This window comes from Vicia villosa, linkage group LG2 (assembly GCF_029867415.1).
Source record: "Vicia villosa cultivar HV-30 ecotype Madison, WI linkage group LG2, Vvil1.0, whole genome shotgun sequence".
NCBI classification, from domain to species: domain Eukaryota; kingdom Viridiplantae; phylum Streptophyta; class Magnoliopsida; order Fabales; family Fabaceae; genus Vicia; species Vicia villosa.
In genome coordinates this window covers 181,823,241-181,895,329 of record NC_081181.1, presented here as the reverse complement: position 1 = coordinate 181,895,329, position 72,089 = coordinate 181,823,241, and the positions used below count along the sequence as shown (strand labels likewise).

Genomic DNA, 72,089 nt, shown 5'->3' with positions numbered 1-72,089 from the left:
GATGATGATAACTCATCTCTTAGAAAAGTGGTAAAAGAAAAACAGTTGGATAAGATTTGAAGTGGTTAAACTCCCCCCACATGAGTAGAGAGTATACTCTACTTCCCTTGAGAGTATACTTCTCACCCCTTTGTCATAATAAAAAAGGCGAGTAAAGATGCAAGACACAATTTCAAATATGCAAGACACAATTTCAAATATGCAAGCACATTATTCATGTAGTCAAACACAATACTAAGAAGGGAAAACAATATTTTATCAATTAAAAAAAATTAGAATTCAAAGTACAGAAAGTAGGAAATTGCATGAATTTGAAAAAGCGGGAAAGAAAAAAATTTAAACACTAAAAAAACATAAGTGAGAATTTTCTTCACTATCCTCATCATCATCGATGAAAAATCTTGGAGGTAGATGTCTCAAGTCTTGAGCAAAGTGAAAGGCTAAGAAGTTGATCTTTTTATTTGTCCTCTTAAGTTTCTTAATTATGTCTTTAAGTAAATCTTCAACAAAGAGTACTTCGGGGATATTATAGTCAAAATATTCTAGATTAATATGAGCTTCTTAATCCTCTTATTCCAATCTTATTTTCTTTCTTTTAGAGGGTTTTTCAATTACTTTTCCATTAATAATCTCTTACCTATTGCTATTTCTCTTATTTTTGTAACATCTTCCTTGAAATCTTCCTTTTCAAGGTTTAAACCGGCGTGTTCTAGGATTTTTGGGACCAGGTCACCATACAGTAAGCATATTCCTTTCCTCTTTCTTGCCAATATATATTGTATCACTTCACTTGCTCGACTTATTTCAATTTTATTTACAATCATCCATACAATTGCAACATCAGACCTAGTTAAGTGACTAAAGTTGATCTTTCTTGGAAAAGTATATGACTTGCCACATAATGGAATCAGGAAAATGTTGGGCCGCACAAAACCTACAGTGAATAGAAATAATACTAGAGAATTTGTATTTTTCAGAAATGAGGAGACATCGGTCTTGTAGTTGAATTTGTCGCCTTGTTCATCTAGCTTAAAGAGAGGTCCATCATGGAGAAGATTCAAGATGTTTGCAAACTCTTCCAAAGATAGAGATATCTTGTATTTTTTACTTCCGAATAAATCATTCCATCGATGATGTAGAGATTTGAGAAGAACCTTTTGGCCAACGATGGATACACTTTTTTAGGAGGGCTATAGAGGAATGCAATTAGGTTTAAATCTCCAAAGAAAATTCACATTTTTAAAAGATTCTAGAATCCAAAGTGTGAATTCTCAAAAGGCCAAGACAATTCTGCTTGCAGAGTCTTGAAGGAAACTTTTTTCTTGTTGAGATGAGAAATCATTGGTAAATCACTTGAAAAGATAGCATCAACTGTAGTGATAAAACCAATTCTATTAAAAAATAATAAAATTTATCTAAATCAATTTTACAATTTCATAATAAATTTTGTCACCTCTAAAACAGCCAAACTAGCTGTCTCACTATACTTATAAAATATCTAAACTCACACAAAAACGTCGTATACTCAAACAATTTCACACTGTTACCTCTTTCCTTCAAGTTGAGAATATACCCTAAGGCTATGTTTGCGAGTTTGGAGGGAAAGGGAGGGGAGGGCTTTAGAAAATAGGAAGAATTGAGTGAAAAGAATAAAAAGATTTTGGGTAGGAGGGTTTTGGAGGATTTGATTTTATTCATAACACCAAAAACCCCATAAAATGGGGAACTCAAAAATTGTATTGAAGGAGGGTTTTGAAGGGCTTACATAAAATTTCCAAATATATTTTAGGTTGTTATACTATTCTGAAAATTAAAAATTTAGTAATGATAATGACTCTTTTATCATTCTAAACAAAATCAATTTTTCATAAAATCTCAAATATTTTTCTATATTTTTTTAAAATTTCGTTTTCGGAAGCCTTCCCTTCACCTCCCCTCCAAACTCGCAAACATAGCCTAAAAAAAGTAATTTTTTTCTCATATATAGAATGAGAAACTCAAGGAGAGGGAGTATACAACTACATTATTCTTCCTCTAACATATAGTCAAAAATTGGATTTTTCGTACCTATATGCCACACTTATGAAATTAAAATACCACAATGCCAAAAGTTGAATTTTTTTTGCCAAAGTGCCACCTTTTTATGTGGTGGTTCGGCCAACTATTAGACGAAAAGTGTAATTTTTTCCCCAATTAGGGTTCGGCCAACCCTTAACTGGGCCTTTTTTTCTTCGTTTTTTAATTTATTTTGAATTATTAAATGATTTTTTTAGATTTTTTAGTAATAATAATTATTTATTTAAACTATTAAATGAATAAAATAAAATATTTAATTAATAATTTAATTTAATAATAAAAAATGCAATATTTATTGTAATAATTGTTTTATAACAAATTAATTAATAATATATTTTATTAAATTAATTAATTTAATACAACATAATACGGTAGATGCATCATTGGCCGATCCGTTGAAACAAATATACGAATAAGGCATAGGCTGGACGAGCGCATGAAGAAGATGCGTGCATGTGTAGGTTCGGCCAATAGATGGCCAAGCGCATATATTTTAGGGTTAATACCTATTTTCCCCCTGACATATAGGGGTCATTTGAAAAACCCCCTGCGAAAAAAAAAGTTGCAAGAATTTCCCTAACATTTCAAAAATCTCTCATTTTTTACCTTCATCACATCCAGTCAGCAAAAAAGCTGATGTGGCATGTAATTTTTTTATTTTTTATTTGTTTCTAATGACGTGGATGCCCAGGTGACTTTTTATTTTATTTATTTGTTAATTTTAATGCCACATGTATTTTATATTATTTTTATTTTTGGTTAATATAAGGTTAATATAAGAAAACATGTTAAAAATTGGTTGGAGATGAGAGTTGAACCCACTACCTTCAACTACAAGGTGCAGCGCCTAACCACTAGGCTGCAAGTTCCAAGTTGTTATATGATTACATTTAATTATTGTTATAGTATCCAACTTATTATTTGAATTTAATTAATAATTATATACAACTAATTATATACTAATTATATTAATTTAATTTAGTTTATATTTTCTAATTAATATTAGTTTAGTTTAATTTAATGTTTATGTTTAATTTAATTTATTTTTATTTAATATTATTTTTCTATTAATGTTATATTTAAATTAATTAATTTAATTTAAACATTTTATATTAATTTAAACAATAACGTTATATTTTTTTTTATAATTATTACTATTTTAGTTTATATTTTACTGTTACTATTTTTTTAATATTAATTAATAACGTTAATAGTAAATTAAATTAAATATAAATATTAATATAAATTATTTAAATATAACGTTAATATAAAGTTTAAATTAAATTAATTAACTTAAATATAACGTTAATAGTAAAATAATATTAAATAAATTAAATTAAATTAAACATAAACGTTAAATTAAATTAAACTAATATTAATTAGAAAATATAAACTAAATTAAATTAATATAAACAAATATTAATTAATAACGTTAACAGTAAAATAAATTAAATTAGATATAAACATTTATATAAAATTTTTAAATTAAATTTATTAAGTTAAATATAACGTTAAAAGTAAAATTACATTAATTAAATTAAATTACATATAAACATTAAATTTAATTACACTAATATTAATTAGAAAATATAAACTAAAATTTTAATTAATATAAACAAATATTAATTAATAATGTTAACAGTAAAATATAAACTAAAATAGTATTAATTATAAATTATAAATATTGAACAAAACAAATGCAGTATTAGTTAATACCATTCAAATGCAGTATGCTATTAATACCATTCAAAGTAATTATTGAAAAATATAAACCACTTGGCATAGTGGTTAGGCGCATGGCTTTCAAATGGAAGGGAGTGGGTTCAACTCCCACTTCCAACAAATTTTGGTTATTTACAATGTTTTAACATATCAACCAAGCATACGTGGCATTATAAATAATAATAAATTAAAATAAAAAGCCACATGGGCCATCCACATCATTAGAAAAAAATAAAAAATAAAAAAATACATGCCACGTCAGCTTTTTTGCTGACTGAATGTGTTGAAGGTAAAAAATGAGAGAAACCTAAAATGTTAGGGAAATTCTTGCAACTTTTTTTTTTTTGCAAGGGGGTTTTTCAAATGTCGCCTATATGGCAGGGGGAAAAATAGGTATTAACCCTATATTTTATTTTTTTTGTTGCCTATAAATAAGCTTGGATTGCTCATTTGTACTCATACTAGTTACAATAAAAGGCTTATTGTAACTCTTGAAGATGTCTTCAGAAGCCTTTCCAACATTTTCATTTATGAAGAGAGATGCAACACTATTTTTTCAGCAACAAAGCCTCCATTGATGATCAAATTCTGGAACACGCAAACAATCAAGCATCTACAGAGGCACTTGATCCGCTGGCTAGACGAAAACATTCTCAACGGTGAAAAGATAAGGAGAATTGACAGGTAAGTCACGGTGTCAGGCTCAAATGGAGTAACTCGTTCTTGGAAACCCGTGAAAATGACACTGGTATCCTTATGATGATGCTAGGACCATATGATATTGTATTGATGGTTGTAATCTCTTAGTTATGTTTTATTTGTATCCTGCATCGTTGTTTTATTTGTGTCTGTCTTTATTTCGTCATCCTTGAATGTTGTTTTAGTTATGTGAAATGTTATTTTAGTTCTGTTTTATCTGGGTTGTTATTTATAATTGAAATGCAAACTCAATTAAAAAGATATTATATTTCATTCATAAATCTAGTTGAAGTAAAGATTATGGCCTATTAGATAGACCTGCTACATTTGGACATTTACTTCGGATATGACCTACTTCACGACAGATCCCACACATTCTCTTTTCCTTTTCCACGTCGTCCATTTCAGTTCTAACAAAAATTAGGGATATTTATTTCTTGAAACATGAATTTAACAAAATAAAATATATGAGACAAACCTTTGACGGAGAAGAAGACTACGGTGGCAGAACGTTCCGACACGATGGTACGGTCGGAAAAATTCTGATTTGAAACAAAAAAGTAAGAAAATATGAACCTGAAAAGTGGAAATTGAAAGTGTTTAGAAAAGTGTGGTGTGCACGTGGAAAGAAAGTAAGAGAAAAAAACAAAATAAAACAATTGAAATTTTTTTGGTGGGGCTAAAAGTTACGCGCGCCGGGAAAGAAAACTGATGGAAGGAATATGATATTATCTTAGAAACCACATGTTTGTTTTAAGAGAAAATGACCCGACAGAAGTAGGAGCCACAAATAATAAAGTGTTCTTTTCGTATCTTTGTTTGTTTGTTATAATAAGTAGAAAAAGACAGTCACCGTGGCTTGGAAGATCTGTTGCAAAAAGAAAAATGAAGATGGATTGGGAATTCTGTCCCTGAAGGCTTACAACTCTACTACCAACTTGCATATATGTTGGAAGTTCTTGAATGATAACCAAAGTTGGTCTAATTTGCTGAAGGCCAGAGTTAAGAGAAATGATAGAATCATTAAGTATTCTATTAAATCTTCAATTTGGCATGGGATAAAAGAGGCTCATGGTATTGTGATGGAAAATTGCATGTGGAGCATAGGAAATGGCAAAAGGGTGAATTTCTGGCTAGATAATTGGATAGGGGAACCTTTAGCCAGTAAATTTCATATTCATGAAAAGTTCCATTTTGCTTTAACTTCAAAAGTTAGTGATTGGTGGATCAACAATTCCTAGTCTATAAAGAGCAACATTCAGCTAGCTTTTCCTAACCTTCTAAATTCTATTTCTGGAGTGGCCATCCTTGAAGTTGAGGTTGATGATCTTTTCATTTGTAAATATGCTAAGGATGGACACTTAACTTTAAAGGAAGAATATAACACCATCATTAAGCCCATCCCTTCTTCAACCCGGATGTCCTTTCCTTGGGATATTGACTCATCTCCTGCCCATTCTATGATTGTGTGGAGATTTATGCACAACAAAGTGCCAACTGATGCGAACCTGAGTCTTAGAGGTTTTTTCCTTTCTTTCTCTCTGTAATTTTTGCATTTCCTGCTGTGAATCCTCCTCTCGTCTTTTCTTTGACTACAAGTTTGCTTAAATGTTTGGACTTGGTTTGTTAGCTCCTTGCAGTTAAATCTGGTGGTTACAAACATTGAGGACTGCTGGAAAATCCTTAAGCAGAATTGGTCTCCTCCGGCCAAGTCAGTTATTCATGCGAGCATAGTTTGTATTTTCCATCAAATTTGATCTGCTAGAAATAAAGCTAGATTTGAGGATAAAGCTGTGAATTGGAAAACCTGTGTGGTTATGGTGGTCGCCCAAGCTAAGTTAGTTGGTAATAGCTCCTCACCGTGTGTCTAATTCATCTAAATCCAATTTTTCCTTGCTCAAGAAGTTTGGAATAAATCTGAATCCTAATAGGACATCTAAAACTATGGAGGTGCTTTGGTCTCCTCCTCTTATTGGTTGGACGAAATGCAGTGTTGATGGGGTGGTGACGGGTAATCCGAGGTTGGCTGTGTGCGGTGGAATATTTATAGATCACAATGCCATTCATATTCTAAGTTTTTGTGATTTCTTAGGTTGCGACTTTCCAGAGAATGCAGAGCTTTTTGCGGCTATATTGGCTATTGAAGAAGGTAAGAGGAGGAACATTACTAAACTTTGGTTGGAAACGAATTGTATTTTTGTTGTGAATGCCTTTAAGAATCATGCTTTGGTGCCTTGGAAGCTTCGATCTCGTTGGCTTTTGTGTTGGGGTTACACGATCAAAATTGATTTCATGATAACACATAACTATAGAGAAGCCAATTTTTGTGCAGATTCCTTGGCTAACATTGGTTTAAAGTTCAAGATTTTTAGCTTATTTAATTATGTCCATGAAGATATCATTAGAGATTACTTGATAGACAAGATGAGTACCCCTAGGCTTAGGATTTGTCATTAAGGGGTCTTGGCTTGGTCTCCCCTTGTGTTCTTTGTACTCTCTTTTTGATCTATGATATTTTCTCTTTTTGGTTAAAAAAAAGTAGAACCGACAAATTACTAAAAATATGGAATACTTTTCTATTAATTTTTTAAGAGTTAAAAGGTAGTGCACTAACAGTGTAAAATAGTTTTAGACTTTCATCAAATAGAGAGTCATCAATCTTCCATGTCATTAAAGTTTTTTTAAATAAAAGAATATTTTAATTAGATACATGGTGGTGATTAGTTGACAGTGTACAAATATTTTACACTGTCAGTGCATGATTTTTTTCTTTTATTTATTTATTTTGATAGTACTTAATTCAGAGTTTTTAAAATAATATCTGGGGTAGGACTGTCTAAAAAATTTAAGAATTGAATTAGATCGATGAAACAAACTGAACTGAAGTTAAAATAATTGGACCGTTATATTTGATTAATGAATCAAATTAACCATAATGTATAAACAGTTTTGGAACCGAATTGAAACTTAAAAATGATAAATACTTAAAACAAGTTAAAAAAATTGAAAAATAGCTTAACGATTTGGTTCTTTAATAAATAGTTCGATTTGAAAAATTGTCTTCTAACGGTTCGGTACGGTCAGGGGAGGGAAGGCCAGGCCGACTAACAGGGGCCTATGGCCTAGCCTACACAGGGCCAGGCAAGGTCAGACTTTTTTTTCAAATAGAAAAGGCCTAGACTTTTTTAAAAGCCTATTTAGCTAAAAAGACTAGGCCACAAGCCATACAAAAAGCCTCTTAAGCCTAGTAGGCTGGCCTATTTAAGTATATATGAATAATTTAATTATAATTATAATATTGTATTCATAATTTGAATTAAAATACAAAAAACAAGCTTAGTCTTTTTGATGAATAGATGAAAATTAACCGCAAAATTTTTATGAACAATGTCATAGGTTATTTTCTTAAGTTCTCTCAAACAAATAGTATCAAAAAATTTATGTTAATAGGTAAACTTGAATAAGTCAACGCAAATAAGTATTTAGTCTTGTTGATATTTTAATTTGTTAGTCTATTTAAATATTAGTTAAGTTTCTTATTTACAAATGCTCAAATAAAATAGGCTTTTATGTAGGCTCTTAGGCCAAACAGGCCTTCGAAAAGGTCAAACTTAGGCCTAAAAATAAGCTTTTGATAGACCACAGGCCAGACTTAGGCTTTGAAATTTTTGACAGGCCACGCTCAGGCTTAGCAAAGCATAACTCGGCCCAGCCTATTCCCGCCCCTAGGTACGGTTTGTAATTTCGAAACTTTATACCAAACCAATAATTTTGATTTGGTTCGATTCTTAATAAATTAAAATTATTCGGTTCGGTTTAAGTAAAATTTTACTATAGTTTAATTCAGTTAGTTTAATTTTCTCGCGTAATATAACACGAACAACTCTAATCTCAAGTGTAATTATTTAGTATAAGAAAAGAAAAATGAAAAAAAAATTTACCGAGTCAACTCAAGTGTTTATTTATTTATAATAATAATTGATTGAGTCAGCTACTCTTTCTTTCTAAAATCACATGTTGTACCGACTGATAGTATTTTTACATTAAAATATAAATATTAGATATAACATTATGTAACAAATCTTTAGTTAGTCCAGTAATAATTAACATTGAAATCTTCATGGGTTGGCATAGTGGTTGAGGCTTGGGTCTAGAGAGTGTGCTCTTCTCAAGGTCTCAACTCTCAAGTTCAACGAGTGCAAACAATTCATGTTTTGGGCCAGTCCATACAGAGCTAAGCTTTGGCTTTAAACGGGGCCCCCGCAAGTGGACGGTGGGATTGGTCCCCTTGGATTAGTCGGTCGCAAGGCCGGATACCAAGAAGCTCAATCATCCTTGTACTTAAAGGACTTGAACGAGTGGAAGGAGCATATACCATCGTCTGTTGGTAAAGGTTTGTCCTTAAGGGGAAACCCTCAAAGAAAGATGGTAAGTTTGAAAAGAAGAAGGGTAAAGGTCAGTAGAAATCTTATGGTGGTGATACTTTTGCAATTATGTGTTATCACTATAAGAAGGAGGGTCACACACAATCAAGGTGGTAAGGACAATGGCAATGCATCCATTGTGCAAGATGATTTTGAATCATATGATGTTCTTGTAGTTTCTAGCAGTAATTCTGGCAAGGAATAGATCTTGGATTCAGGTTGCACTTGGCACATGACTCCAAACAAAGATGTGTTTGATGAATTTTGTGATCAATATGGTGGATCGCTGCTGCTGGGAAACAACAAAGCCTACAAAATTGCAGGAATTGGATCTGTAAGATTCAAGCTCCATGATGAGTCAATAAAGCTATTGACTGGTTTCAGGCATGTACATAGTCTGAAGAGAAATTTGATTTCTCTTGGTGAATTCGACAAGAAAGAATATGTTTTCAAATGAGATCAAGGTATTCTAAGGGTGATGAAGGGGTCGAAGGAAGTCTTGAGATGCATCAAATGGAAAGGCCTCAATACCCTTGCGGCTGAGGTTGTGGTATTCACAAAACCTGTGTCGAAGATTGATCTATGGTACAAGAGACTTGGCCATGTCAGTGAAAAAGGCTTGGTCAAATTGTGAAAACAAAATTTTCTAGTGGAGACACAGTCAAAAAACTGGAATTTAGTGAACCTTGTGTATTTGGTAAGTCCTATAGGGTGAAGTTTAACAAAGGTAAACAAAGAACACATGGATATCTTAATTATATTTAAGGGTGGCAAAACGGGCCGTGGTCTGCCGGCCCGGCCCGTGTACCCGCCAAAAAATGGCGGGTTGGGTTGAGATTTTAGGCCCGTCGATCGCCTAAGCCTGCCCCGCCAAAACCCGCCGCCCGCCATAGCCCGCCCCGCCAAAGCCCGCCACTCCGTCAAAATCCGCTTTTTTTTTAGTTCATTCTAGTATTTCTAATTCTTGATAATTTTATTTTATACATTTATTTGTGAATATATGTAATATTTTTTAAGTAAAATTTGTTTAAAAGATACTTTATAAAAAATTGTTCTAAAACTATGTGAAAAATCTAATTAAAATGTAAAAAAGTATAATAATTTATTAAAAAAATGATAAATAAATAAATAAATAGGCGGACAAGCCTGCCGCCCGCCAACCTTCCACCTTGGCGGGGCGGGCTAGGTTTTTATGCCCATTTTAACTTGGCGGGCATGCCCGCCCCGCTCTTTTTTTGGCAGGCATATGGCGGGGCAGGGTAGGCAGCCCACTTTGCCACCCCTAATTATATCCATGTTGATCTTTGAGGGCTTTCCAAATGTCCTTCACATTTAGGTGCAAGCTATTTTCTATTCATAGTTGATGATTATTGATCAGTGCATTTTTATGCACGTCCTTCCATGTTTGTACTCAAACATTTCCTTGGTTTGTTTTTATTATTTTTATGTTTTAATTTGTTTTCATAATTTAGTTTATTTTTATGCTTATTTCATTTTCGTATTTTATTTCCAACTTTGGCAGCTTTCACGGAAACGATCATAATTGGAGCTCCGGGAATCAGATCGACGCGTTCTAGTAATCGTCGGAAAGTTAAGAGAGAGAGAGAGAGAACTAAACCTTCTGGACGGATTTGATGTATTCAGGTTCAATACTTTGAGATTGTTATAACTACAATTAGAATTCTATTCCTTTCAATAATATTATATGATCATTGTTTGCTTAATTCAATTTCCTTGTAATATTGTTGATTGAATTTGAGAACACACGATGGTCTTAAATTTTGCAATGAGACGTTTGACAACTACTGTGTTATGTCTGGTATTACAAGGCACAGAACTACTGTAGGTACTCCCCAGCAAAATGGTCTGGATGAAATGTTTGATTCAATCATTTTGGAAAGAGTTAGATGCATGTTGGGTAGTGATGGATTGAAGAAGGTGTTTTGGGCTGAGGCTATTTCAACGGCAGTGTATGTGATAAATAGATGTCCCTAAACTTCCCCGGGGATGAAGACACCTAAAGAACTCTGATCAGGACATCCACCTAATCTTGACAAACTTAGAGTATTTGGTTGTGTAGCCTATGCTCACATTAGACAAGACAAGGTCAAACCTAGAGCTATGAGATGCATGTTCTGAAGAAGAGCTGGAACAAGAACAGATTCCTATTGAGGTGGAGCATAGTAATTTTGAATTCCATAACCCATACGAAGTCGAAGATGAATCTTAAGTTGCTGATGAAGATGAGGAGACTAATAATGACTACCTGTTGGAGACATGTCGAGAAGAGTCATCAAGCCGCCTCAGAGACTTGGTTATGAAAATCTCATAATATTTGCGTTAATCTCTACAAGTGGGGTTATTTATGAAGAACCTAGAGACTACAAGGAAGCTGTGAGGAGTCGAAATAAGAGTGAATATCTAAAATCCATGGATGATGAGATGAAATCTCTTCATGATAAACACACTTGGGAGCTTATCGAAAAACCTACATGAGCCAGGCTAGTCAATTGTAAGTGGATATTCAAGGTTAAGGAAGGAATCAAATGAGTAATGTCGAAGAGATACCATGCAAGGTTGGTTGCTAGGGGGTTCACTCAGAAAGAAGGATTCGACTTTAATCATGTGTTCTTACATGATGTCAAGCATAGCGTAACGCCCCGATTTTATTTAATTAATTTTCGTAAAAAAATAATGTGTTTTTGTATGTTTGGTTATGATTTGATGTGTTAGAGGAACCCTTGGGCGAGGGATAGTAGCCTTAGAAATGTAGGATTAAAGGTGTTGGGGTGTATGAGTAAAAATGTAGAGATTTTGGGGTGGTAGAAGTGGAACTAATTATTATTAGTTGATTATAGTTATTTTAACTATTTAAAAAATTATTTAGTTGGACAATATTTTATTTTAATTAGTTGGAATAAGATATTAGTTATAAATAATATTATAATAAAAATAAGAAAAGGGGGATTAGAGAGGTGGAACTCCCAGTACGTGAAAAAGAGAAGAAAAAGGAGAAAAGGAGCTAGGGCATAGGAGAAAAGGAACCTCCCTTAGAGAATATTCGAAGCTCAACATCTAAGGTAAGGGTGAGACTTCCTCCTGTATAAGAGATTGTATGATAGCATATGGGTGAGTGATTCAGTCTATTGGTAATTGCTTTTTCTCTTCTCTATGTTCTGAACAATTGATGCGTGATGATGTTATTATGTGTATGTTTGGATGAATTGGGTGTTTGGTGAATGATTGGAATGTTCTATGTTGTTGAAAATCTGAGCGTGGAACTTGGGTAAATACTTTTTCATGGAAATTAGGGTTTTGGGGATGTTTTGGAACTGATTTTCATAAAATAAAATATGCATAAAATTTTCAGTGTTTCACTGGTAACCGGTTACATGGTTTTGATGTAACTGATTACATCTGAAGCATTTTCTTGAAAATCAATTTTTCTTGCAATTAACCGGTTACATCAACAACAAAACGTTAAACTGAGCATTTTTGGGGCATGTAATCGGTTACCACTGTAAAAAATTATGTACTCTCTGTTTCCGGGTTGATGTAACCGGTTACCTGGACTGATGTAACTCGTTATCACTGTCGTGTCAGAACTTAATAAATTCATAACTTGAGTTTCGGGTATCCGATTGAGGTGTTGTTCAAAGCATTAGGAAGCTAACAGAATGTACTTTAAATTAAAAATAAATTTGGAGTCTGGAAATTATTAAATGTTGCATGATGGTGTTTTATGGTGTATGGTTTGTATGTTGTAGTGTGATGAAATGTGTTTAGACAGTATGTTGATATATGTTGTATTATTATAATGATAATGTTGGATGCTTGTAGTATATGTATGGTGTTTGGCGGCTGTATTGGTGTGGTACATTGATTAAGGTGAATATCATTGTACATTTTGTTGTTGTTGTTGCATGTCATTTGTGAATCATGCATCATGGTGTTTAGATGGTGGTCCGCTTTTGGTGAGACTCAATCCTATGGAGGAGATTGGGTGCGAGTAGATGGTTCCAGGTGGGAATCAGTGAAGCGTTACCTATGGTTATGGTAACGATTATTGGTGTGCTTTGATCCTAAGGTGGGGATCTGGAGCGAAATGAAATTGAGTGTTCATAATTTGGTACCACGTTCATTGAGTCATGGAGATGAGTCTCATTGCATTACATATATGTTGTATCATGATGTTTAGATTGCATGGAGTGAGAATCGTTGGATGGTGATCATGTATGTGATATTTATGTGCTTACATATTATTATGCAATTTCATTATATGATTGTGATTTCTCACCCTTCTGTTTGAATGTTTCCTTTTCATGGACACCGTGTAGATAATACGCAATAGAGGCATGGAAGTGAGTGGAAGAGGTTGCTCTTCTTTATGTTTTATTGAGTCGGTGTCTACTCTGATATGTAACACTAGGGGAGAATGATTGTCTTTACTTTATGTTTGGTGGAGATTATTATATGAATCTTCGATGTTTGATGATCCTTTATAACTATATTTTTTTTGTTATAATTCATGTTTGAACATGTAAGACTATTCTGTTGTTGATGTTTTTTCGCTGTTAATAAAATGTTGGAGTTTAGACTTGCATTATAATTACTATTAAATTTTATGCAATATATGTTATATGTCCTAAAGTATGAGCTCGTCAAGTTGGATGTAACATCCTAATTGCATAATTGTTTTTAATTTATTCTTATTTTTATTTTTAAATTATGCTGGGGAAATTAGGGTGTTACACATAGATCCATTAGAATGTTGTTAATCATGGTGGCTAAGTTTGACCAAGAACTTGAATTGATGGATGTGAAAATCACTTTTTTGTATGGTGATCTAGATGAAACAATCCTGGTGAGGCAACCTGAAGGGTATGCAGAAAAGGGAAAGGAAGGTTATGTGTGCAAACTAAATAGGTCTTTGTATGGCCTGAAATAAACTCCTAGTTAATGGAATAGGAGATTCAACAAATTCATGAGACACATAGGTTTCACTAGGAGCCAGTTTGACCAATATGCTTACTTTATATATCGCATGGAAATTCACTTGTTATTTTGTAGCTTTATGTGGATAACATCCTCATAGCAAGCAACTGTGTCGACAGGTATATGACGAATCCTAGAAAGACGCACTGACAAGCATTGAAGTGGATTCTAAGATACATAAATAGATCTCTGAGCAGGGTACTGATTTATGGTGGAGCATGTGGTGATGATAGCAAAGTAGAAATCGAAGGATTTGTCGACTCTGATTATGCAGGTTGTATGAATTTCAAAGAATCTATTTCTGGATATATTGTTACTATGTTTGGCACATTAATTAGTTGGAAAGCGACACTTCAGAAGGTTGTTGCCTGATCAACAACTGAAGTGGAATATACTTCCCTCACTGAAGCTGTGAAAGAAGCAATGTGGTTTGAAGGTTTTGCTAAGGAGATGCAACTTCAAGGTCGAGCAATCCTTGTTACATGTGATAGCCAAAATGTGATACACATATTAAAGAATTCAACCTATCATGTGCGAACCTAGCACATTGATGTGAGACTGCATTTTGTTATAGAAATAATTGAGCGTGGAAAAGTCCAAGTGGTGTAGGTTTTGACTGAAGATAATGTTGCTGATATGATCAACAAGACATTACCAAGTTGTAAGTTTTTCCATTATATGCAGTTGATAAAGCTGCATGAAGAAAGCTAGTTTATTCCCTTGATGTTGTAAAGTTTGTTCCAAGATGGAGATTTGTGAGATTTTGGATCAAACTCTAGTCTCGATAATGGTAGCTTCTTGGTTCGACAGAGTTTAAGCATGTTATTGAAGTCTGTTCACATACTAATGTCGAAGTCCTACATGTTGTAGTTAAAGTACGCTCAAACATGCATTAGTAGAAATGCTATAACTGTTAGCATATCGAATTGGGCCTGTTTGTTTAGCCTAAAATTGTTTAATTTAGCTTGTAGCTTAAGTTAGCTTAGTAGTCTATAATTAGACTATTTCTCTCAGGTTGTTGAGAGATGTTGGTTGTTGTTATTCAGTTGTAATCTTTGAACCCTTATTGAGTAAGTGAATGGTAAAAGAGTTATAACCAATCCTAGTTTTCTTCTTCTTCTTCTTCTTCTTCTTATTTCTTCTCTCTTTCGTGAAAACCTAATAGGACTTCTTGTGTTTGTTCAAAAAACTCAATCATTTTCATAGTTTTTGGTTTGTTCTTGACGGTACCCCGTTACAACAAGAATAATATCAAAATTAACAAATAGAAACATAATCTTGAATAAAAAATTAGGATGTAATTTAATTCATATAATCGACTTCATTAGAAACATAATCTTGGATTCCTTGACCAATTTAAATTTAATAAAAGAAATAATCATCATGTCACAATTTCTCGAATCCACCACGAGCATATAATTGATACCTATTTAACAACTTAGTTCCAACCCTTTCATTTAAAGTCCAAAGACAAATGCATAGAACACAAAGATCCTTAACTACTTAAACAACTTGGGTTTACAAGTTATACCTATAGCATGTTAACAACAAGAATTCACATTATTAATGTTCACAATAAAATATGAGAATTTCTTTACCCACCTCCCTATTTTCTTGGTCACCTCCGGTGAAAAATCCAAAATACCCTTACTTCGGAAATGCATTTTCGAAACGTTTTTTTTTTCTTTCAAAATTTGTCTTATTTCGGAAATGCACTTCCGAAAACACAAAAAAAAGGTGTTTTCGGAGATGCATTTCCGAAAACACCCCTTTTTTGGGTTTTCGGAGATACATTTCCGAAAACATTTTTGGGAGAGGGGTGTCTTCGGAGATGCATATCCGAAATATTCCAAGACCAAATTGGTCTTGGAATGTTTGGGATATACACTTCCGAAAGATTTCAATAATTATTAAAAAATTAAAATCAAGGTGAATCAATACAATTAATAGGTATAAAATCAAGGTGAATCAATAAAATGAAGGTGAATCAATAAAATCAAGGTGAATCAAAATTTCCTAAACAATTTTAAAGTTAAAAATTATTTTACTAACTTATATAAATCAAAAACATTTTAATTTCATAAGTAAAATTTGAATAATATAGAATTAAATATAAAATTTATTCATTAAATAAAATTAAGACAATTTTTTTTTAATTTTTTAAACTAAATAAAAAATTATAACTCATTTTTAATTATGAATCAGAATAGAAATATATAAATATATAATAATAATTATTAATTTTGTAAGTGAAATATATAAATATATAATATATAAATATATAATAATTATTATATAAATATATAATAATTGTTATAAATTAAAACACTCATTTTTTTAATTTTTATAATTATTATATAAATATATAAATATATTTATAATTAATATATAATAATTATTATATAAATATATAAATATATAATAATTTTTATAAATATATAATAATTATTATATAAATATATAAATTAAAACACTATTTTTTTAATTTTTTTTTTGTAAATACATAATATTTATTATAAATATATAAATAAAAAATTATAACTCATTTTGTAAGTGAAATTATTTTAATTATTTTAATTAAAATTATTTTAAATTTTAAAATATGATTTTATTATTCATAACTCATAAATTATATCAAAATATATAATTATTATTATTCATTACTCATAAATTATATCAAATTTATAATATATGAATTAATTAATATCCTAAAATTAATTTTTGGGATTTTTAGATTTTTTTTTGTTTTTTCGGAGATGCATCTCCGAATTAATTAAAATCTCAATTTTTGGGATTTTTTCGGAAATGCACTTCTGAAGTCTGAAAAAATTTAAAAAAAAAAATTTCAAAAATGCATTTTCGAAGCAGGAGTAAAGTGGGATTTTCGCTCGGGGTGACCCCTATAGAGAGGTGGGTAAAGAAATTTTCTAAAATATGGCCTTGTGATCACTATAAAGAAAATAGGAAATTGTATTGCTGATTCAACATCTTTCCCATGCGACCGCAATTAAGATAGTAATTTAAAATTTCAAGTGTGACTGCTTCCAAAAATTGTCTATACTCATTCAATATTTTGGTGCAATGAAAATTTTAACCTTAAATATAAGCAATCTACTTCAAGCACCTTGTAATAAAAATTCACAACACACCAACCACAGTGCCTATCGTAATAAATGCAATAAACATAATTACAACAATTGCAATAGCAATTTAAAACCACGTGTTGAGTATGACAAAGTTTTACAATGCATGAAGATTAACGACTTTCAAAATTAGAGTTGAGAATTTCCTCAATCTATTCCAAAAATCAAATTTATTATATATTTAGATTGACTTATAGAAGATCCATAATCAATTTTAAAATTATAAAATTGATTTTGGATGATTTTAAAGTGTTTGTTTTATCAAAATAAAATTAATTTCATCTCAAGAATTAATTTTATTTGAAGTTAAAATTTGTAGTTTCTACCTCCAGAATTGAATCAAGGTGATTTTTACACTAAAATTTATCGGTCAACTCTTTTTTACGTAAACGTATCTAAACATAAATAAATTCGATTAAATTCAATTTTTTTAAAATTAATTCTACAAAACTCAATTCTACTAAAATAATTTTTAGTTTATCATCAATCCAAAGACACCTTGAGATCAATTCAAAAATTTAGATGAATATAAAAAAAAAAAAAAGAGATTAGGAAATTTTTATTAAAAACTAGTCTCTTTCTGTTTTGAACCGAAAAATTAAGGATTTTTAGTTTTAAAGCATGAATTAAACAAAATAATGGAGCAGGAGACTAACATTTGAAGGAGAAGAAGATGACGGTGACAGGAAGTTCCGGCACGGTGGTGTCGTTGTAAAAAAATTCTGGTTCGAAAAATAAAAATAGAGAAAATATAAGAAAATGTGAAGTGGTGTAGAGTATACACGTGGAAAATAAAAGTAACTGAATAAAACAAAAAGAAAAATAAATGAAATTTTAGGTGGGGTTCAGAACTGCACAGGCTGGCAAATGCAACGGTGGAAAGAAGAATACATTTTCTCGTATAAACCGTGTTTGCTTTAAAGGAAAATGTCAAGAAAGAAGTGAAATCGACAAAAAAACTGAGGAGTAAGCTAATAACTTAACGCGTTTGGAAAGAAAACGAGTGGAAGAAAGAATATCTTTTCTCTAGAATACAGTGTTTGGTTCATGAGACACTGACAGGAAAGAAGTAGAGGTAACAAACAAACAACTAAAATAACTTTTCTAACGAATACAGTGTTTGGTTTATAAGATTCTTTTTTGGAAATTTGAATACTTCTTTCTTAAGTTTCCTTTTTTTTTTTTTATGTCAATAAATATTAGTAATTCAATTGCAAAATAGTTGACTTAGGGTCTGTTTGATAAAATAAACCATCAAGAATTGCAATTACTAGAATTAACTAAAAAAGAGTGAGTTTTGGAGGAGGAGCGGGTTTTAGCGAGTGGCGGGCTTTGGCGGGGCGGGTATGGCGGGCGGCGGGTTTTGGCGGGGCGGGCTTTAGCGAGCGGCGAGCCTAAAATCCCAACCCAACCCGCCAATTTTTGGCGGGTGCGCGGGCGGCCCGGCGGGCCCCGGCCCGTTTTGCCACCCCTACTTATGACTGATGACTGATGACTTATAGCTTTATATTGGATGGTTGAGACTGATAGCTTATAAGCTCATTGAAGTGTTTGGTAAAATTAGCGGTTCAATTAACTTATAAATGTAAAATGACATAAAAGATATTTAATATATAATTATTTTATTTTAAATTAAAATAAATTATAAGGGTTAAAAATGGATTTTAATTAAAATAATAAGGATAAAAAAGGAAGAAAAAATAATAAGCTATAAGACATAAGCTAAAATGCTATTTGAAATATCGTCTGGAAAATAAGCTATAAGCTCGTGATGAAAAAACCGTTACCAAACGGGTCTAAATTATCATATAAACTTATAAAACATAAAACATAAGCTATAAGCTCGAAAACATGTGTTACCAAACAGAGCCTTATATTTTATAAGTAAATGGTTCTACGGTTAATGTGAGGATGAAAATTTTTGGTAAATAAATATTTAAATTTATATAATAAAAATTTATTTTTTATTTTTTTCCATAAAGTAAAACATTATGCTCATTTTTTCCAGCTTATCTTTTATTTCGATTTAATTTTTGTAGGTGAAAATAAGTTAAATATCTTTTATTCTATAAAATTACAAACTTTTTAAAAACAATAAAAGGAGGAATTTTTTTTAAAACTAAATTAGAGAGTTAAAATTTAATATGAAATAAAAATAATGCATTAGTATATACTATATATATATATATACAAGCCAACCTTTTTTTCCATATTTAGTTTGATATTATCCCTTTTGAAAAGCATGGCAAATACTCCATATATGGAATATTATTCCATATAAAAATAAAGAAAAACAAATAAATTAAAAATTGACTATTAAAACCTGTGGCTGTTATAGTTACACAGGAATTTAGGTTTCCTCGAACATTAGTAAAGCATGCATCCCTTTCCCCACGCGCGAAGTTATGCATAAGAAAAGGAAAAAGAAAATTACCGAGTCAACTCAGTTGTTTATTATAATAATGGTGTGAGTTACCTACTACAGTACAGGAATACTTATCATACACACAAAATTCCAAAATCACACATTGGAAATTTGAGCATTAAAATACATATATTGCATGTGACATATATTTCTTATTCTTAGTTTATATTTTTTACAAGTTATAGTTATTTTAAAAAATAGATAAGAAAACCAATACCAAAATTTTGATATGGAGAAAACTTTTATTATTTATTTAAAAAAATTATTAATTTTTTTAAATAAACGCATAATTAATTGTACAGTGTAATAAATATTCAATAAAAATTTGTAAGAAATGTTCACAACAAATATGAAAATCTTGCAAAATAGATTCAGACTTGAGCACGAGTATTTATTTGCTAAAATAAATAAATATGATTGTGATTACAACTATCTTACCATTCAACATATCTCCCTTTTATATATATATATATATATATATATATATATATATATATATATATATATATATATATATATATATATATATATATATATATATATATATATATATATATATATATATATATATATATATATATATATATATATAAAAGGAGGATTATATTGACTCCAAGAGTAAGTGTTCAACACTTACTCCAAATATAACTATTGATTTTCATCAATCTAACAGTTTTAATTGATCATTTAATCTAATTATTTTTGGAAATATTTATTTATATAAAATTTTAATTAAAACCGTTAGATTAATGATAATCAATGGTTATGATTTGGAGTAAGTGTTGAACACTCACTCTTGGAGTCAATATAACCCTCCTCTATATTTAAATTCTATTTATTACCATCCTTTACAAAAGAAATATATGTATATATAATTTTGCTGCTGATCTTTAATACAAGAAACAATTTATTTAAAAATTATTAAATAATTAATATATTTTATCTATATGGTATAAAAATTATAAAAAGACTTCAAAACTTTTTGGACTAAAAGTAAATAAGAGCTAAAAATAGGCTATATTCCTACGAATACTTTACATACCTTATTTAGTTATATATGTCGAGGAATAAAAAACTCATTTGGATTCTAAGATATTTTGATAACATTAGCACTCTTTTTTCTATCTCCTCTCTCTATTGTCTCTTTCCTCATCAGTTTCCCTTTCCCTTTTCCAAACTCTCTCACATTTACTTCTTTCCTTCAACCATGGTTCCCTATATATACAACACCTTACTCTTCACACTCTTTAGCACCAACTCACTCCATAACAAAATCTTTATCTTCACTCCCTTCACTATCAATAACTTTTTCCACTGTCTTCATCATATAAACATGTTTCCAACTGATAAGTCTTCTACTTCACATCCAAGTTCCTCAAAAGCTTCCACTTCATCAAACCCGCCATTGCCTAATTTAGAGATCCCTCGTGACATGTCAGTTTTCAGTGAGGAACTTCGACTAGCCGAGAGTACACCGAAGAAGCGAGCAGGGAGGAAGAAGTTCAAGGAGACTCGTCACCCGGTGTTTAGGGGTGTGAGGAGGAGGAATTTAGATAAGTGGGTGTGTGAAATGAGGGAGCCTAACAAGAAAACTAAAATTTGGTTAGGAACCTATCCAACCGCCGAAATGGCAGCTCGAGCCCATGATGTCGCGGCATTGGCATTGAGAGGTCGCAGCGCGTGTCTCAACTTTGCAGACTCGGCGTGGCGACTTCCTGTTCCTGCTACTACCGCGACTAAAGATATACAACATGCGGCTGCAGAAGCCGCCGAGGCTTTTAGACCAGACAAGACTTTACTAACTAATGACATTAACATTGACACTGACACGGCTGTAGCCGCAGTCACAGAGGAGCAACTTATGTTTGGTATGGAAGAAGAAGAGGAGGAAGAGGTGAACATTCCAGAGTCCTTGAGAAATATGGCGCTATTATCCCCTACACATAGCTTGGAGAATGAGTTCCATTATAATGATGCAGAACTTCAAGATGTTGAGGTGTCACTATGGAGCTTTTCCCTTTAACTTGTTTGTGATTTATTTTAGAACATTGTTTTCTAAATCCGTTGTGGTTAAAATCATTTTAGAAGTAGTCTTTAGTTTTGGTGCTATTAGTTTTTGCTGCTGAATCTGTTCTTAGAAGTAGTCATCTTGTGTTTGGGAATATTAAGTTTATAAAACATTTGTTGTTAAATTTTAGTTAAAAATATTATAGTTGTTCTTAATTTGTTTATCAATGTCTTTTTTCTGTAGTAATCTAAACTGTTAATGGTCTATCTTTAGACCAATTTTATGATAATCACTATAGATGGTCTATCTTTAGACCAATTTTATGATAATCACCAGACACACTCTAGTTTTTAAATGGTTGAATGGTTCAATAACTATTACTTGGTGTTCCATAATAAATGTCTTATTTGAACTATGTCTATGTCTGATTTTTTAAAAAATAATTAAATATGTTGATTTTAATAACAAAATTAGTATTAATTATTTAAATATTTTATTAAATATAGTTAGTTAAATAGTTGAAAAGAGTAAAAGTTAATAAATAAAAGAATAATAATAAAAAAATAAATGTTATATTAGTACAGTAAAAAAAACATTCATTTTAAAACATAGAAAAAATATAAATGAGACATTTTTTTTATGAGAAGGGAGTATATGTTAATTTAGTGATATGGATGTAAGTCATTGGTCTAGAATTGAATCTCTTACATTAGCATTTTTTAAAAAGGTTTCTAAATATATATATTTTTGTTTATATTCCTTCCACATACAAAACAAAAACAAACCATACATGAATTGCACAACACCAAAATCATGCACATGATTCATCATACAATTAGGGAAAAATCTAAGATTTATAGTAATGAAAGTAACATATATAACAAAATCAAAAGCATGTTCATTCGATAGAATTCATTGCAATAACCTTTGGGGGTAACAATTATGAGAGGGGAAAATTGAGAAAATAAAAATAGAAAATTAAGTGAGAGAGTAGAGATTAATTGAATGAGATAAGAAGTACTTTTTATTGATGCGCATAGATTTATAAATAGCCTCAGTCACTTGTTACTTGCACACCAAGTAAATGTATTTTTACGAAATTTCTAAAACTAGGAACTAACTCTACCTAACTAACTAATTTATTTATTCATAAGTAACTACTAAAAAAGTTCTAACCTATTAAAGGCTTGAATTATTCTGAACATTCCGCTTAATTCAAGCTATCAAAAGTCATAACTCAAAGTTTCCTTTTCAACTTCATGAACTGCACTTTTTTGATTGCTTAAGTAAACACATTCTCAACTTCATGAATTTCACTTTTTGATTGCTTAAGTAAACACACCAGCCATATTCTGTAGGACAGTAGACAACATTCAGCTTGCCCTTGTGACTTGATCCCGTAGAAAGTGAAATCTTGTCTCTCTATATGTGTTTGCTCTTCTTATGTGCAATAGAATTCTTAGCTAGTGAAATCTTGATCGACTGTTTCAGCTTAATCATCTCATTCAATAAGGATTGAACCCAATTTACTTTGACATGCTGCACCAACACCTATAGTGTATATATGGTGGAGTTTCTCCCATGATTACTCATAGCTTAAAATGGAGAATGAACTTTAGTGTTTTCTTGAAAAATTCTGTAAAAAGAAGAAAAAAATATCAGTTTAAGATTTTAAAACATAAAGGATCAAATCAAACAAATAAAAAAAAATAAAAGACTGAATTATTACCTTGAAATTTAGTTTCGAGACTACAAGAACAATTTCCCGCAAATTATAATTTAACACTAAGCACTAAATTATGTTAATCATAAATATTATAAAAAAATGTTAATTGTAAATGAAAATTAATTAGTTAGTTAAATTTACAATCAAAAGATGTAGTTATGTCAACCACAATTGTTAAAATCTAGAAACAAAGAATTTTAAATTTTTTTCCATCAGCACATACTCAATTGGATTGTGAAATTACTCAGTGCAGTATATCTTTTTGCATGCTATCTTTATGTTCTTTGCATTATTTATATTTGCGAACAATCACTTTAACCTTAGAATCTATATATTCATGTAAAGGAAGCTACCATTTACTTATGATTAAACTCTGAAAGCATGCCTTTAAACAAGTCACATTTCAGTGAAACTTTTGCCTTCAAATTTCAAATACGAAGAATATTTCTTGTCACTGCTCAAAGCATCACACATGTTGGTGAAAAATAATCTCAATCAATCTCACTAATCATGTAATTTAGTTAATCTTCAATGTCTTAATCTACTTCCCTTCTACACTTGGCATGTTTAAGGATATACAATGTCATGTCCATTTTGCATCACTTTAATTTGGTTTTAACATACTCCTAATTATTTCTTACATGTTTTATTCGGCAATCAACAATAACCGCTATGATGAGAACAAACTCACTATCTACTTTATAATAGAAAAGGACACATAAAGCCAATTTCTATATCATGACATGGAACCATGTTTACTCTTTTAACATAAACAGCAGTGTTGTTCTATCAATACCATTCATTATGAATGATATCCCCACTTTACTTATTTGAAACTATCAAGATCTAACTCACCAAGTACCTGACAATGCAATGACCAGGACCAGTGTCTCCTTACCTGAAATTCATAAAGGATTTAGTATGAGACTTGATTGAAGAGTTTTGTTAATATAGTAGTATATATTGTTCTATATTCTAAAGTACGAACATGAGTGTATAAAGGACACTGTTGTCTAATGATCAATAGTTCACTTGTTCTGATTTAAAAGGAAGCAACATAAATTCATGTATTGTAGAAGGTTGAACCAGATTGGGCTGTATGACATTTTAAATTGAAAACTGCTCGATAATACTTACTTATTTTATCTAACAAGGTTACATTTCCATTCCTTATAACTAATACGATAGCACTTATAGCCCTCTATAACACCGACACCTCTGAAAAATAGTATGTCTATGTCAGTGTCGGATATTGACACCAATACTCATGATTAAGTTCAATTTATTCATTTTTTTCAAATTATTATTGGTGTCGACGTGTCAGTGCTGGTGTCGAGTCTGGTTTCCGTATCTGTGCCCATGCTAGCATCCTATTTTTTGCATTGTTGTTCAATACAAATAAACAAATATCAATCAATAGAAGACTACACAAAAATAGTAACAAACCATGAAGGGTAAGAACCTTAGTCTGCATTTCTAATGTGTATTATCCAGGACCCAATTCACTAACCAATTTATAATATATATAAAGGAATCTTTATTTCAACAATTTATCTGATCCAACACAAGAGTATTATTGACACCAATTTTAGAACCTAGTTCCAACCCTTCCAATAGATGTGCGAATACACATAACAAAAAACAACCAAGTCTTATTCCACTAAGCAGGGTCAGCTACACCAATCAACTTTTGTCATAATATTTTATCCAAGACTTTTGACATTGTACTTTAGCCACTAAGCGCGTTGCTTACGGGCAACGACCTAGCATTCACATTATTTCATAATTAATCTATATCATAGAGATTCGACAAAGTTTTACGTTTTTTGTCGACTTCCTAACACAACCCTCTCATTTTATCTGGACTTGGGACCGGCATATAGCAAAGCTAACATACACAGGTGGATCGATGTCTGAATACACATGTATATCTACTTAGACAACTTAGGTTTACAGGCTAAACTTCATCCCTAGTCAGACCTTAACTCGAAATAGCATAGGTAGGCAATGGACCTAGTTCTCAATCAGATCAGACCAATTACAGTCCAAATAACCCAAATAACACAAGAGATACAAAAATACAATTCTAAGTAACCAGTCACATACTGTAATAACATCAATTCAGTAGCAAGTAAATAAAAGTCATGCTTTAGCTATAATTAAACCCTAGGCATACATACTAACTCACAATTTATCACAACAATTCTACACCAAATACATATATTCTCTCACCTTAAATTTCCCAATTTCGCATTACAACTACAACTGCAAGATTGATACCACCCCTCTCCCGAGTTCGAACCGGCGAAGAAGCTGCCTAAGGTAGTGAAGCTCGCGGCAAGCACAGGGGAGGGTGATCAGCAGTCCAAACAATGACACACAATAATCCACCAACCGCACAAAAAAAAAAAACAGAAATTAAACACCATACACAATAAGAATTGAGATAAATTCAAAATTGAAATGAATTACAAGAGATAATCAATCCATCAGAGTCGAGGTTTTCTTTTTCGGATTACAGAAGAAGATTGGGATTTTTCAAATAAATCACGCATAAATGATTTTGAGACACATACGGAGAAATTAGGTATTTATAGGTTTGAGGAATGAATTGAACATAATAAAGGAATATGAGACTAACCTTTGAAGGAGAAGAATACGACGGCGGAAGTAGAATACCGGCACGGTGGTTCCGTCGTTAAAAAATTCGAGTTCAAAATAAACGGAAGAAGAAGAAAGTGTGAAAAGTGAAAAAGTGAACTGTTCATGTGAAAAGTGTTGCATACACGTGGAGAAAAACTAGGAGGAAGAAAAATAAAATAATAATTGTGGGGTTCAGAACTTACGCGCGCGTGAGAAAGTAATAAGAGAGTGAAGGGAAGATAAAATTTTCTCGTTAAGACCGTGTTTGCTTTAAGGGAAAATGCTGGGAAAGAAGGAGCAGCAACAAGAAACTGAGAGTGAGCTCAGTACTTAGTGAAAAAGAAAACGAATGGAAGGATTGAGAAATTATCTCAAGAAACACGTGTTTGCTTTAAAATAAAACACGGAGAAGGAAATTAAAAGGATAAGAAAATGAATAGTAGGCTCATTACTTAAGGCGCTCGGAAAGAAAATGAGTGGAAGGAAGAATAGTATTTCTCACAATTTACGCGTTTGCTTTATTGGAAAAAGACGAGAAAGAATTTGAAGGGATAAATATCTGAAAAATGAGATATTTTATCCGGGTAATTTAAATGCTTCTTTCTTATGTTTCCTTTTTTTACATTTTTCTCTTCTTTTGTTATTTTTTGAAAGTAGGAGCGACAAATAACTCAGAGGAAAATAATAATAGAACACTTCTTAATGTACTAGATATAAAAATTAAATTTAAAATTGTACATTAATTTATTAATTTTTGTAAAAGAATAAAAAAAAATTACTCCCTCCGTTTTTTTTATTATAAGTCGTTTTAGACTTTTTACACAGATTAAGAAAAATAATAATTATTGTATGAAAATGAGAAATTATGAAGGTTTTTACAAAATTATCCTTCATTAATGACATGTAAAAGATAAATTTATATAATTGAAAGAAGAGAAAATAATAAATATTTAAGGATATAATAGGAAAAATAACATTTATCTTCACTTCTTTCACTATCAATAACTTTTTCCACTGTCTTCATCACATAAACATGTTTCCAACTGATAAGTCTTCCACTTCACATCCAAGTTCCTCAAAAGCTTCCACTTCCTCAAACACGCCATTGCCTAATTTAGAGATCCCTCATTACATGTCAGTTTTCAATGAGGAACTTCGACTAGCCGAGAGTACGCCGAAGAATCGTGCAGGGAGGAAGAAGTTCAAGGAGACTCGTCACCCGGTGTTTAGGGGTGTGAGGAGGAGGAATTTAGATAAGTGGGTGTGTGAAATGAGGGAGCCTAACAAGAAAACTAAAATTTGGTTAGGGACCTATCCAACCGTCGAAATGGCAGCTCGAGCCCATGATGTTGCGGCATTAGCATCGAGAGGTCGCAGCGCGTGTCTCAACTTTGCAGACTCAGCGTGGCGACTTCCTGTTCCTGTCACTACCGCGACTAAAGATATACAGAAGGCGGCTGCAGAAGCCGTCGAGGCTTTTAGACCAGACAAGACTTTATTAACTAATGACATTAACATTGACACTGACACGGCTGTAGCCGCAGCCACAGAGGAGCAACTTATGTTTGGTATGGAAGAAGAAGAAGAAGAGGAAGAGGTGAACATTCCAGAGTCCTTGAGAAATATGGCGCTATTATCCCCTACACATAGCTTGGAGAATGAGTTCCATTATAATGATGCAGAACTTCAAGATGTTGAGGTGTCACTATGGAGCTTTTCCCTTTAACTTGTTTGTGACTTTAACTTGTTGTGGTTAAAATCATTTTAGAAGTAGTCTTTAGTTTTGGTCCTATTAGTTTTTGCTGCTGAATCTGTTCTTAGAAGTAGTCATCTTGTGTTTGGGAATATTAATTTTTATAAAACATTTGTTGTTAAATTTTAGTTTAAAATATTATAGTTGTTCTTAATTTGTTTATTAATGTCTTTTTTCTGTAGTAATCCAAACTGTTAGTTGTCTATCTTTAGACCAATTTTATGATAATCACTATAGACACACTCTAGTTTTTAAGTGGTTGAATAATTCAATAATTATTACTCAGTGTTTCATAATAAATATCTATTTAAACTATGTCTGATTTTTAAAAAAAATAATTAAATATGTTGATTTTAATAATAAAATTAGTATTAATTATTTAAATATTTTATTAAATATAGTTAGTTAAATAGTGGAAAAGAATAAAAGTTAATAAATAAAAGAATAATAATAAAAAAAATAAATGTCATATTGGTACAGTAAAAAAAAATTATTTTAAAACATAGAAAAAATATAAATGAGACATTTTTTTATGAGAAGGGAGTATATGTTAATTTAGTGATATGGATGTAAGTCATTGGTCTAGAATTGAATCTCTTACATTAGCATTTTTAAAAAAGGTTTTTAAATATATATTTTTGTTTATATTCCTTCGACATACAAAACAAAAACAAACCATGTCCATACATGAATTGCACCACACCAAAATCATGCACATGATTCATCATACAATTAGGGAAAAATCTAAGATTTTTAGTAATGAAAGTAACATATATAACAAAATCAAAAGCATGTTCATTCGATTGAACTCATTGTAATAACCTTTTGGGGTAACAATTATGAGAGGGGAAAATTGAGAAAAGAAAAATAGAAAATTGAGTGAGAGAGTGGAGATTAATTGAATGAGATAAGAAGTACTTTTTATTGATGCGCATAGATTTATAAATAGCCTTAGTCACTTGTTACTTGCACACCAAGTAAATGTTTTTTTAGAGAATTTCTAAAACTAGAAACTACCTCTAACTAACTAACTAAATTATTTATTCATAACTAACTACTAACAAAGTTCTAATATTAAAGGCTTGAATTATTCTGAACATTCTTCTTAATTCAAGCTATCAAAAATCATAACTCAAAGTTTCCTTCTCAACTTCATGAACTTCACCATACTACTTCACTTGGCTTGTAAGAATTAGTAATATTAAGATGTAGACATCTATTTTCTCGTCATTCTTCATCTGAATATCTCAAGTTTTTTTCTTAAATATTGCAACTTAACTTTCTTGACTTTGGCGTCACCACCATAGTATCTTTCCAACTTATCCCATGAGGCCTATGAGTTGGTTTCACTAGAGATCTTTTCAAAGACCTTTGAATCCATGCATTGATGGCTGCGGAACAATACATTGCAATATATTCTCTTGTTTTCTTTGAAGTCTTTCCTTTGTGCTTCACTTGCATCTTCGGGTAAAGCTTCTAAACCAATTTCCACCATATCACAATCAGCATCTTGTGCACCAAAAATGACTTTCATTTGAGTCACCCATTTATCCCAATTCTTTCCATCAAGAACTGGTAAGTGGGTTGCGAAGTTTCCATGACCCACCATGATTGAACTCACTTGCAATCACTTAAATCCATAAGATCGTTCTTGCTCTTGATACCAATTTGTTGGAGATAATCGTTATGAGAGGGAGAAGATTGAGAGAAGAGAAGTATACGGAATTGAGTGAGAGTGTAGAGATTAATTGAATGAGATAAGGAGTAGTTGTTATTGATACACATAGAGCTATATAGCCATAGTCAGTTGTTACTTGCACATCAAGTAACTTCTTTTAGAAAAATTTCTAAAACTTGAAACTAACTATAACTAACTAACTAACCGAGTTAACCAATTACTAACAATGCTCTAAACTATTAAAATCTATTCTCTACAATAACTCCAAAAAAATACTACCAAACCTTAAAATTGGAGTTTCCCCATGGCTGCATTTTTCTCTCTAGTCCTTATAGTGTATTTAATTGGTGCTTATCTATAGTGTATATATGGTGGAGTTTCTCCCATGGTTACTCTTAGCTTAAAATGGAGGATGAACTTTAGTGTTTTCTTGAAAAATTCTGTAAAAAGAAGAAAAGAATATCACTTTAAGATTTTAAAACATAAAGGATCAAATCAAACAAATTAAAAAAGATAAAAGACTGATTTATTACCTTGAAAATTAGTTTAGAGACTACAAGAACAACTTCCCGCAAATTATAATTTAACACTAAGCACTAAATATTATCAAAAAAATGTTAGTTGTAAATGAAAATTAATTAGTAAGTTAAATTTACAATCAAGATGTAGTTATGTCAACCACAATTGTCAAAATCTAGAAACAAAGAATTTTAATTTTTTTTCCATCAGCACATACTCAATTGGATTGTGAAATTACTCAATGCAGTATATCTCTTTGCATGCTATCTTTATGTTCTTTGCATTATTTATATTTGCGAACAATCACTTTAACCTTAGAATCTATATATTCATGTAAAGGAAGCTACCATTTACTTATGATTAAACTCTGAAAACATGCCTTTAAACAATTCACTTTTCAGTGAAACTTTTGCCTTCAAATTTCAAATAAGAATAATATTTCTTGTCACTGCTCAAAGTATCACACATGTTGGTGAAAAATAATCTCAATCAATCTCACTAATCATGTAATTTAGTTAATCTTCAATGTCTTAATCTACTTCCCTTCTACACTTGGCATGTTTAAGGATATACAATGTCATGTCCATTTTGCATCACTTTAATTTGGTTTTAACATACTCCTAATTATTTCTTACATGTTTTTCGGCAATCAACAATAAACGCTATGATGAGAACAAACTCACTATCTACTTTATAAAAGAAAAGGACACACAAAGCCAATTTCTATATCATGACATGGAACCATGTTTACTCTTTTAACATAAACAGCAGTGTTGTTTTATCAATACCATTCTTTATGAATGATATCCCCACTTTACTTATTTGAAACTATCAAGATCTAACTCACCAAGTACCTGACAATGCAATGACCAGGACCAGTGTCTCCTTGCCTGAAATTCATAAAGGATTTAGTATGAGACTTAATTGAAGAGTTTTGTTAATATAGTATATATTGTTCTATATTCTAAAGTACGAACATGAGTGTATGTTAAAAGGATGCTGTTGTCTATTGATCAATAGTTCATTTGTTTTGATTTAAAAGGAAGCAACATAAATTCATGTATTGTAGAAGGTTGAACCAGATTGGGCCGTATGACATTTTAAATTGAAAACTGCTCGATAATATTTACTTATTTTATCTAACAAGGTTACATTTCCATTCCTTATAATTAATAAGATAGCACTTATAAGTTATAGCCCTATGTAACACCGACACCTTTGAAAAATGGTATGTCCATGCCAGTGTCGGATATCGAAACCAACACTCATGATTAAGTACAATTAATTTATTTTTTTCAAATTATTATCGGTGTTAACGTACCAGTGTTGGTGTCGTGTCTGGTTTCCGTATCTGTGCCTGTGCTAACATCCTATTTTTTGCATTGTTGTTCAATACAAATAAAAAAATATCAATCAATAGTAACAAACCATGAAGGGTAAGAACCTTAGTCTGCATTTCTAATGTGTATTATCCAGGACCCAATTCACTAACCAATTTAAAATATATAAAGGAATAATCTTTATTTCACAATTTATCGAATCCAACACAAGAGTATTATTGACACCAATTTTAGAAGCTAGTTCCAACCCTTCCAATCGATGTCCGAACACATAACAACAACAACAACAACAACAACAATCAAGTCTTATTCCACTAAGTGGGGTCAGCTACACCAATCAACTTTTGCCATAATATTTTATCCAAGACTTTTGACATTGTACTTGAGCCACTAAGCGCGTTGCTTACGGGCAACGACCTAGCATTCACATTATTTCATAGCTAATCTATATCATAGAGATTCGACAAAGTTTTACGTTTTTTGTCGACTTCCTAACACAACCCTCTCGTTTTGGGACTGGCATATAGCAAAGCTAACATACACAGGTGGATTGATGTCTGAAAACACATGCATAACTACTTAGACAACTTAGGTTTACAGGCTAAACTTCATCCCTAGTCAGACCTTAACTCGAAATAGCATATAGGCAATGGACCTAGTTCTCAATCAGATCAAACCAATCACAGTCCAAATAACACAAGAGATACAAAATTACAATTCTATGTAACCAGTCACATACTGTAATAGCATCAATTCAGTAGCAAGTAAATAAAAGTCATGCTTTAGCTATAATTAAACCCTAGGCATACATACTAACACACAATTTATCACAACAATTCAACACCAAATACATATATTCTCTCACCTTAAATTTCCCAATTTCGCATTACAACTACAACTGCAAGATTGATAGCATGCCTCTCCCGAGTTCGAACCGGCGAAGAAGCTGCCTAAGGTAGTGAAGCTCGCGGCAAGCACAGGGGAGGGTGATCAGCAGTCCAAACAATAACACAATAATCCACCAACCGCACAACAAAACTAAATCGGAAATTCAACACCATACACATCAAGAATTGAGATAATTACAAAATTGAAATGAATTATAAGGGAAAATCAATCCATCAAAGTTGAGGTTTTCTTTTTCGGATTACAGAAGAAGATTGGGATATTTCAAATAAATCACGCATAAATGATTTGGAGACACGTACGGAGAAATTAGGTATTTATAGGTTTGAGGAATGAATTGAACATAATAAAGGAATATGAGACTAACCTTTGAAGGAGAAGAATACGACGGCGGAAGGAGAATACCGGCACGGTGGTTCCGCCGTTAAAAATTTCGAGTTCAAAATAAAAGTATAAGAAAACGGAAAAAGTGTGAAAAGTGAAAAAGTGAAACTGTTCATGTGAAAAGTGTTGCATACACGTGGAGAAAAATTAAGAGGAAGAAAAATAAAATAATAATTGTGGGGTTCAGAACTTACGCGCGCGTGAGAAAGTAAGAGAGTGAAAGGAAGATAAAATTTTCTCGTAAAGACCGTGTTTGCTTTAAGGGAAAATGCTGGGAAAGAAGGAGCAGCGACAAGAAACTGAGAGTGAGCTCAGTACTTAGTGAGAAAGAAAACAAATGGAAGGATTGAGAAATTATCTCAAGAAACACGTGTTTGCTTTAAAATAAAACACGGAGAAGGAAATCAAAAGGGATAAGAAAATGAATAGTGGGCTCATTACTTAACGCGCTCGGAAAGAATATGAGTGGAAGGAAGAATAGTATTTCTCACAATTTACGCGTTTGCTTTATTGGAAAAAGACGAGAAAGAATTTGAAGGGATAAATATCTGAAAAATGAGATATTTTATCTGGGTAATTTAAATGCTTCTTTCTTAAGTTTCCTTTTTTTACATTATTCTCTTCTTTTGTTATTTTTTTGAAAGTAGGAGCGACAAATAACTCAGGAAAATAATAATAGAACACTTCTTAATGTGAATTTTTTTTTTGAATAACCAATTTTTTAAAAAAAATTTCAGAAATAACCAACTTTTCAAAAAAATTCCCCAAATGTCCATTTTTTGCTAAAAAATACACGTTGTCGCCACGGGGGGTGGCGACAACACTGGGCTTTAAGAGCATTCGCCAGGCCCACTGGCGCCCATGTGCAGTTTTTAGGTGTTGTCGCCACCCCCCCTGGCGACAACACCCCCCTTATTTTTTTTTTCTTTTTTTTTTTTGTAATTTTTTTTCTTTAACATTAATTTCTCTTAATTTTTTTCAGTATTTTTTTTTTAATAACTACAATGTTTTAATAATTTTTTGTTAGCTATTTTTTTAGTTTTTTTTTTTAACAACAATTTTTCAATAATTTTTTTATATTGTTTTTTTTATCTATCTTGTTAAAATTATTTTTGGAATATAAATGTTAATTAACTTATTTATAATTTAGTGTCTGAACATGGTTAATAATATATATTTTATTGGTCAATGAAGTGGTGGAAGTAGTTAATGAATTATAAGTAAAATAATTAATTAATAACTTATATTTTTGTGGTTAATATAGTCGTGAAGTTGGTTAGTAAAACAATGTTATATTTATATTATAAAATAAATTTTAAGATTAAATATTTTTTTTAAAAAATAATATTATTTTAAAAAATATTAAATACATTAAAATATAAGTTGGACATTCGTTAAAATAATTATATATTAAGATACAATAACGATACATTGACGATAGAAATACATTAAAATTAAAGACATTTCAAAAAACATTAACGATACAAATACATTATAATTAAAAACATTACAAAATACATTGAAGATACAAATAAAAATCTTATTGCGCGCCACGTGGACCATGGTACGATCCACATTGAGGTTGCCGAATGGGTCGTGTAGACGGGTCACGAGTTGGTAATGCCCCCCTATTTCCGCGACGACGCCCCCCTCTATTTGGTTCGTCTTGTGCCATAGTCGACGGTCCCTGAATGAAACCTGGGTCTTCAACATCTTGACCTATAGAATTCCCTCCATAGGATAGGCGGGTGCCCGCGGCGCTGTCGAAGCTGTGTCTAGGCGGGTTAAAATTTCTCCTAGTGGGTGCGGCCTGGAAGTTTTGGAAGTTGGTGGTGGATCCGGTTTGGTTAAAATACAATGGTTGTGGCGGTGTGTTGAAGTCAAATTGTTGGCTGGGGTACTGTGATGTGTGTTGGTCGAATGTGGTGTATTGCGGGTATTCTTCTTCTATGCCCATGTCGGGGGTCATTGGTGGTGATCTTGAAGAGCCCCCCGCATGGAATTCCTGGAAATGTGATCTAGAAGAGCTCCCTGCATGGAATTCTTGATTTTGTGGTTGAGTTTGGGATGAAAAAAACGGGTGGAGTTGTTGGGAATGTTGTTGGTAAAAAGGTGTTTGTGGTTGCATTGGTTGTTGGTGGTAACTTTGTTGTTGTTGTTGTTGGTGTTGTTGTGGGTAATGTTGTTGTGGGTAATGTTGTTGTTGGTAATTTGGTGGTGGTTGTTGTTGTTGTTGGTAATTTGGTGGCGGTGGTTGTTGTTGTTGTTGGTGGTAATTTGGTGGTGGTTGTTGTTGTCCTCCAAAATATGGAGGTTGTGCTCGCGGGTCAGCTAAATAGAAAGGGGCAGACACAATCATTTCAGGATTTGTGACGGTCCTGTACCAGTTTACATACTCAACAGTTGGCTTCATTTCTCCCGGCGCCACAGGAAATTCTAGAACCGTTTTTGATCGACGAGCCCATATTTTACGCTGCTCTATGGCAAAGGACTTGTAATTTTGTACGTACCACTGTTCGCTAACCTTCGCAAGATGCCAACGTCCCAAACAGTCAGGCTCAGGTGGGTCAGGGATACCTTGATGCATGCCGAATTGGAGCTTCACACGGTCACTCGGGTGCATCTCCACAGTGGTGAATCGTATGATGGGTGATTTTGCTGTCCAAATAGCCGCCTCGTCAAGGTCGGGTACGTGGTCCAATTCCAAGTAAGGACGCCAAATAAACTGCAAAGCAAATAATATTAATTTCAGAATATAGAAGATAGTTATTTTTAAAAATATATTTAGAAAATGGACATTTTTAGAGGTATTACTTCTTGGGGTCCTAGTCGATCTAATAGCTGGCGGTAGAAAATGATTTTGGAATCAGGCGTTTTGGACCAATCCATTCCGAGTGCATTGAACCTAAACACATTAAAAGATATAAATCAATATAGTTACAAATAATAATAGAATAAAAGGCAATAATTAAAATAAGATCCAAAAGTTACCTTGAAGCGTAAGGGAAGGCGTAACTGTTTGGATTTGCAGGGGCCAATATCGGCATCCTCCACCATGCCCATGCTTGTAGCAAGAATGCACATCCACTAAATGTACAACTATCCTTTTTTGCACATTTGCATAAGGAACTATATAGGTATGCCAACACAGCCGAACCCCAACTATATGTCTTTATTGCATCAATGTCCCCAAGTAAACACAAGTACATAAAATTAACACTATTTCCCGTGCCTTCGGGAAATAGAAACCTACCAAACAACAACATAATATACATCCTAGTTTTCCGCAGTATAGTTTCTTCGTCAGAAAACTTATCCAATTGAAGCCCAACATAAGCTTCCTGAAGGCCAGCAAGCTTTATACCTTGGCCCCTACCCCTTTGTTGCCCCTCACCCTCTATTAAATCCACACCCAACAATTCGACGCATAGGGCGTTTGGTTGTTGGACATTTCCATACACTGCCTTTCCATTTGTTTTGAGACCCAACAACATGTACACGTCCTCTAGAGTGACGGTACATTCACCCATTGGAAGGTGAAAAGTATGAGTCTCAGGCCTCCAACGCTCACACAATGCTAATATAAACTTCATATCAACTGAGGTATGTGTTAAGTTCATTACCTCACCAAATCCCGCACGTTTAACGTAGTCCACAATCAAAGGGTCAGGAGCAATCATCTTACCAGCACGGGTCCTAAATCTCGTGACATCCTATAAAAAAAACACCTCCCATAAGTATTTGAAATTAGTAAATTTAAGTAAAAAAAATTAAGTGTTTACTCAAACTTACATAAGTGGCAATGTTTGCAATGGTGCCTCGATGCTCTTGACCCATAGTTACGAGAGACATGTTTGTTGATGACGAAACACAAAGTTGCTCTGATGAAAGTATAAGAGGTGATGAAGAAAATGAACAAGTTTGGGAACATATTTATAGCCAAAATGCATAGGTTATTACGAGATTCCCTGCAGTGTCTTGTCCCGTCAAGTCTGTGGTGGGGACGAGATTCCTTGCAGTGTCTTAATATTGAAAAAAATTACATTAATATTGAAAATTACATTAATATTGAAAAAAATAATTATTTAAAAAATCCATGTTGAAATAATATTTGCAAAATATAACATAAAAAAAATTTAGAATACATTATGTTAAAGAAAAAATAATTACAAAAAAAAAAAGAAAAAAAAATAAAGGGGGGGTGTTGTCGCCAGGGGGGTGGCGACAACACCTAAAAAATACACATGGGCGCCAGGCCCACTGGCGACTGCTCTTAAAGCCCAGTGTTGTCGCCACCCCCCCTGGCGACAACGTGTATTTTTTAGCAAAAAATGGACATTTGGGGAAATATTTTGAAAAGTTTGTTATTTCTGAAATTTTTTTTAAAAAATTGGATATTCAAAAAAAAAATTCTATATTTAAATTTTATAAAGACTATTTTAGAATTTAAAAGTATCAAACTTTAATATTAAAAAAAAATTGAAGTAGTCAATATTCCGTCAATCCACAATATTAAAAAGGATTAAAATTTACAATAAATTATATTAAAAATTCATTATTTTGTAGTTACTAAAATTATGTTTAACCATATAATTTATAAACAATAGACCTTCTTCAATTTTTTTCTTTTTTATCCTATTATTTTCAAATTATATATTAATAATTTATTTATCCAAATACTCTTAATTATGTTGCATTTATTTTAATATGCATGATCAAATAATCTTATAAAATTATATTAAATGATTTTTCTCTATAAATAAATTTATAAAATTATACTGTAGAAATAGTGAACCATCTTAATACTTTAACCATTTTCTTTAATTTCTATAATTTTTTAATTCTAAATATTTTATATTTAAGGATGGAGATAATAAAACATTAGATAGATGAGGGATATTTTAGTTATTAAATAAAAACACTTAATACAGTAATTTATTTTTACAAACACGCATATTTTCTCTCTCTTGTTTTTTTCTCCTTGTTTCTTTTTGTCTTTCAAAACTATAACCAATCAGTGTTTCCAACTAGGCAAACCAGCTGGCTTTTTCATACATGTAAAATATCCTACTCACTCTCACTCTCACTGTTACCTTCTCTCCATATATAAACACATCTCACTCTTTACTTTCGTAAATCATCTTCAAAACAAAAACCACAGCCTCTTTAGTACTCCATAACCATAACTAGTAACTCTTATCTTCACTTTCCATCTTTCACTATCAACACCTTTTACCACTCTCTCCAATCCATGGATATGTTTCCAAGTAACAGCTCTTCGTCTTCTTCTATGTCATTGCAGAATTCAGAAGGCTATCAATGGATCCCTATTTCAGACGAGGAGGTTCGGTTAGCTGCGACCACCCCGAAGAAGCGTGCAGGGAGGAAGAAGTTCAAGGAGACTCGCCATCCGGTGTATAGGGGTGTGAGGAGAAGAAACAATAATAAATGGGTGTGTGAAATGAGGGAGCCTAACAAGAAGACTAAAATTTGGTTAGGCACTTTTCCAACGGTCGAGATGGCTGCCCGAGCGCACGATGTTGCTGCACTGGCATTAAGGGGCCGATACGCCTGTCTCAATTTTGCAGACTCAACTTGGCGGCTCCCAAAACCAGCTACTACTCAAGCAAAAGATATACAAAAGGCAGCTATAGAAGCCGCCGAGGCTTTCAGACTAGATCAAACTTTGCCGACTAATAATGTTGACGAGACTTTAATGGTTAATGACGTCATTGACACGGTGGTAGCTGCGGCCACTCCAGAAGAGCAAAATTTGTTTTCTATGGAAGCGGAAGAAGAGAGAGTAGAACAGAATTTGTTTTCAATGGAAGTGGAAGAAGAGAGAGTAGAAAATAATTTGTTTTCTACGGAAGTGGAAGAAGAGAGAGTAGAAAAGAATTTGTTTTCTATGGAAGTGGAAGAAGAGGAAATGATGAACACGCCAGAGATGTGGAGGAATATGGCAATAATGTCTCCAACACATGATTTCGGGTATCAAGGTGAATATCAATATATTGATGTACAAGACTATCAAGATCAAGAGGTGTCACTATGGAGCTTTTAGTTTTCTTTCTGAGGAACTGAGTTTTAAAGTTTGATCTTTCTAGTTACATTTATTTATGGATTGTAGAATGGAAATTGAAAAAGAAACCTTTTTTGTATTCTTTTCAGAGACTGTAGTCATTAGTCAGGCATAAAGGGCATTTCATCCCTTTTATTATAAATGAAAGAAGAATATTATTTTTTATGTCAAAATATCTATATATGCATTTTTTTTTTATAAATTGGATATTTTATGCATGGAATTATAGAGTAATTTCTCAAGTCGGAGAAGACCGCAATAAATAGTAAAATTTTCTATCAAAAAACTTTAATCATGCTTTCTATAATTGAATTGCAATTTTATGTGTGTACATAAAAAGTATTAATCTATCGGTATTCTTGCTTAACTGATTACATTAAGTTGAAGGAAGTGAAATTAGTCTGTCATCAGAGTTTGCTAAGTGTCATTAATATGCTCATTAGCAATTTCATCATTTAAAAGGGTATGCACAATGTATCAAACTTCTATGGATTTGGACTATTAACTTCTTTTTACCATCTTCAATATTTGATGGAACCATATCGATCTTCATAACCGGCTGTAGTTATAGTCTTCTCTTTACTCATTCTTAGTCTGTATTAAAGTTAAAAATAATAATATTAACAGCACACTTTCTAAATATTCATTCTGCCACACTTAGCCAATGTTGCATTTGAAAGGAAATAGCTATAAAGGAAAACTTTGGATAATTTACCTAACACCCGATAAAAAGTAGCAATTTAATTATATTTTCTAGTTGAGCGAAAACTAGCTGTGAGTACCCTTGTTAAAATTAAAATATACCGAGTTTCATACAAAATTGATTGAGAATGACAAATTGTTAGTAGTTATTTATGATATATATATATATATATATATATATATATATATATATATATATATATATATATATATATATATATATATATATATATATATATATATATATATATATATATATATATATATATATATGATCCTTAATGGAGACAAAGAAAGAATACAGGAGAGAAGACTATAAGTGCCGCATGCTATAAAGATGGTACAAAGAACTTAATAGCTCAAATCCAAAGAAGCTAGATATATTATACATATCCTTCTAAATGTAAATGAAACTCAGGAGAACATTAATCACACTGATTTCCGAAAATAATTAGCAAACTCTGTAAAGAGCCACTGATTTTTACTTCCTTTAAGTTAATGTAATTACCTAAGCAAGGGTAACAATAGATTTAAAACAATTTATGTACAAAATTAAAATTGCAACCAACTGCCAATATAGATTGATCTTTAGACAGATACTTATAGAATAAAAGGGATGAAATGCACTTTATGCTTGACTAGTGACTACATTCCCAGAAAAGAATACAAAAAAGGTTTCTTTTTCAATTTCCATTCTACAATCCAAAAATAAAACAATTAAATAGAAGTAATCCAAAGCATCCAATTTTAATAAGTCCATAGTGATATCTCTTGATCTTGATAGTCTTGCTCATCAATGTATTGATACTCATCTTGATACCCAAAGTTATGTGTTGGGGACATTATTGCCATATTCCTCCACATTTCTGGCGTGTTCATCGCTCCCTCTTCTTCCATTTCCATAGAAAACATATTCTGCTCCTCTGCGGCAGAGGCACCTACAGCCGTGTCAACGTCATTAGTCGTTAAAGTCTGGTCAACATCATTAGTCATTAAAGACGTGTCTGGTCTGAAAGCCTCAGCGGCTTCTGTAGCAGCCTTTTGTATATCCTTTACCTCAGTACTAGCTGGTTTAGGGAGTCGCCACGTTGAGTCTGCGAAATTGAGACAGGCGTAGCGGCCCCTTAATGCTAATGCAGCGACATCGTGTGCTCGGGCAGCCATCTCAGCTGTTGGATAAGTCCCTAACCAAATTTTAGTCTTCTTGAAGGGCTCCCTCATTTCACATACCCATTTATCATTGTTTCTTTTCCTTATACCCCTATACACCGGATGGCGAGTCTCCTTGAACTTCTTTCTCCCTGCAGGCTTCTTCGGGGTAGTCGCAGCTAACCGTATTTCATTGTTGGAAATTGACATCCAGTGAGAGCCTTCTGAATTCTGCAATGAAGTATCCGAGGAAGAACAAGAGTTGTTTGAAGTAAAGATGTCCATGTGTTGGAGACAGTGGAAAAAGGTTTTGACTGTGATTGAAAGATGGAAGTGAAGAAAAGAGTACTAAAAAGGTTGTTTGGTTTTGATGTTAAGACATAGGAGAGTGAAAAGTAACTTGTGTTATATATATATAGGGAAGATGACAGTGAGGGAGTGAGGGAGTGAGTGTGAGTGAGAGTATCTTGGCTTTCTGTTATTTGTCCCCCATATTTCCTTCTCGTCGTTTTCTAGAAAAGCAAACGCGTTAATAGATAGAAAATATGTTCTTCCATCCACTTGTTTTCTTTCTGAGCGCGTTAAGCAATGATTTCCTTTTCACTTTTTTTGTCCTTTCAACTTCCTTCTCGTTGTTTTCCTTTAAATCAAACACGTGTTTCCTGAGATAATTTCTAACTCCTTCCATTCGTTTCCTTTCCCAGTAAGTAAGTTCTGAGCCCACTCTTCAGTTTTCTGTCGCTGATATCGCTTTCGCGGCAGTTCCTGTTAACCAAACAAAGTTTTATCCAGAAAGTATATTCTTCCTTCCACTCGCTACCTTTCCCAGCGCGCGTAATTATTATTTTCTTTTTTTTTTCTTAATTTTTTTCCAAATGTACACAGCACCTTTCACATGAACTATTTCACTTTCACTTTTCACATTTTCTTATATTTCACTTTCACTTTTAATTGTCTATTTAGTTTAGGTGGTTAGTATTGTGTTTAATTTCTGATTTAGTTTTTTTTTGCTGTTGTGTGTTATTGTTTGGAAAAAAAATGTGCCTATGTCGACACCACACTTGTAAATATGTTTAATTTATTTGTTTTTTAATATTATTATCGGTATCGATATGTCAGGGTTGGTGTCGTGTGTCGTGTTTCTAGTGTCCATGAGCTTCACTACCTAAGGCAGCTTCTTTTCCAGTTCGAATCCGGGTTGTCAATCTTGCAGTTGCAATTGTCATGGTTTATTGTTGATTGTCTAAAAACATGAGAATATTTAGAGTTATGCAAAATGGATATGACATTTGTATATCGCTTAACAAGTGAAGTGTATCCCAAAGAAAGGAAGTTGAAGTAGACATTGATGATTAACTAGATGACATGATTAGTGATATTGTTTAAGAGTTTCTTCAACAACATATGTATGCTGCTTTGAGCAATGACATGAAATAGTCTTGTTATTTGAGCTACCATATTTTTCAAACGGTTTTCAGGGGTGTTGATGTTGTTCAACTTGAAGTCAAAAAAATAAGTTGATTTTGAGAGTATAAAAAGATTTTAAGAGTGAAATTGGTGGTTGAAGATAGAATTGGGGTAAAGATTGTGAAGAGTAAGGTGTTGTATATGTAGGGACCATGGTTGAAGAAAAGAGGTAACAGTGTGAGAGTGTAATGTTTTTGTGTGAGTGTGCGAGTTTAGATATTTTATGAAGTATAGTGAGACAGCTAGTTTGCCTAGCTAGTTGGAAGATTTGGAAAAGAGAAAGGGAAAGTTATGAAAAGAGAGACATCAAGACCCCACACACGAGTCAAAAAGAGTAATAATGTTATCAATATAGTATCTTCTAAGCCACTATATCATGTTTTTGCCCCCTCCAAATAGACTTAATAAGGTTATTAAAGCAAACATACGAGACAGGAGTATGCTATTTATAGATTATAATATACTCTCTTCCGTCCCACAATGAGTGATCCATTGAGTCATTTCACACATATTAAGAAAATGATATAAAAGTAAAAGAGAGAATAATATTTTTACTATAGTGCCCCTATTATGTATTGGAAATAATGAAATTTTTATTACTTAGAGGGTAAAATTGAAAAAAGTGTATTGGAAATTGAAATAGGTCATTCATTTTGGAACACCGTTTTATTCCAAATAAATCACTCATTGTGGGACGGAGGAAGTAACATGTTAAAATTTAGGTAACTTTTAAATTAAATATAAAAAAATTTAACAATCAAACCGTTGTGATTTATTGAAAGAGTAAAAAACATGATAGTTAGTTTATAATTTATAAGTTGACACAATTATATTTGATATATATTTAGAGAAGTGGACTGGAGATAAGTAAAGTGTTAGCCATTTGAAGGTGTTTGGTTATGTATGTTACAAACACGTTTCAGAAGCAAGAAGACAGAAGATGAATGATAGAAGTAAAATAATGATTCTGGTGGGGTACCTCAGTAAAGGTGCTTACAAGTTTTATTGTCCAGAAACTAATAAAGTTGAAGTCAGCAGAGATGTAATTATAAAAGAGTCAGAAGCATGGGATTGGAGCAAGTCTCAATCCATCTCTGAAGATAAGTCAGAACTTGAAAGGTTTGGAGAAGAGTCAGAGTCAGAAGATGATTCTGAAGCCTCTGAAGATGAGTCACATGGTGAATTTGATTCTGATCCAGATTTTGAATTTAGTGGTGATCATACTTCTGGAATGGAAAACTCTAAAGACGTAGGCTTTAGAGGACAAGCTTCTGAAGATGATCATGTTTCTGGTGGTAATCATGACTCTGAAGGTGGACCTTCTAAAGGAGGAGCTTCTGAAGCTAGTCCAACCTCTGACGTTGGTCATGATTATGAAGTTGGAACTTCTGAAGAAAGAGCTTCTAAAGGTGATCCAATTTTAGAGGTGGTCAAGCATTTGATATTGTTCAGAATCCACAAAGAATCAGACGAATACCAAGAAGATTTGTAGAGTTCAACATGTTGCAAGACACTGAAGTAGACTCTGAAGGAGAAATTGTACGGTGTGCCATGTTAGTAGACTCTGAACCCGTGGGTATTGAAGAGGCTCTGAAGGAGAAATTTGTGTAATACCAGACCTGATATTGTCTATGCAGTAGAAATGGTTAGTAGGTTCATGAGTAAACTTAAGTGGTCCCATTACCAAGCTGCTGTCAGGATTTTGAGGTATATCAAGGGAACTTTGAAATTTGGAGTACTATTCCCTTCTGGAAGAAAGACAGATTCGGAGTTGATGAGTTACTTTGATTCTGATTTGTGTGGAGATAGAGTTGATAGAAGAAGTACTCCTGGATACTTGTTTAAGTTTCTAGGAGGTCATATTTCTTAGTGTTCCAAGAAGTAGCCTATTGTTGCACTGTCAACATGTGAATCTGAGTACATTGCAGGTGACGTAGTTGCATATCAAGTTGTTTGGCTTCTGAATTTATTGCAGGATATGAAGATCAAAGTAGATAAGCCCCTGAAGCTGATGATTGATAACAAGTCTCCAGTCAATCTTGCCAAGAACCCAGTACTACACGGGAGAAGCAAGTATATTGAGACAAAGTATCATTTTTTGAGAAGTCAAGTGCAGAACGGAGTACTAGAAGTTGTACACTGTAGCATCCATAAGCAGCTAGGAGACGTTCTGACGAAGGTGATCAAGACGGATCAATTTTTTTGCTCAAGGGATGGAATTGTTGTTGTTAGTTTTTGTATAGAAAATCCTAAGTAAAGGGATGATATTGAAGGGTAATTTAGTATTTTAGTATGTTGCCTATGTGACTCTAGTTTTCTGTGTATAAATAAACTAGTAGTTGTTATCATTTAAACCTAATCATTTCACAGCTTTTGTAGCCGTCATATACAGAGAATTTAATATTCCTTTTTCTTTCATCACCATGTGCACTAACAGCTTACCACCCACTCTCCGGCGACATAATTAGTCTCGTCGCAAAAATCAAGTTGTAAGGTGATTTTGCTTGTTGTGACATGATAATCACGTCGCAAATATCTTTTTTTGTAGTGAGTCCTACAACATTTGATGATGGTGTTTGATAAAAGAAGTTATATAAAGCCTTGTCATTTTGAAGAGTCAAGTTCCATATAAAGTGTTAAATCAATGATGAATTAAGCAAGGAAATTTGAAGCCTTTAAATTATGAAAGAGAGGAAGTGTGAAAGTTTGCATTGTCCTACACTCAGCATGTGTCTGAGTGATTAGTTTAATGTAAAGGTATAAGAGTAATTCTCGAGATACTAAGACAGATCACACCCATTCACCTAAGTATATTTTGAAGTCACTCTCATTTGATAAAACACCTATAAATAGTTGTATATAGGTACTATTGATTACTGACTTGTTTAAAACAATCAGGAGTGATATTTACAATTCTTAATCGATTAACTCATTTGTAACACCTCCAAATCAATTAACGAAATCTTTAATCTATTAGTGATGATGGCGTAAGTAAAAAACCCCACATATTTGGCTTGTCTATTTTTTTTTTAAAGAGACTTGTCTAATTGAATGATAGTTAAGGTCAATCGATTAGAACATTAAAAAGTCCATAAATCTTTTTCGTTTTTGAGACATTTCTTCTCCTATAAATAGAGGGCTTCTTCTTATTTCATTTTACATATGTTTTTGGTATTAAAACTATACTATCATTTTTTTCTACTATCTTCTTCTCTATTTTCTTATTTGTCACTAAAGTTGGCTTAGTGCTAAGAGAGTGAATAATATTTATTTAGTTCTCGTCCAATGGTGTGATTCTCTTGAGCAATATATTTATTTAGTTCTTGAGGTTAGCCTGTGAAAATCTCTATTTAGTTCTTGAGATCATCTAGTAAAAATCTTTGTTTTGTTTATGAGCTCAACCTTTTAAAATCTATGCTAGATTTAGGGATCACTGTGTATAAAATATCTCATTTGTTTTAAGAAGGTTCGTAGACATATCCTTAAAAACTCAAGACAGGTTATTAGTGGAAATATTAAGAGAAAAATCTTGGGACAAATGTAGGCTAAATGGCAGGCTGATTTTGCATAAATCTTTAGTGCACTCTCTTTTTTTTTTAAGCAAGAAATATATTAATGGGAGAATTAAGGGTTCTCCAACCTTGATACACAAGACCGGAATAAATCCGACAAAAAAGGGGATATTACAAACCAATTACAATCACGATAAAAAAGACAGCGGATCTTTGCAAAAATCGTAAAAGTTACAATTGGAGTGAGTAATATCACCAAATGAAGACCACCTCCACATCAAAAACTTGATTTTCCACACTATGTCATTTATATTCCAAACCTCATTTTTAAAGCAAAAGCTATTCCTTGTCAACCAAATAATCCAACAAGTGGCCAACCAAAACACCCCCAATTTACCTTCTTTAATACTTTTCAAATGACTCATGGCATACCATTCCATAAAATGCGGAATGCAATCGTCCTCCTTCCAACCCGAATAATCCACCCACTCACCAATATCTTTCCAAACAAGTTTAATTACATGACATTTGAAGAAAATATGGTCTCTATCCTCCAAATGAACCCCACAAAAAACACAATTTAAATTAGAAGTAGGAAAAACAATACCTCTAACTTTTAATAGATCTTGGGTTGGTAGCCTATTCACAAAAAGTCTCCATGCAAACGCTTTAATTTTAAAAGGAATCTTCATCTTCCAAATCTTTTCCAACGCCTCATCATTCCTATTCATGGGACCAAAAGGAATTCGCCGGAAAGCATACCGACGGTAACATGATGCTACCGTAAAATTCTTATCCGTCTCGATATTCCAACACACGGAATCCTTTTCCGAATTGCAACCCACAAAAGTTTCCAACAAGTTCCTTAGAGACAAAAGCTTAGATAATAAACCCGCCTCAACCGCTTCTACCATCGGAATGCCCAAATCCCCCCATTTCCATACACCATCACTCCACCCTCCCATAACCGCTACGGAAACATTTTTCAACAAAGAAATCTCAAAAAGTTCCGGAAAAGCCTCCGACAAACAAACATCATTTAACCAACAAACTTCCCAAAATGGAGTGTTAAAACCATTGCCCACAATAAAACAACTATTCTCAAGAAAAGGATCTTTATGATAAGAAGAAAAAGTACCAACCTTTAGCATGTCACGCCACCAAATTGAAGAAGAAGAAGAATTTTTTTTATGAATCCCGCCACCAAAAAGATGCATATTCACATCTCCATATCTCGCCTTCAAAACATCCAACCACAAAATCCTCCCCCCATTTGCAATTCTCCATCTCCACTTATTTAAAAGAGCTAAATTAAAGTCGTTTAAATCCTTAATATTTAAACCACCCTTTAAATATGGCAAAGTCACACCCTTCCAACTAACCCAATGAATTCGACGATTATCAGTCACCCCTCCCCATAAGAAATTACATTGCAACTTTGTAAATTCACTTACCACTTTAGCCGGCATCTTATAAAAAGACATGGTGAAAATAGCTAAAGAACTCAAAATAGACTTCAAAAGAGTTATTCTTCCACCAAGGTTCAAAAAACGATTTTTCCAACCCATCAAGCGATTCTTCATTTTATCCAAAAGCGGAGTCCAAGTGCATTCCTTCCTCAGATTGAAGCCAATAGGAATGCCAAGGAAATAGAAGTTGCTATTTTCAACTTTGCAAGAAAGGTACAAAGAAGCCGCTTCCAAAAAGTTCCTAGACACATTAATCCCTATCAACTTACTTTTGTGAAAGTTAATTCCAAGACCTGAAACCAACTCAAAAGCTCTCAACACAACCTTGACCGCCTTCACGTGTTTCCAAGATCCTTCTCTCACTAATAAAATATCATCCACAAATTGAAAGATATCTACACTACACCTCCGGTTAATCAAGAAGTTCTCATACTCATTAATTTCTATGGATTTCCGAACCAACCTCGAAAGAGCCTCCGCCACAATAACAAAAAGAAAAGGTGAAAGAGGATCTCCTTGTCGTAATCCCCTCTTCACCAAAAACTCTCTAGTAGGGCTCCCGTTTACCACCACCGACATGTCACTTCTAAAAACCAATAATTCCATCCACCTCCTCCATTTACTACCAAAGCCCATTTTCAATAATAAATGTCTCAAAAAGTTCCAAGCAACTTTGTCATAAGCCTTCTCAAAATCAACTTTAAAAAGAAGACAAGATTTACCTTCTTTTTTAGCGAAATCCACCACTTCATTAGCCACCAAAACACCATCGAGCAATTGCCTTCCCGGAACAAAAGCGCTTTGACAAGGGGAAATAATAGAATTCAACACCGACTTCAATCTACCCGCTAACATCTTCGCCATGAATTTATACATGCAACCCACTAAACAAATCGGTCTATAGTCATCCAAAGAAAGAGGATTCACGGACTTCGGAATCAAAGCCAAAAAAGAAGAAGTAATCGCCTTTGATAATTCTCTTCCTTCGAAAAAGTGATAAAAAAACTCAAGAAATCTTCTTTAATAAAAGACCAACATCTCTTAATAAAAAGAAAAGAGAACCCGTCCGGACCCGGACTTTTAGAACCACCGCAACTCTTTAACGCTTCGATAATCTCATCTTCTTGAAAAGGTCTTTCAAGCCAAGTCTTATCTTCCTCACTAATACGATCAAAAAATATTCCATCCAAAGACGACACCATCTCTTCCTCCTCTTCAAATTTTTTTGAGAAATGATTAACAACATAATCTTTAATATCATTTACCTTGTCCAACCTCCCCTCCAAAGTGTTAATGGGCCCCAAATGATTAATTCTTCTTTTCTCCTTCATGACTTTGTGAAAGTAACCGCTATTAGAGTCACCTTCCTTTAACCACTTCAAATTGGCTTTTTGCACTAACATATTTTCTTTAATTCTCAATTTCATCCAAAACCGACTAGGTGCTTCCTTCCTTCTAAACAAAGTATCCGAGAGAAAATCCTCTCCCTCTAATTCCAACAAATCATCCCCACAATTTATAGCACTAACCTCCTCTTGAATTTCCAAGTCAATTCTTCCAAAAACCTCCTTATTCCACCATTTAAGGCGACCTTTAAGAAGAAATAATTTTTGTTTCAAAACATAATCCCCTCTACCTTCCACTTTGAAGCTCTTCCACTCGTTCTCCACAAAAGTGAAAAAGGAACCGTGAGAAAACCACTCATTATTGAACTTGAATGGTTTAGGCCCCCAATCGTTGTTGTCGATTTCTAACCAAATGGGACAATGGTCGGAAATATCTCTCTCCCCCACCAATTGCCCAATCACCCCCCAATCACACATCACTTTCTCCGACACAAGAATTCTATCAATTCTACTCATTGATTTACCATCTCCGCTATACCAAGAAATTTTTTTTCCCTTACAAGGAACATCCACCAACAAGCTTTTCTCAATAAACTCCGCAAACTCAATCGCTTCATTCGCATTAGATAAGACCCCTCTACCTTTCCTCTCCTCCCGCACCTTAATAGCATTAAAATCGCCTCCTATAATCCATTCGCCATCATAGAAAACTCCTTTTAACTCCAAAAGCTTACGCCACAACCTTCTCTTTTTTTGACAATCTCACAAGAAGAGTACACATTAACCAAATAAAAGAAGTTATTATCCTTACACACTTTCACACCAAGATAACCCTCCCCTTTAAAGCTCAATAAAACATCAACCCTATCCTCCTTCCACAAGGTTAAAAGACCTCCCGATCTACCCAAAGAATTAGAATACGAAAATCCTATGTCTTTACGATTCCAAAAACTCTTCGCCACGAAGTCATGCATGCTAGTCAATTTTGTCTCTTGTATGAAAAAAATATCCGCTTTACTCTTGATCACCAAAGAACTGATTCTTCTCCTCTTAAGAGCATTGCCACCCCCTCTAATGTTGAATGATCCAATAATCATGGCAACTTCTTATAAAACTCCTTCGAACCGGTTTTTTTCAAAGCCGCTTCATGCTCCAAAGCTTCTAATCTCTCAATGACTTTAACATCTCCTCCCTTAGTGCACTCTCTTTAACCTCTATCTCTTTATCTTATGTTATTTATTTTTCTTTTCTCTCTAATATCTTCTTCATCCTCTTCCCCATTGCATTGTCTCTGTTGGACTAATATAACTATTTTTAAGAAATAATTTTTTAAATAATCTCAATTTTTAAATAACTTAATTCACCCCTCCCCGCACTTGTATTTACTGTCACTCGGTCAACAAGATTGATAAGTCACTAAGTAATTTAAATTAGATGTCAACTTGGCTACTAATCAAATTGCAACTAAAATATATTCAATGCAAAACATTGGTCAATTTAATGTTTTGCCAAAATTGTGTTCTTATTAGGTACTGTGATGCAAATGGTTTTTCAAATTTTATAATATCCCTCAAAATGTTTATTAGAGGGGTCATGTTGTTTCTGCATTCACATTATTCTTCGATTCTACATTAGCAACAATCATGTATGCAGCCTGATTAACCTTGCACATAAGTCATGTCCAGGAGATTGATTTTATGGCCATCACCGCCCTTTAAAGATTTACTTCCACTCATTTGAAGATCTTTTCATTTCTTATGTTCCATAAACACCAAATCTTGGCTAACCAAATTAAGGCTTTTGCTTTCTTACTTTGCTTACCTTTGAAAAAGCTATTAAACATGAGGAAATGGTCTATAACATTATTGTACAAAATTTTGCTTGTGTTCTGCCATGATATAATTTTGCTTTCTTTTTCATTTGAATGGGATTAGTAGATAAAACATTTATTAACTCACTTTCACAAACATTCATATTGTTATCTAAAATTTTATTCCATTGGAATTTCTATTACCAAACTGAATTTTCAAAAACTCCCAACTTAGCAATTGATGCTTCTTTGTTGACAGCAATTTCATACAATGCGGGAAAACATTTTTCAATGTAATAGTTCCAACCCGTTGATCTTGTCAAAACCTGACTGATTTCTCGTTACCGATATTAATACAAACAATATAGTTGGCAAAACATGACCTATTGTCATCTATCCTACAACCGGATAAAATTATAACTCTCCACCATAGTGAATCTTTACAGCCAATAAGTAGTTCATTTCTATTTTGTAATTTTTGAGGTATAAGAGGACCAAACTTTAAAGAGAGAATATTGAACCATATAGCTTGAGTATTATGTTAACATCTCCATGTTCATTTGTCTAGTAAAGCTAGATTGAATGCTTCATAGTCTTTCATGCCTAGGCCTCCTTTTTCTTTTTGCAAATTTTGTCCTAACTCACCTAATTAATTTCTTTTCTTCTGCACATCCTCTCCTTAGAAAATTTCTTTTTATGTTGGTTAACCTTCTTTGGTGCCTTAAAAAATGATAAAAAGAAAAGTGGAATGTTGCTTAGGACCAAATTGATGAGTGTGACTCTGCCCAATTGATAACTGTCCCCCAATGAGGCAAATTGGTCTATAATCTCCAAGTTCTTGAGGATTAGTGCAAGGAATGAGTAAGTTATTGTCTTGGACAATACAACATTAGAGTGGAATTCATGTACGAAAGTAATGATGTCTACTTTCAAAATGTCTCAACATTCCTTTAAAATGTCTTAATGTTATACGTATTGCCAAAACGTGCAGCTACATCGATCTCTTCATTAGACAAGAACCAGCACTGATGATCATGCTTAAGTTCTTCTGCCACTACTAATAAAGTTTTAAATAGAAAGCGTAGAGAAGAGAAGACTATAAGTTTAACCGGTTATGATGATTATATAAGGTTCCATCAAATATTCAAGATGGTAAAAAAAATTAATAGTCCAATTCCAAAGAAGCTAGGTACATTATTGTGCATACCATTCTGAATTTAACTCAGGAGAAAACTGCTGATGAGAGTATTAATCACATCGGCTTCTGAATATAATTAGCAAACTCTGTAGAGAGCCACTGATTTTTACTTCCTTCAACTTAATGTAAATTACCTAAGCAAGGGTAGCAACAGATTCTAACTTTTTTAATGTACAAAGTTGAAATTGCCATCAACTGCCAATATAGATAGATCTATAGACAGATAATTTATAGAATAAAAGGGATGAAATTAATGCACTTTATGCTTGACTAGTGACTAAATTCCCAGAAAAGAATACAAAAAAGGTTTCTTTTTCAATTTCCATTCTACAATCCAAAAATAGATAAACATATGTAATCCAAAAGATACAATTTTAAAAAGTCCATAGTGATATCTCTTGATCTTGATAGTCTTGTTCATCAATGTATTGATACTCTTCATGATATCCAAAACTATGTGTTGGGGACATTATTGCCATATTCCTCCACATTTCTGCTGTGTTCATCTCTCCCTCTTCTTCCACTTCCATAGAAAACATATTCTGCTCTACTATGGCGGCCGCAACTACCACCGTGTCAATGTCATCAACTGTTAAAGTCTTGTCAATATTATTAGTCTTTAAAGTTTTGTTTGGTCTGAAAGCCTCAGCAGCTTCCGTAGCCGCCTTTTGTATATCTTTTGCTTGAGTACTAGCAGGTTTAGGGAGCCGCCATGTTGAGTCTGCAAAATTGAGACAAGCAAATCGGCCCCTTAATGCCATAGCAGCAACATCGTGTGCTCGGGCAGCCATTTCGACGGTTGGAAACGTGCCTAACCAAATCTTAGTCTTCTTGTTAGGCTCCCTCATTTCACACACCCATTTATTATTGTTTCTTCTCCTCACACCCCTATACACCGGATGGCGAGTCTCCTTGAACTTCTTTCTCCCTGCGCGCTTCTTCGGGGTAGTTGCAGCTAAACGAACCTCATCGTTGGAAATTGATGTCCAATAATAGCCATCTGAATTCTGCAATGAAGTGTCAGAGGTAGAAGAAGAGCTGTTTGTAGTAAAGATATCCATGTATTGGAGAGAGTGGAAAAAGGTTTTGATAGTGATAGATGGAAGTGAAGATAAGAGTTACTAGTTATGGTTATGGAGTACTAAAGAGGCTTTGGTTTTGTTTCTAAGATGATTTAAGAAAGTGAAGAGTGAGATGTGTTATTTATATATAAAGGGAAGGTAACAGTGAGAGTGAGCTGGATATTTTAAAGCAAACGAAGTATATCCTGTTATTTGTCCCTTATAATTCTTTCTCGTTGTTTTCTTTTGAAGCAAACGCGTTATTACAGAGATAATATATTATTCTTTCCACTTGTTTTCTTTCTCAGCGCGTTAAGTGATAGGCTCACTTTCTGTTTTTTTGTCACTGATATTTCTTTCAGGGAAGTTTCCCTTAAACCAAACACGGCTTTAACTAGATAATATATTTTTCCTTCCAGTCGCTTTCTTTCCAGCGCGCGTAAATCTTGCACCCCACAAGCTTATTCAATTATTATTTTGTTTTTTTTTTCTCTTTATTTTTTTCCAAATGCACACAGCACTTTTCACATGAAATGTTACTTAATTGTCATTTATAATTAACATTTATATTGACATAATTTGATGCTTAGTGTTAGATTTTAATTTGGGCTAAATCGTTCATGCAGTCTCTTCTTAAATCAATTTCAGGTAATAATTTAGTCTTTTATTTTATTCCTTTTGCTTTCTGATTATGTTTTAAAATATTAAACTTATATTCTTTGTTTTTCTTTTCTTTTAATAATTTGTTAAGAAATCATTAAGGTTTATTCTCTTCTTCAAAATACTCATTATCTTTATTAAATTTAGGATTTGTTATAGGGTTGATCTCTAGGAAGGGATCTCACTTCTTTTAGAATTTTCTAAGCATACCAGAAATATCATTTTATTGATTACGAGAGATCTCAATAGCAAGTGTATTTAACGGTTCTCCGCATCTCACTCCTAACAAATATTTATTTGTTATTTACACCTCTCTATATAAAGAGGGTGCAAAATTAAGATAACATGTTTCAAATTCAATTTCTTTTCATTCTTCTTCCTCACATACTTACTTGAGTATTAGAGTGCTTACTTTGCAAGTCCCCCACTCTACCGCATCAAAAGTTATGACCAACCATCACCGTCGTTCCTACACTTATTTCTAATTCTAGAACAGAACAATGGCGTCGTCTGTAGGAATCGACTTCTAATTCCTACAATTTTCACGAATTCACGTTTTATCTCCTTCCTCCACAAAATGTTGTAGATTCTGAAACAGGTATTTCACTACATCAAGATCTAGTTTAAGCCTCGTAGTTGACCAGATCTATTCAAGTTATTCCGATGGAGTTCATGTTCCACCTCTGGTACAGTGAGAAGCCTTACTTGGCGTTCACGCTCTGAAAGCGAGCCTCGGTGTACAAGATTCTAACAAATTGTTGAACAACATCTTCAACATCATTCTATAACATAACTCATATGCGCTTGAAGAGAGGCTTCATCACCTAAAAGAAAGTTTTCACAACACTCTTTCCTACGAAAATACTGTCCAAGAAGTTGTGTCAAGAAATACTCGTGTTGTCAAGGACGAAAGATGATAATTTTTCAAAGTATGGAAAACCTCCATGGTCGACAAGACTTGTGGTTGATTCGACTCGTATTCCCGTTCGACACACACTTTCTTCGACTCTTCTATGCATTTTCTGTCATATAAGTCCCTGCTTATAGGAACCTTCCCTCAATCTTTAAGACTATCAGCTGGGAACACGTGCCCTTCTATGCCTTAAGATTTTTAGGGAAACACTTACCTAATTTATTTTTTTTATAACTATGTCTTATTATCTTATACTTATACATTCAATTATCTATTTTTTTCTTACCACTATAACTCTTTCTTTTAGGCTTTTTTAAACCATAATATTATTTTCATTTTGATTAACAAATGCCCATATTAAATCAGTACCCGTGTGTAGGTTGAAGTTTATTACTAGTTATTTTAAACTTCAATGTTGACATAGAAAAGGTAGAAAAGAGAAGAGAAGACTATAAATGCAGCAGCTTATGAATATAAGGTACATCAAATATTCAAGGTGGTAAAAGGAAATTAATAGTCCAAGTCCAAAGAAGCTAGATACATTATACATACCCTTCTTCTAAATGAAACTCATGAGAATATTAATAACACTGGTTTCTGAAAATAATTAGCAAACTCTGTTGAGCCACTGATTTTTAATTCCTTCAAAATGTAATTACATAAGCAAGGGTAGCAGTTTATGTACAAAATTGAAATTGCAACCAAGTGCCATATAGATATAGATCTATAGACAAATATGTAAAGAAATAAAAGGGATGAAATTAATGCAGTTTATGTTGACTAGTGACTACATTCCCAGAAAAGAATACCCAAAAAGTGTTTCTTTTTCAATTTCTATTCTCTAATCCAAAAATAAATAGATGTAATCCAAAAGATCTAATTTTAATAAGTCCATAGTGACACCTCTTGATCTTGATAGTCTTGTTCATCAATATATTGATACTCATCATGATACCCAAAACTATGTGTTGGAGACATTAGTGCCATGCTCCTCCACATCTCTGGCATGCTCATCACTCGGTCTTCTTCCTCTACCATGCACTGCAAAATCTGCTCCACTGTGGCAGAGGCAGCTACAGAGATTTCAATGTCAACATCATTAGTCATTAAAATCTCTTCCACATCATCAGTTGGTAAAATCTTGTTTGGTCTGAAAGCCTCGGCAGCTTCCGTAGCCGCCTTTTGTATATCTTTTGCTTGAGTACTAGCAGGTTTAGGGAGCCGCCATGTTGAGTCTGCAAAATTGAGACAGGCGTATCGGCCCCTTAATGCCATTGCAGCAACATCGTGTGCTCGGGCAGCCATCTCGACCGTTGGAAAAGTTCCTAGCCAAATCTTAGTCTTCTTGTTAGGCTCCCTCATTTCACACACCCATTTATTATTGTTTCTTATCCTTACCCCTCTATACACCGGATGGCGAGTCTCCTTGAACTTCTTTCTCCCTGCGCGCTTCTTCGGGGTAGTCGCAGCTAACCGAAACTTGTCGTTGGAAATTGATATCCACTGAGAGTCCTCTGAACTCTGCAATGAGGTTTCAGAGAAAGAACAAGAGTTGTTGATAGTAAACATATCCATGTGTTACACAGAGTCGAAAAGGTTTCGATAGTGAAAGATGGAAGTGAAGAAAGGAGTTACTAGTTATGGAGTACTAAAGAAAGAGGTTGTGGTTTTGTTTCTAAGATGATTTAAGAAAGTGAAGAGTGAGATGTGTTATATATAAAGGGAAGGTAACAGTGAGAGTGAGGTGGATACTTTAAAGCAAACAAAGATCTTATCTTTCTCGTCGTTTTCTTTTGAAGCAAACGCGTGAATCCAGAGATAATATATTCTTCCTTCCACTTGTTTTCTTTCTCAGCGCGTTAAGAAATGAGCTCACTTATCAGTATTTTGTCGCTTCAATTCTTTCTCGGCAGTTTCGTTTAATCCAAACACGGTTTAAATGGGATAATTTCTTATTCCTTCCTTTCTTTTTCCAGTAAGTATCTGATCCCTGAAACCAAACACGGTTTAAAATAGAAAATATCTTCTTCCTTCCACTCGCTTCCTTTCCCAGCGCACGTAAGTTCTGCACCCCACAAGCTTATTCAATTATTATTTTGTTTTTTTCCCTTAATTTTTCTTTCCAAATATACACAACCCGTTGTAATTTTTAATGAGAGCACCAAATATCCTAAAGTTTGTCTCTAATCTAGGATTTATTTATTTTTGTTTTAAAAAATTGTTTATTTATTTATTTTTAATAACTATTTAATAAGAAAGTGTCATTTAATTATTATTTTAATTATTTAATTATTGTTAATTAGGACATATTTAATTTTTATAATAAATTATCAGTACATCTAAGAACCTCTCTAATGGATAAGGGTTGTGAGAGGTTTTGGGTAGGGGTGACAGAACAGGCGGTGGTCCGCCTGGCCGGCCTGCACATCCATTAAAAAATGGCGGGTTTGGTTGATATTTTAGATCCGCCACCCATCAAAGCCCGCCTTGCCAATATCCGCCGTCTGTCTAAGCTCGCTCTGCCAAAGTCCGTCTCACCTATTCGTTAAGTTCGTCTCGCCTTAAAGTTCTTTTTTAGTTAATTTTAGTAATTCAAATTTTTGATGGTTTTATTTTATACATTATTTGTAAATATATGCAATATTTTTTAGGTAAAAATTATAGGTAAATATAATGCATTTTAATTAAATTCAAATATGAAAAAATTGAAATAGTTTGAATTTAAAATAAAAAACTAATTTCAAGAATGAGTTGAAATAGATGAACCAAACTATAATTTAACCTATTTTTCACTAAAAAGTAATTCTTAATCTACATACAAATTAATTTATTTATGTGACTAACTTTTATAGAATATATTAGGGTTTTGTGAATCGCCTGTATCAGATTACCAAGCTGACTCGTATCTTTTTGTGTCACCTTAATTTCGTTATGCATAGTTTCTGAAACCCTATCCAAAAGCTCTTTACAATCTGTATAAATATCCTGTTTTATCATCGCAGCCCTAAAACCCTATCCAGTATCCACAAGCTCTTTACGATCTCTATCAACATCCTCTGTTTTATCATAGCAGCCCTAAAACCCTATTTTTTGCTCTAAGTGGCTTTGGCTATGGTGTCTCCATTGATAGAGAAGGTTGCTCCCATGTTTCATTCACCGGCAACAGAAAGGTTAGCATTCTTGTTTATGGAAACTTTGTTATTTTCTAGTTAAACTCTTTTTAACCATGTTTTCGGATCTTAACTTGAACTTTTTGCGATCGGAGCTAAATCATAATTTTTCATCCCTCTTTTTGCTTTTCTCGTCAACCTTTTTAAGTCTTAATCAATTTCTTTTTGGTTTCTTTTTCTTTAGGGAACGGTTTTTGCTTGAACTGGAATTTGTTCAATGCCTTGCTAATCCAACATACATCCACTGTATGTATGATTTTTATGGTTCCTTTAACAGATAATGTGATCAAGATTCCTTTTCTAATATTTATTACACTTTTTAACAGATTTGGCTCAGAATCGGAATTTTGAGGATGAAGCATTCATTGGGTACTTAAAGTATCTCCAATATTGGAATCGCCCTGAATATATGAAATTTATCATGTAAGCATTATCTTCTTATTGATCCACTGAAGCCGGGAAAAGGGATTATGTTATGTTCAAATGGGATTCTTTCTGATTTAATTGCTCCGTTTTGGCGAATGCTAGGTATCCTCACTGCCTCTATTTTCTCGAGCTTCTTTAGAATGCATGTTTTCGAAATGCAATGGCACATCCTAGCAATAAGGTAAATAGTGATATCTTTCTTTTCTCTTACTTAATCATTATTTCTCATGGATATCATATTATATTTAAGTCTTCATGTGATTATGTTACACAGTTCTCTATCATTTATTAGTAGAAATCTTCTATACCAAATTTTGCTTTAAATTATATGAATTGAACAAAGGTAGATATGGATTCTGTGTCAATTTTCTTGAACAATCTCTCGGTAGTGAAATCTGCAGTCTGTTATTGTATTTGCAAAACTGTGATGTGGTAGGTATTGGATAAGAATAGGTTTGAACGTTTGATTCTCAGCTGGAATGGATGTATCTATCTTATGTCACTAATAGATTATCTGTTTACTTGGTTAATCATGTAAATAGATGAATCAAGCCGGATTATTTGCATTTCACTTCCTTGATATAAATAAGTTAAAGAATATTTGCTTGGATTTACCGTTATTTGTCTCTATTTTAGGAATTGACGCACAGACAGCAGTTCCATTTCTGGAAGAATTATAGGAACAATCGGCTACATGTGGTTTCCAGGGTTACATGGTCCATTATTTGTACATATTCACCTGATAACCAATCAAAGAACCACTAAACATTTTTATGTCGTTCGATTCAAGTTGCAGCTTTTGGAAGGCGTCCAAGAATAGGACATCAGTAGAGCTACCAAAATCTATCAAGACGCGCTTAATTTCTCAGTTTCCATGTTGCACAGTGATTATTATGGGATCATCATCGTGAGGGTTGATGTCGAGGGAGTCCTCCTCAAAGAAGATGATGTTAATCCCTGTTTTGTGTCTTTAAAAGAAACTGGAAAAAAATTCAAAAAATAAATTTAGAAAAGATAATTTATCCATGTAAAACTTGTGGATTACCCGTTTTGTGGATATTTGCACGACTGTACAGATATTGGGCGGATACATATATCATATTTATTTAATGGGGCGGACACGTATATCATACTATCCACCTCCATGGATATCCATTTACATCCATAGTCTGGTTGATACGCCTCTTGAAAATGATGTAAAATACCATCGAGATGAGGAATATCTATTGAGAATTAATTAGTCAACTATTATTCAACATGACATATAATTTATTGTTCAACAATTAAGTCATTTCAAGCATTATCCCCATTACCTTCACATGGCATCAATTCGTCAAAGAATTTGCAACTTGATAGGTACTTACTAAAAAAGAAATCATAATATTTTGGGCCTTCGAGTCGTACTTCACTTTTTTATTTTCCAGTTTTGTCCATTCGATTTTTGGTTTGTCTACGATTTATTCGTCTCTAGTCATAGAAATCTTAAATGGAAAATTGGCAATGAACTTCCATACTTTCATATCATAAGTCATGATTCAACCATGCAAGCAATCCCCTTAATAAAAATAGTTTTTGCCTTAAAAATTTGTGCTATATCATACGCCCCTTTCGTGTTTCAAGTTCGCCGTACTTTAATTTTAGAGGTTGTTATGCCTTTTACTAAAATCGTGATATCCCTGGTTGGAAAGTATGTCCTATTGAATCTAGAATGGGGGGTTGGATAACTATGCATTATTGGACAAATATATTATAAAATTCTTCTATAGAATGCAAAGGACAAAAATGAAAACAACCAACAATCTCAAACAAAGAATGTACTAATTATTTATGACAACCAGTTATGATCTTAGATATTTGACTAATTCACCAATATTACAAACTAAGCTTGAGAAACATTATCCAAACTAAAACACAAAATAAATGAATGCTCGGGCAATGAAATCTAGACATGATTATAACAATTTAATGTCAAGAACACACTTAGCACCCGTTTGTTTTGGCTTTATTTAAAAATAATTTTTATAGTGTTACTAAATTTTGTGAAAAAATTTTTTACAAAAAAACTTTTTATAAAAGCTTCAAATGAAAATTTTGTTTGAATAGTTATTCTTAAAATGTGATTTTAGGTATTTCATCTATTTGTGACAAAAAAATTTGGATATCAAAATTTCAAAAAATCACTTAATTTTGAAGTTATTTCAAATAGATTTTCATAAAAATCATTTTTGAAATACAGCTTTTTGAAAAAATTATGATTTTGACTAAGTTTTGGTCTTCAATTATGTATGTTTATGTTATATGATGTCAAATTAAGTGTTCCATTTTATAAAAAACGAATATAAAAAAACTTGTAATATTTTGAAAAACGGTTTTAGAAAATCTATTTTCAAAAATACAAAGAAAAAATCCATTTTTTTAAAGCTGAAACAAACTGGCCCTTATTCTTGTTGGTGCACAGTGAATAAAGATGATGACAAAGAGAATAACGGCGCAAAGATTAATGAGAGAGAATAAAGTTGTTGATGTTAATAAGTGATAGCTACTACAAGGCTATTTATACAAAAAGAAAAATTGCCACCTAAGCCCTAACAGACTAAACTTAGTGAACAAGTTTAGGGTACAAACCGTACAGTACTACAAAATACTAAAGTACCCTTACTAACTAAACTTAACAGCTACGCTAACAAGCTTAACTCTAGACCATCAGAAGCATCTGCTTCTGATTAACAACCTCAGAAGCTTTTACTGCTTCTGACTGTAGCAACCTGCCCTAAAATTGAAGGTTTAGAGTCGCCACCTATTCTGAAGGGCGAATAGGAAACCCTACGCAGATATGAGATTCAGGGTAAGTTATTATAATCAGGTTGAGGGAAGGTGTTAGGCACCCTCAACCCTTTCCTAAAGGCTAACATTGTAAAGATAAGGTTTATGGCGTTATAAGGATTATAGCTAATGAGTTGAAAAGGGTAAAAATAAGATTTAAAAATGAATTGAAATTTTAGGGGGGGAGACTCGCCTTGTTACCAAGTGCCTACGTACCTCCTTATGGAGGATCAGAGTCAACGTAGTTCGGGCACAGGGTTGTACGCCTTAGGATTGAATTTGTGATTTGAAATTGTTTTAAAGGCTTTTTGAATGGCCTATCGTAGTTTTGAAATTTGATTTGTAAATGAAAAGAGTTTTGAGGTTTGGCATACAACCCTGATTCGATTTGGCACCGTTAGATGCGGTGACCAATGGGTTTGGTCAGTATAGCTAACGGATTAAGGGCATTGCTGATTACTCAAATCGATAGATTGATCATCGCGGGCAGCAAATTGAAGGTATTTTAGTTTGTGTATTTTTATCTCTCGTCTAAAGCGACTGATAGCTTCAGTCGGGTCCAGGAGAGAATTAATAAAAGTTAATTAAATTATAAGCTAATCAGAACAATTTATTTCTCGTCTAATGCGACTAATGGATTTAGTCGGTTCGAGGAGAAATTAAGTCGTCAATAAAAACAATTAAACAAATTTCAGAAATTTAATTAATTAGTTATCAAAAAAACAATTAACAAATTTTAGAAATTTAATTAATTAGTTATAAAAAAACAATTAACATATTTTAGAAATTAATTAAATTCATTTTATTTGTCTCACAGGGGGGTGTATTTCTGTTATTGGGTAGCAAATATGGGGGGTGTGAACAACAATGATGCCTGGCCCATTAGGATTTGGTCCGCTTGTTTGGGTGAGGGTGTGTTCATGGCATTACAGTGTGTACTCAGGTTAGGAGCGTTGGACCGAGATCCAAGCAGATCAAAGGGTCTGCATGCGTTGGCGTTGAGAGCGCATGGCATGGATGGCATACTGGATCATGTCCATTATTGCAGACAAGTGGCCATGGGAGGGCCACTTGTCATCATCCGAGGGCGCGGTTGGTGATACAAAGACATATCTTCCCTCTCCCATTTCTCTTTTTCCTTTTCTTTTTCCCTCTCTTCGTCTTTCCCCCTCTCCAACGCTCTCTTCTCTCTCTCGTTCTTCTCTACCTCTCCATTCTTCAACCAAAACCCAGAATCCAACCACCAAACACCATAAACCACCCATGAAGGATAGAAAAACACTTAGAAAGGGGGGGTTTGAATAAGTGTAGCTTTAAAAACTTGACCGATAAAAATAAATTGCACAGTTATTTTTATCCTGGTTCGTTGTTAACTAAACTACTCCAGTCCACCCCTGCAGAGATGATTTACCTCAACTGAGGATTTAATCCACTAATCGCACGGATTACAATGGTTCTCCACTTAGTCAGCAACTAAGTCTTCCAGAGTCTTCTGATCACACACTGATCACTCCAGGAACAACTGCTTAGATACCCTCTAAGACTTTCTAGAGTATTCTGATCCACACGATCACTCTAGTTACAACCTGCTTAGATAACCTCTAAGACTTCCTAGAGTATTCTGATCCACACAATCACTCTAGTTCCTTACAACTTAATGTAATCAATTCTAAGAGTATTACAATTGCTTCTTAAAAGCTATAATCACAAACTGTGATATTTCTCTTAACGTTTAAGCTTAATCTCACTAATATATTACAACAGCAATGTAGTGAGCTTTGATGAAGATGAAGATTCTGAGCTTTTAATAGAACAGAGTTTCAGCAAGTTAATATGAGTTGTTTTGTTCAGAATCGTTAACCTTGCTTCTCATCAGAACTTCATATATATAGGCGTTGGAGAAGATGACCGTTGAGTGCATTTAATGCTTTGCGTGTTCCGTACAGCATCGCATTTAATGTTATACGCTTTTGTCAACTACCTCGAGCCTTGTTCACGCTGTGTCTACTGACGTTGCCTTTAATAGCTTCTAACGTTCCTTTTGTCAGTCAGCGTAGCCTGCCACATGTACTTCCTTCTGATCTGATGTTTGTGAATACAACGTTTGAATATCATCAGAGTCAAACAGCTTGGTGCAAAGCATCTTCTGATCTTCTGACCTTGAAGTGCTTCTGAGCGTGATACCATCAGAACTTCAGTGCTTCTGATCTCATGTTCTTCTGATGCTTCCATAGACCCATGTTCTGATTCTGCTTCGACCATCTTCTGATGTCTTGCCAGACCATGTTCTGATGTTGCATGCTGAACCCTTTGAGACAAAGCTTCTGAGCGCTGAATTATGCATACTCTTTATATATTTCCTGAAAAGGAAATTGCATTGGATTAGAGTACCATATTATCTTAAGCAAAATTCATATTATTGTTATCATCAAAACTAAGATAATTGATCAGAACAAATCTTGTTCTAACAATCTCCCCCTTTTTGATGATGACAAAAACATATATAAATGATATGAATTTGCGATCAGAAAGAGCAGACGGCAAAAGACAAATTACACAGCTATAGCATAAGCATGTGAATATGTCTCCCCCTGAGATTAACAATCTCCCCCTGAGATAAATAATCTCCCCCTGAAATAAATACTCGAAGAACTTTAATAAAAGACTTCCCTGATTATTTCGGTAGAGACGATCACATAAGCTTCTGTCTTCAGAGAATTCATAGCTTCTGACTTCTGCTTCCATTGGACAGCTTCAGAACTTGAATTTCTTTAGATCCCTAGAACACTCATAGCTTCTGATTCCTGCTTCCATTTAGGACAGCTTCAGAACTTGAATTTCTTTGATCTTCAGAACATTCACAGCTTCTGATTTCTGCTTCCATTTAGGACAGCTTCAGAACTTGAGTTTTCTGGATGTTTAGAACATTCACAGCTTCTGATTTCTGCTTCCCTCGGATAGCTTCGGAGCTTTGAATTTCTACCAACATCACTTCATGCTAGATTTGTATCAGAACATTGTTGAATGTACCAGAGCATCATCAGAGCATCTCTACATCCTGAAATGTTACAGAACAAAAACTAAACGACAAAAGTCAGCATGAACGAGTCAGAACATAAAATGTATATTAGAACACATGATATGTATCAGAGCCATATAGGCTAAAATAATGTATCAGAGCAAATAGAATTTTGTCAGAGCAAATAGACAAATTTTGGATCAAATTCTATTATCAGAAATTCTGATCATTCTTCTTTCTTGCTTCTGATTTCTGAAGCTTGACAGCACTCAGCTTGCTTCAGTTTCCATAAGCTTATTCTTTTTACAGAATAACGCTTCTTATGGTTTTGCTTCTTGTGTGCTTTGAAGATTCTCTTCACTTCTTTATACCTGCAAAACACTTAAACCATATAGAACTTGCAGTTCTTGTTAGTAAATGTGTGGGAGCTTTATCCAGCAACTGATAGATTAATCAAATCATTTATCATTTATCTTCTCCCCCTTTTTGTCATAACATCAAAAAGAATATTTCAAAAGATTCAGATGTATAAAACGACAAATAAAATCACTGGAATGTAAAAACAAAGAAACTTTTCATTGATAATCAAAAGATATTACATGAGAAGATGTTTAACAAGCAGATGCAACAAGGAGAGAAAACTACTAAGACCAAAGACTAAGACCCTGGCTAAGACAAAATCTGCGCCAGCATGTCTTGAACCCTGTCATAATTTGCAGTTTTCCTTGCCATGAAGGAGTGAAACGCATCATTGACTGCTTCTTGGGCTTCCAGGCGAGGGGTCAGGGAGACTTGATTCTGATGCAGATCTTCCACAATCTCTATCAGAAACAACATTCTCAGCAGGTGAAGATGAAGAGATTTCTTTGGAATGGGTTGAGGGAGAGGAAAGGTTAGATGAAGAGGAAGTTGAGTCTTGAAGGTAAAAAGATGAGGAAGAAGATGGAGATGATGGAGGGCTTTCACCAGGGGGTTGAAACACACGTCTAGAATAGTTTCCAGACAACTTTGCTTCGAATGAATTCACCTTGAGAGGGTCATAGGTGATCTTTATCTTTTTGGGTTTGGAAGAAGATGTTTCAACAGCTTTTCTCTTTTTGTTTTGATCATTTTCATGGTTTCCTGGGCTTGATGAAGAGTTCATGATGGATTTGCAGATAATGAACAGCTATGGTTTGATATGAATGCAAAGAGATAGAGAAAGAAAACAAAGACAGAGTGTAATAGAGAAAATATAAGAGGGAAGGAGAAGCGTTTGAAGAGTATTTAAAAGAAAATAAAATGAAACAAATGATGGATAGCATTTAATGTTACGTGACATGAGGAGAGATAATAAAGACAAATGAGGTGACTAGCACAGTTACCTATGGTCGGCGTCCCTTCAACTGCACGCGCGCTTATCCATGAACAGTAAAGACAGGTTTACCATCCCGAGATAGAACGTTACAGCTGTTTTACTTTAAAAGAGGTTCTGAATCAACTTAGACAATGAAACGTTAGTAATAACCGAATCATAATTTCTAAAAGATTTTAATCAGAACTTCTGATTAAAAAAAATCCACTTTCATTTCAGAAGATACTCATACATAAGAACTTCTCATCTTCTCATTCTGGGCATAAATCCATACTGATGTTCTTCAGAATGAACTTAAACCTATCTTCAGCCAGGGGTTTTGTAAAGATATCAGCCCATTGATGGTCTGTATCCACAAAGTTTAAAGATAGAACACCCTTCTGAACATAGTCCCTTATGAAATGATGTTTAATCTCAATATGTTTAGCTTTTGAATGAAGAATAGGATTCTTAGATAAACATATAGCAGAAGTATTATCACAGAATATAGGAATGTTACTCTCATATATCTGATAATCTTCTAGCTGACTCTTCATCCAGAGCATCTGTGTACTGCAACCAGCAGCAGCGACATATTCTGCTTCTGTTGTTGATAGAGCAATAGTTGCTTGCTTCTTGCTATACCAGGAGATCAAATGACTTCCAAGAAATTGGCAACTTCCTGAAGTACTCTTTATTTCAATTCTGTCTCCAGCATAGTCAGCATCGCAAAATCCTACTAAGTTGTATTCTTTAGATTTTCTGTAAACTAAGCCAACATTAGTAGTACCTTTCAGATACCTTAGAATTCTCTTAACAGCAGTTAAATGAGATTCTCTAGGATCTGATTGGAATCTAGCACACAAACAAACACTGAACAGAATGTCAGGTCTAGAAGCAGTCAAATATAGAAGAGATCCAATCATACCTCTGTATAACTTCTGATCTACCTTCTTACTTACCTCATCCTTACCTAGGATGCATGTTGGATGCATAGGAGTTTTGGCTTCTTTGCAGTCTAGAAGATTAAACTTCTTCAGAAGTTCCTTCACATACTTGGTTTGGTGAACATACGTTCCTTCTGATGTTTGATTTATTTGTATTCCAAGGAAATACTTGAGTTCTCCCATCATGCTCATTTCAAACTCAGCCTGCATAGACTCAGCAAACTCCTTTCCAAGTGTAGCATTAGATGTTCCAAAAATAATATCATCTACATATATTTGACAAATTAAAATATCCCTTTTGAAGGTTTTACAAACGAGAGTAGTGTCCACTTTTCCTCTAGTGAAACCATTATCCAGAAGGAAAGAACTTAAGCGTTCATACCAAGCTCTGGGAGCATGTTTCAATCCATACAACGATTTCTTTAGTTTAAAAACATGATTAGGAGACATAGAGTCTTCAAAACCAGGAGGTTGATGGACATAAACTTCTTCATCTATATAACCATTTAAGAAGGCACTCTTAACATCCATCTGATAGAGAGTGATGTTATGTTGAGTGGCAAATGAAATTAATAGACGAATAGATTCTAACCTGGCCACTGGTGCAAAGGTTTCTGTATAGTCAATCCCTTCTTGCTGACTGTAACCCTGAGCCACCAGTCTGGCTTTGTTCCTTACCACTTCACCTTTCTCACTGAGCTTGTTTCTGAAGACCCATTTTGTACCGATTATATTGAATCCATCTGGTCTAGGAACAAGATCCCAAACATCATTCCTTGTAAACTGATTCAGTTCTTCTTGCATAGCAATTATCCAGTCTGGATCTTCTAGAGCATGATCAACAGAAGTTGGCTCGATCAAAGATACAAGACCTAATTGACAGTCTGCATTGTTCTTAAGGAATACTCTTGTTCTGATTGGATCATCCTTCTTTCCAAGAATGACATCTTCTGAATGACCAGAGATGAGTCTGGATGATCTTCTGACAGATGGTTCTTCAGAAATGCTTAGATTCTCCAGAGAAGCTGATACTTGATCTTCAGATTCTTTGCTTCTGAGAAGCTCTGCTTCTGATGCGTTGCTTCTTGGCTCAACAACTTCTGATACATCAATATCACAATCTGCAAAATTATCAAACTGCTTTGGTTTTTCAGAACCAAGCTTATCATCAAACCTGATATTGATTGATTCTTCTACAATCAATGTTTCAGTATTGTATACTCTGTAGCCTTTTGAGCGTTCAGAATATCCAAGAAGGAAACATTTTTGTGCTTTGGAATCAAACTTACCAAGATGATCTTTAGTGTTCAGAATAAAGCATACACATCCAAAAGGATGGAAATATGAAATGTTGGGCTTTATATTCTTCCACAATTCATAAGGAGTCTTATTTAGAATAGGTCTGATAGAGATTCTATTCTGAATATAGCATGCAGTGTTTATTGCTTCTGCCCAGAAATGCTTAGCCATATTGGTTTCATTGATCATGGTTCTGGCCATTTCTTGCAGAGTCCTATTCTTTCGTTCTACAACTCCATTTTGCTGTGGAGTTCTAGAACAAGAGAAATCATGGGCAATACCATTTTCTTTGAAGAATTCTTCAAAGAATCTGTTCTCAAATTCACCACCATGATCACTTCTAACCTTTATGATTTTACACTCTTTTTCAGATTGAATCTGAATGCAGAAATCAAAGAACACTGAATGGGACTCATCCTTGTGTTTTAAGAATTTTACCCATGTCCAGCGGCTATAATCATCTACGATGACTAATCCATATTTCTTCCCTCTGACAGATGCTGTTTTGACTGGGCCAAACAGATCAATGTGCAAGAGTTCTAATGGCCTTGAGGTAGAAACAACATTCTTGGATTTGAATGCAGGTTTGGAGAACTTGCCCTTCTGACATGCTTCACAAAGAGCATCTGATTTGAATTTCAGATTAGGGAGTCCTCTGACAAGATCCAGTTTGTTAATCTGAGAAATCTTTCTCAAACTAGCATGACCTAATCTTCTGTGCCAGACCCACTGCTCTTCAGAAACAGACATAAGACAAGTCACCTTCTGACTCGTAAGATCTTGCAGATCTGTCTTATAAATGTTGTTCTTCCTCTTGCCGGTAAATAGGATTGAGCCATCCTTCTGATTTACAGCCTTGCAAGACTTTTGATTAAAGATTATATCATAACCATTGTCACTCAATTGACTGATAGATAAGAGGTTATGTGTTAATCCTTCTACAAGAAGTACATTTGAAATGGAAGGAGAGTTACCAGACTTTATAGTTCCAGAGCCAATTATCTTGCCCTTCTGATCTCCTCCAAACTTGACTTCTCCTCCAGACTTAAGCACCAGGTCTTGGAACATAGACCTTCTTCCTGTCATGTGTCGTGAGCATCCAGAGTCCAGGTACCACGACATGTTGACTTTTATCTTCTTTGTCGCCAAGAGAATCTGCAAAAGAAATAGTCTTTTTCTTTGGTACCCACATCTTCTTGGGTCCTTTCTTGTTAGATTTTCTCAAGTTCTGATTGAACTTGGGTTTAACATTGTAAGCAATAGGAGGAACAGCATGATAATTCTTAATGTGAGTTTCATGATATTTCCTAGGTTGTGTCACATGCTTCTTAGTGTGTGTAATGTGAAAACTTTGAGCATGTGAAGTGTGCCTAATATCATGTGAGTGGCCATACTTGAACTGATCATACAATGGCTTGTATGTGATTTTCATTTTATCATCAGGTTCAAGTTTGTATGGGGTTTCACCCTCAAAACCAATGCCGACTCTTTTGTTTCCAGACACAGCATATATCATAGAAGCTAGCTGACTTCTGCCAATACTTCTAGATAAGAACTTCCTGAAACTTAAATCATATTCTTTCAGAATATGGTTTAGACTAGGAGTGGATTTTTCTGAATCAGAAGGAGATCCAACATTATTGGATAATTTTAACAGTTTTTCTTTTAATTCAGAATTCTCCAACTCAAGCTTCTTTGTTTCAAATTCAAATAGCTTTTTCAGCTTTTTGTATTTGAGACTAATCTGAGACTTGAATTCCAGAAGTTCTGTTAGACTGGAAACTAACTCATCTCTAGTAAGTTCAGAAAATACCTCTTCAGAATCTGATTCTGATGTAGATTCTGATCCGTCATCTTCTGTCGCCATCAGCGCACAGTTGGCCTGCTCATCTTCAGAGTCTGAATCATCTTCTGACTCATCCCAGGTTGCCATAAGACCTTTCTTCTTATGAAACTTCTTCTTGGGATTTTCTTTCAGAAGTTTTGGACATTCATTCTTGAAGTGTCCAGGCTCATTGCATTCATAGCACATGACCTTCTTCTTGTCAAATCTTCTGTCATCAGAAGATTCTCCATGTTCAAATTTCTTTGAACTTCTGACGCCTCTGAACTTCCTTTGCTTGTTCTTCCAGAGTTGATTTAGCCTTATGGAGATCAAGGACAGTTCATCTTCTTCTTCGGATTCTGATTCTTCAGGATCTTCTTCTCTAGCCTAAAAAGCGTTAGTGCATTTCTTGATATTGGATTTTAATGCAATAGACTTACCTTTCTTTTGAGGCTCGTTTGCATCCAGTTCAATTTCATGACTCCTCAGGGCACTGATCAGCTCTTCCAAAGAGACTTCATTTAGATTCTTCGCAATCTTAAATGCAGTCACCATAGGACCCCATCTTCTGGGTAAGCTTCTGATGATCTTCTTTACGTGATCAGCCTTGGTGTATCCCTTGTCAAGAACTCTCAATCCAGCAGTAAGAGTTTGAAATCTTGAAAACATCTTTTCAATGTCTTCATCATCCTCCATCTTGAAGGCTTCATATTTCTGGATTAGAGCAAGAGCTTTAGTCTCCTTGACTTGAGCATTTCCTTCATGAGTCATTTTCAAGGACTCATATATGTCATAGGCCGTTTCCCTGTTAGATATCTTCTCATACTCAGCATGAGAGATAGCATTCAGCAAAACAGTTCTGCATTTATGATGATTCCTGAAAAGCTTCTTCTGATCATCACTCATTTCTTGCCTTGTCAGCTTTACGCCACTGGCATTTACCGGATGTTTGTAACCATCCATCAGAAGATCCCATAGATCACCATCTAGACCAAGAAAGTAACTTTCCAGTTTATCTTTCCAGTATTCAAAGTTTTCACCATCAAATACCGGCGGTCTAGTATAACCATTGTTACCGTTGTGTTGCTCAGCAGAGCCAGATGTAGATGTAGACTTTGCAGTTTCATCAGCCATCTTTTACTGAAGCGTTTTTCTCTTCCTGAATCTTTTCTAAACACGGTTAAGTGCTTGCACCTTAGAACCGACGCTCTGATACCAATTGAAGGATAGAAAAACACTTAGAAAGGGGGGGGGGGTTTGAATAAGTGTAGCTTTAAAAACTTGACCGATAAAAATAAATTGCACAGTTATTTTTATCCTGGTTCGTTGTTAACTAAACTACTCCAGTCCACCCCCGCAGAGATGATTTACCTCAACTGAGGATTTAATCCACTAATCGCACGGATTACAATGGTTCTCCACTTAGTCAGCAACTAAGTCTTCCAGAGTCTTCTGATCACACACTGATCACTCCAGGAACAACTGCTTAGATACCCTCTAAGACTTTCTAGAGTATTCTGATCCACACGATCACTCTAGTTACAACCTGCTTAGATAACCTCTAAGACTTCCTAGAGTATTCTGATCCACACGGCCACTCTAGTTCCTTATAACTTAATGTAATCAATTCTAAGAGTATTACAATTGCTTCTTAAAAGCTATAATCACAAACTGTGATATTTCTCTTAACGTTTAAGCTTAATCTCACTAATATATTACAACAGCAATGTAGTGAGCTTTGATGAAGATGAAGATTCTGAGCTTTTAATAGAACAGAGTTTCAGCAAGTTAATATGAGTTTTTTTGTTCAGAATCGTTAACCTTGCTTCTCATCAGAACTTCATATATATAGGCGTTGGAGAAGATGACTGTTGAGTGCATTTAATGCTTTGCATGTTCCGTACAGCATCGCATTTAATGTTATACGCTTTTGTCAACTACCTCGAGCCTTGTTCACGCTGTGTCTACTGACGTTGCCTTTAATAGCTTCTAACGTTCCTTTTGTCAGTCAGCGTAGCCTGCCACATGTACTTCCTTCTGATCTGATGTTTGTGAATACAACGTTTGAATATCATCAGAGTCAAACAGCTTGGTGCAAAGCATCTTCTGATCTTCTGACCTTGAAGTGCTTCTGAGCGTGATACCATCAGAACTTCAGTGCTTCTGATCTCATGTTCTTCTGATGCTTCCATAGACCCATGTTCTGATTCTGCTTCGACCATCTTCTGATGTCTTGCCAGACCATGTTTTGATGTTGCATGCTGAACCCTTTGAGACAAAGCTTCTGAGCGCTGAATTATGCATACTCTTTATATATTTCCTGAAAAGGAAATTGCATTGGATTAGAGTACCATTTATCTTAAGCAAAATTCATATTATTGTTATCATCAAAACTAAGATAATTGATCAGAACAAATCTTGTTCTAACAACCCATAGCACCGCCGTCGGCCACCGTCCTAACCACCCCAAACCGTCATAAAGACCCAGTTCCCGATGAAGATCATACAATCTTCATCATCCCGGACTCAACCTTCAACAAATTTAAACCAAAAAAAACCCAAATCTCAAAGGACCCTAACCTAATCCGACGAACACAAGAACCCTAATCCCAAATTCGTGCCCAGATTCAAACAACAATCACAACAAAGTATGCAAGTCAAGATCTTAAGCTATGTGGATTCGATTTGATACCTTTTTGTCTTGTATTCTGGACGTGTAAGCTCCAACTCCCCTCTCTATTCCTTCTTCTCTGTGCGTGATTTGCAGGTGCGATGAAGGCTCGGTTTCGTTTGTATTCGCGGCGGCCTTCAAGTACTTTTCAGAAATCTCTTCGCGCAAAAAACCAACACCTCTTCTGATTTTCTTTTTCTGATTTATAGTCTAGGTTAGATTTTAGTTTAGGAAATTAGAGATTAGATTTCAGTTTTTTTTATTCAATTAGATTGTATTTGCGTTTTGTAATTGATTGAGATTTTAATGAAAATATGTTTTGATTGATTCTTGTGTTACGAATTCTGTTAAGATTAGATTATGATTGAGTTATTTTTGAAGATTTGATTCTCGTTTTGCTGAGGATTCTGTTTTATTCATTTGTGTTTTGATCCGTGGGCCTGGATTTTTGGATGGAATTTAGGATTTACGGTGGGTGGAGGCAGCGGCGGCCACGGGAGGATGGAGCTAGGGTTTGCGTGAGGGAAGGGATGGTGAACAGGATCCGGGTCGTTTTGACCCGGTCCGCCTGGTCCATGCGTGAAAGGAAGGGGAAAAACCGGCCCATTACAAAAGGTGTTGGCCCAAAACGAACAGACTCAAAAACCCAAATAACTTATTTAATTAATTGGGTAATTAACTAATAATATCCCTAATAAACCAAAACTAATTAATAAAATTCTGATAATAGTAATTAACACCAATTAATCATGTTAGTATTAATAAC

At 33.7% G+C, this 72,089-nt stretch overlaps 7 protein-coding genes, 2 long non-coding RNA genes and 1 pseudogene across 10 annotated transcripts; 4 read left to right on the top strand and 6 right to left on the bottom strand.

Moving 5' to 3' along the window:
- Nucleotides 1–20,817: 20,817 nt before the first annotated feature.
- LOC131647598 (dehydration-responsive element-binding protein 1A-like) lies at nucleotides 20,818–21,542 on the top strand. The gene has a single exon (XM_058917473.1). The coding sequence runs from the start codon at nucleotides 20,818–20,820 to the stop codon at nucleotides 21,505–21,507; it is 690 nt and encodes a 229-aa protein (XP_058773456.1). The 3' UTR covers nucleotides 21,508–21,542.
- A 962-nt stretch (nucleotides 21,543–22,504) lies between these two features.
- LOC131647597 (uncharacterized) lies at nucleotides 22,505–25,983 on the bottom strand. Of its 2 annotated transcripts, none has more exons than XR_009297876.1 (3): nucleotides 25,451–25,983; nucleotides 24,074–24,116; nucleotides 22,505–23,128 (listed from the first exon to the last, which is right to left on the bottom strand). It is a non-coding gene; the product is annotated as an uncharacterized LOC131647597 (long non-coding RNA). The 2 variants fall into 2 exon arrangements; XR_009297875.1 differs by having other exon boundaries at nucleotides 24,081–24,116.
- Nucleotides 25,984–26,894: 911 nt separating this feature from the next.
- On the top strand, nucleotides 26,895–27,587 carry LOC131647596 (dehydration-responsive element-binding protein 1A-like). The gene has a single exon (XM_058917471.1). It carries the CDS (start codon nucleotides 26,895–26,897, stop codon nucleotides 27,585–27,587), a length of 693 nt encoding a protein of 230 aa, XP_058773454.1.
- A 1,050-nt stretch (nucleotides 27,588–28,637) lies between these two features.
- On the bottom strand, nucleotides 28,638–32,527 carry LOC131647595 (uncharacterized). The gene is made up of 4 exons (XR_009297874.1): nucleotides 32,425–32,527; nucleotides 32,017–32,189; nucleotides 29,826–30,701; nucleotides 28,638–29,732 (listed from the first exon to the last, which is right to left on the bottom strand). It is a non-coding gene; the product is annotated as an uncharacterized LOC131647595 (long non-coding RNA).
- A 5,165-nt stretch (nucleotides 32,528–37,692) lies between these two features.
- On the top strand, nucleotides 37,693–38,505 carry LOC131647594 (dehydration-responsive element-binding protein 1A-like). The gene is made up of 2 exons (XM_058917470.1): nucleotides 37,693–38,286; nucleotides 38,368–38,505. Exons 1-2 carry the CDS (start codon nucleotides 37,693–37,695, stop codon nucleotides 38,503–38,505), a joined length of 732 nt encoding a protein of 243 aa, XP_058773453.1.
- A 1,467-nt stretch (nucleotides 38,506–39,972) lies between these two features.
- On the bottom strand, nucleotides 39,973–40,722 carry LOC131647593 (dehydration-responsive element-binding protein 1A-like). Its single transcript, XM_058917469.1, has one exon. It carries the CDS (start codon nucleotides 40,657–40,659, stop codon nucleotides 39,973–39,975), a length of 687 nt encoding a protein of 228 aa, XP_058773452.1. The 5' UTR covers nucleotides 40,660–40,722.
- A 4,819-nt stretch (nucleotides 40,723–45,541) lies between these two features.
- On the bottom strand, nucleotides 45,542–49,265 carry LOC131650802 (uncharacterized). Its single transcript, XM_058920514.1, has 4 exons — nucleotides 48,984–49,265; nucleotides 47,885–48,915; nucleotides 45,751–47,444; nucleotides 45,542–45,651 (listed from the first exon to the last, which is right to left on the bottom strand). Exons 1-4 carry the CDS (start codon nucleotides 49,263–49,265, stop codon nucleotides 45,542–45,544), a joined length of 3,117 nt encoding a protein of 1,038 aa, XP_058776497.1.
- A 2,280-nt stretch (nucleotides 49,266–51,545) lies between these two features.
- On the bottom strand, nucleotides 51,546–52,320 carry LOC131647591 (dehydration-responsive element-binding protein 1A-like). The gene has a single exon (XM_058917468.1). The coding sequence runs from the start codon at nucleotides 52,235–52,237 to the stop codon at nucleotides 51,551–51,553; it is 687 nt and encodes a 228-aa protein (XP_058773451.1). The 5' UTR covers nucleotides 52,238–52,320; the 3' UTR covers nucleotides 51,546–51,550.
- Nucleotides 52,321–54,692: 2,372 nt separating this feature from the next.
- On the bottom strand, nucleotides 54,693–55,452 carry LOC131647590 (dehydration-responsive element-binding protein 1A-like). Its single transcript, XM_058917467.1, has one exon. The coding sequence runs from the start codon at nucleotides 55,383–55,385 to the stop codon at nucleotides 54,693–54,695; it is 693 nt and encodes a 230-aa protein (XP_058773450.1). The 5' UTR covers nucleotides 55,386–55,452.
- Nucleotides 55,453–56,705: 1,253 nt separating this feature from the next.
- On the top strand, nucleotides 56,706–58,525 carry LOC131647589 (mediator of RNA polymerase II transcription subunit 31-like; annotated as a pseudogene).
- The last annotated feature ends 13,564 nt before the right edge of the window (nucleotides 58,526–72,089 follow it).

Coding starts and splice junctions, on each gene's coding strand:
- LOC131647598 (XM_058917473.1), top strand. CDS start 20,818: ATGTTTCCAACTGATAAGTCTTCTACTTCACATCCAAGTTCCTCAAAA.
- LOC131647596 (XM_058917471.1), top strand. CDS start 26,895: ATGTTTCCAACTGATAAGTCTTCCACTTCACATCCAAGTTCCTCAAAA.
- LOC131647594 (XM_058917470.1), top strand. CDS start 37,693: ATGGATATGTTTCCAAGTAACAGCTCTTCGTCTTCTTCTATGTCATTG. Junction 38,287..38,367: donor TGGAAGTGGAAGAAGAGAGA/GTAGAAAATAAT, acceptor GTGGAAGAAGAG/GAAATGATGAACACGCCAGA.
- LOC131647593 (XM_058917469.1), bottom strand. CDS start 40,659: ATGGACATCTTTACTTCAAACAACTCTTGTTCTTCCTCGGATACTTCA.
- LOC131650802 (XM_058920514.1), bottom strand. CDS start 49,265: ATGATTATTGGATCATTCAACATTAGAGGGGGTGGCAATGCTCTTAAG. Junction 48,916..48,983: donor AGGGTTATCTTGGTGTGAAA/GTGTGTAAGGAT, acceptor TGTCAAAAAAAG/AGAAGGTTGTGGCGTAAGCT. Junction 45,652..45,750: donor TTTGAAAAGTATTAAAGAAG/GTAAATTGGGGG, acceptor TAAATGACATAG/TGTGGAAAATCAAGTTTTTG.
- LOC131647591 (XM_058917468.1), bottom strand. CDS start 52,237: ATGGATATCTTTACTACAAACAGCTCTTCTTCTACCTCTGACACTTCA.
- LOC131647590 (XM_058917467.1), bottom strand. CDS start 55,385: ATGGATATGTTTACTATCAACAACTCTTGTTCTTTCTCTGAAACCTCA.